The 72,089-nt window shown below is 43.2% G+C and overlaps 1 non-coding gene across 1 annotated transcript; it reads left to right on the forward strand.

The window, feature by feature from the left end:
• The first annotated feature begins 20,978 nt into the window (after positions 1–20,978).
• On the forward strand, positions 20,979–21,053 carry Trnas-cga (transfer RNA serine (anticodon CGA)). Its single transcript has one exon. It is a non-coding gene; the product is annotated as a tRNA-Ser (tRNA).
• Positions 21,054–72,089: the final 51,036 nt, after the last annotated feature.

Genomic DNA, 72,089 nt, shown 5'->3' on the forward strand with positions numbered 1-72,089 from the left:
GTCCTGTGTGCAAACTCTAATTATTGTCTCAGTGAGGGAGCCCTAATGGCGGCTAGACAGATCGCGGTCAAGCCGGCTAGTTCTGGTGACAAAATCTCACTGTTTCTTCGAGAAGATGAGCTGTAAAATGAATTGTTGTGATTAAAATGAATAAATGCAAAATATAGTGGATTTCTTTTGACTGCAAGTTATCATTGAAGAAATAATTGACTTAGATAGACCGCATGTTAGTCGACACATAAACAAGAATAGATAACAAGAGAAATATAAAAAAAAGCAAGACAAAAGAAATCGTGAAAACATTGACTGGGATATTCCCTTATTCATGTTAGCAAAAGATATTAATCGGCGTAATTTAACATTCACGTCCAAGCACTATGCAATTTCCCTTTCTCGTCACAAACATACTGTTTTCTGTTCCACAAAACATCAGTGTCCATCCAGATAAATTATACAGGCTGAGATGAAAGTCATTGTGTCATTACAGGTTGTATACTGAAGGGTATCCAGATCGTGAGAAGCACCCAAGATCAGTTTGCAAACATTATAAAAGAAATTCTAGAAACTGGAAGTGTGGAGAATAAAATACACCAAAGACAAAGAAGAGCAACTGATGAAAGAAATGAAACTAACGTTTTAGCAACAGTAACACAGAATGAAAATGTCACTAGGGGGCATCTTGGAAGTACGAGAGGGATCAACCAAACGAGTGTCCTGCGAACTCTACGTTCCATCGCATTTCATCCTTTTCACATTTCGCTGCAGCTACAAGTTCGTGGCAATGACTTCCAAAATTCGTTACAGTTCTCCGAAAGTTATCAATGAAAAATTTTTATAAGGAAGAAGCATCGCTTACAAACCACTGGCAAGCCAATCTTCGCAGTATGCACTAATCGTCAGTTGAAAATCTACGCTGGCCCAGAGAAGTGGACAAAAGGTGAAGTCTGCTGGTATCAAAGATAGGTCTTAATCTAAAGAAGAAATATCGGACAAAAAATGGTTCAAATGGCTCTGAGCACTATGCGACTTAACTTCTGAGGTCATCAGTCGCCTAGAACCTAGAACTAATTAAAGCTAACTAACCTAAGGACATGACACACATCCATGCCCGAAGCAGAATTCGAACCTGCGACCGTAGCGGTCGGTCGGCTCCAGACTGTATCGCCTAGAAACGCACGGTCACTCCGGCCGGCACTATCAGACAACGTGCGTTTGGGGCACAGCATTGTATAGTAGTGAATGATGGACGGTGGGAAATCTGGAAAAAGAAGAGAATCGAAGCGTTTAAGGTGTGGTGCTACAGAAGAAAGTTGAAAAGTTGATAAGCTAAGGAGTGAAGAGGTTCTGGGAAGAAAGGGACATGTGGAAAACCCTGTCAAGAAGAAGGGACAGTATGACAGGACATGTGTTAAGACATCAGTAAGTCACTTCCATGGTATTACAGGGAGCTGCAGGGGATAACAACTTTAGGGGAAATCATGTGTTGGAATACATCCAGCAAATAATTGCGGAGGTAGGGTGCAAGTGTGAGACGAAGAGAAGAAGTCGTGGCGGGCTGCACGGAAAAAAAGAAAAAAATCGGGATTTCAAATGTGAATGTGATATGAACCATTAAATATTAAACACAGTGCATTGCAGTGCCTGGTTACTTTGCGTTTTTGGTTATCCGTACAGTCTTCATTCCGCATGATCGAAAATAACCGAGAGCTTGCTGTATTTCAAACGCTACTGTGCCGTGAAGGGATGCTATGAAATGAACTGACATGTTTAGCAGCAATTGCAGTTAATCTCCGAGTGTCTGCGGATACTTCCCCAAAAGTATGGATATAAAGTAAAAAGTGGGAATTAAAATTGATCAAAATTGTTTTGCAGCTCTTGTCTTGGAAACTGTGGGCAACCTTAAGGAACACATGTTTCGTTGACACCAAGTGTATTGTGTACATCTTTCCACTTTGTATTTCGCAAATAGTCGTTAAAATCGTGAGCTTTTTTAAATTTATTAGTCTTGGAGTTTAACTGCACGTAATTACACGATGGCTTTGTAACCTCGAAGTATCTACGTAAATGCTATCAATAGCAGCACAACTGGTTTGCATAACTTCTGTTGTAAGTTGTGTGAGGGAGAGTTAGATCACAAGAAATTAAAGTGAACTGTAAAATAGGTAAGCACATAAGCTGAGGGGATTCGAAGGCAGGGACAATGTACACTGAAGAGCCAAAGAAACTGATACACCTGCCTAATATCGTGTAGGACCCCCGCGAGCACGCAGAAGTGCCGCAGCACGACGTGACAGCGACTCGGCGAAGGTCTGAAGTAGTGCTGGAAGGAACTGACACCACGAATCCTGTTGGTCTGTCCATACATCCGTATGAATGCGAGAGGGTGGAGATGTCTTCTGAACAGCCCGTTGCGAGGCATCCCAGATATTCTCAATAATATTCATGTCTGGGGAGTTTGGTAGCCAGCGGAAGTGTTTAAACTCAGAAGAGTGTTCCTGGAGTCACTCTATAGCAATTCTGGACGTATGGGGTGTCGCATTGTGCTGCTGGAAATGCCCAAGTCCGTCGGAATGCACAATGGACATGAATGGACGCAGGCGATTTACATCTACATCTACATCTACATGCATACTCCGCAAGCCACCTGACGGTGTGTGGCGGAGGGTACCCTGAGTACCTCTATCGGTTCTCCCTTCTATTCCAGTCTCGTATTGTTCGTGGAAAGAAGGATTGTCGGTATGCTTCTGTGTGGGCTCTAATCTCTCTGATTTTATCGTCATGGCCTCTTCGCGAGATATACGTAAGAGGGAGCAATATACTGCTTGACTCTTCGGTGAAGGTATGTTCTCGAAACTTTAACAAAAGCCCGTACCGAGCTACTGAGCGTCTCTCCTTCAGAGTCTTCTAATGGAGTTTATCTATAATCTCCGTAACGCTTTCGCGATTACTAAATGATCCTGTAACGAAGCGCGGTGCTCTCCGTTGGATCTTCTCTATCTCTTCTGTCAACCCTATCTGGTACGGATCCCACACTGCTGAGCAGTATTCAAGCAGTGGGCGAACAAGCGTACTGTAACCTAACCAGGATCAGACAGGATGCTTACGTACATGTCACACGTCAGAGTCGTATCTACAGGGTGTTACAAAAAGGTACGGCCAAACTTTCAGGAAACATTCCTCACACACAAAGAAAGAAAATATGTTATGTGGACATGTGTCCGGAAACGCTTACTTTCCATGTTAGAGCTCATTTTATTACTTCTCTTCAAATCACATTAATCATGGAATGGAAACACACAGCAACAGATCGTACCAGGGTGACTTCAAACACTTTGTTACTGAAAATGTTCAAAATGTCCTCCGTTAGCGAGGATACATGCATCCACCCTCCGTCGCATGGAATCCCTGATGCGCTGATGCAGCCCTGGAGGATGGCGTATTGTATCACAGCCGTCCACAATACGAGCACGAAGAGTCTCTACATTTGGTACCGGGGTTGCGTAGACAAGAGCTTCCAAATGCCCCCATAAATGAAAGTCAAGAGGATTGAGGCCAGGAGAGCATGGAGGTCATGGAATTGGTCCGCCTCTACCAATCCATCGGTCACCGAACCTGTTGGTGAGAAGCCTACGAACACATCGACTGAAATGTGCAGGAGCTCCATCGTGCATGAACCACATGTTGTGTCGTACTTGTAAAGGCACATGTTCTAGCAGCACAGGTAGAGTATCCTGTATGAAATCATGATAACTTGCTTCATTGAGCGTAGGTGGAACAATATGGGGCCCAATCAAGACATCACCAACAAGGCCTGCCCAAACGTTCACAGAAAATCTGTGTTGATGACGTGATTGCACAATTGCGTGCGGATTCTCGTCAGCCCACACATGCTGATTGTGAAAATTTACAATTTGATCACGTTGTAATGAAGCCTCATCCGTAAAGAGAACATTTGCACTGAAATGAATATTGACACATTGTTGGATGAACCATTCGCAGAAGTGTACCCGTGGAGGCCAACCAGTTGCTGATAGTGCCTGCACATGCTGTACATGTTACGGAATCAACTGGTTCTCCCGTATCAATCTCCATACAGTGACGTGATCAATGTTACCTTGTACAGCAGCAACTTCTCTGACGCTGACATTAGGGTTATCGTCAACTGCACGAAGAATTGCCTCGTCCATTGCAGGTGTCCTCGTCGTTCTAGGTCTTCCCCAGTCGCGAGTCATAGGCTGGAGTGTTCCGTGCTCCCGTGTTAATCCATACATCAAATGGGCATCTGCCAACTCCGCATTTGTAAACATTGCACTAACTGCAAAACCACGTTTGTGATGAACACTAACCTGTTGATGCTACGTACTGATCTGCTTGATGCTAGTACTGTAGAGCAATGAGTCGCATGTCAACACAAGCACCGAAGTCAACATTACCTTCCTTCAATTGGCCAACTGGCGGTGAATCGAGGAAGTACAGCACATACTGACGAAACTAAAATGAGCTCTAACATGGAAGTTAAGCGTTTCCGGACATATGTCCACATAACATCTTTTCTTTATTTGTGTGTGAGGTATGTTTCCTGAAAGTTTGGCCGTACCTTTTTTTAACACCCTGTAGACGTATGAGGGATCCCATATCATTGCAACTGCACACGCTCCACACCATTACAGGCCCTCCACCATCTTGAACAGTCCCTTGCTCATATGGAGCGACCGTGGATTCATGAGGATGTCTCCATACCCTACACGTCCATCTGCTAGATACAATTTAAAACGAGATTCGTCCGACCAGGCAACATGTTTTCAAGTCATCAACAGTCCAATGTCGGTGTTGACTGGCCCAGGCGAGGCGTAAAGTTTTGTGTCTTACAGTCATAAAGGATAAACGAGTGGGCCTTCGGTTCCGAAAGCCCATATCGATGATGTTTCGTTGAATTGTTCGCACGCTGACATTTGTTGATGGCCCACCATTGAAATCTGCCGCAATATGCGGAAGGGTTACACTTCTGTCACGTTGAGCGATTCTCTTCCGTCGTCATGGACCCCATTCTTGCAGGATCTTTTCCCGGCCGCAGCGATGTAGGAGATTAGATATTTTACCGGATTCTTGATATTCACGGCACACTCGTGAAATGGTCGTGCAGGAAAATCCCCACTTCATCGCTACCTCAGAGATGCTGTGACCCATCTCCCGTGGGACGACTATACCACAAAGTTCAAACATACTTAAATCATGATAACCTGCCATTGTAGCAGCAGTAATCGGCCCCTGACACTTGCCTTACATAGGCGTAGCCGGCCGCAGCGCGGTATTCTGCTGTTTACATATCTCTGTATTTGAACACGCATGCCTGTACCACTTTCCTTGGCGTTTCAGTGTATATAGACAAACCGTACCATAAACTAAGGCTACCAAAGGTGCAACCATACCGTCTTCCAACACTTTCACACCGTCAAACGTCACAGCGGACTTATACCCAATTGTTCGAAGTACAGAAAGTAAACATCAGTGATTTCTGTGCTCACCGGTATCAATAAGTAAAGTTTTAATCGAAATACGGACGAACATTTCGATGCAGATAAAACTGCAAGAAGAGTCCTAGCCTCGAAAACCGATGCACTATGGACGTGAATATTTTTAAAAAAAGTGTTACCAGTAATTAACACAAGTAGTTCAGTTATGATAATGATAACTTACAACACAATAAAATAATTTATTGCCAATTCATTTTCACAACTCATTACTGACTTCTAGTGTTTTCGTTGGAGTTCCATTTCGAAAATTCCTTCAATGACGTTCTACTTTTGCAATGTTTTTACTGACTTTGAAATAAAAACAAGCTTGGTAAATAGTTGTCTTGCAGCTTTAGCTGTCGGCTCAACAGATTTAGATTTACATAAGCCATTTTTTCTGCAAATAAAGTCTGAGGTGCAGATTTATGTTGTACACAATGCGCTTTTTCCCGAAATTCAGTACCTGTATAATGATGGTCACTGATTATAAATAAGGAACTTCTCCGTAATTGCAATAAAATGTTCTTGGGTGAGGTAATTTCACAAACAGCTAGTTGTAGGCCTTAGGAGAATAAAAATGTAGGTGCAGCACTCAAATGGTTCAAATGGCTCTAAGCTCTATGGGACTTAGCATCTGAGGTCATCAATCCCCTAGACTTATAACTACTTAAACCTAACTAACATAAGGACATTACAAACATCTATGCCCGAAGCAGGAATCGAACCTGCGACCGAAGGAGCAGCGCGGTTTCGGACTGAAGCGCCTAGAACGGCTCGGCCACAGAGACCGGCAGGGGCAGAGCCCATTTCATTATTTACTGAAAATACTGTGACATTTTACCGCTGACTTGAAGTTCCAAAAGCTCGTTCAAGATGTTGTTGTTGTTGTGGTCTTCAGTCCTGCCACTGGTTTGATGCAGCTCTCCATGCTACTCTATCCTGTGCAAGCTTCTTCATCTCCCAGTACCAACTGCAGCCTACATCCTTCTGAATCTGCTTAGTGTATTCATCTCTTGGTCTCCCTCTACGATTTTTACCCTCTACGCTGCCATCCAATACTAAATAGGTGATCCCTTGATGCCTCAGAATATGCCCTACCAAGCGATCCCTTCTTCTAGTCAAGTTGCGCCACAAACTCCTCTTATCCCCAATTCTATTCAATAGCTTCTCATTAGTTATGTGAGCTACCCATCTAATCTTCAGCGTTCTTCTGTAGCATCACATTTCGAAAGCTTCTATTCTCTTCTTGTCTAAACTATTTATCTTCCATGTTTCACTCCCATACATGGCCACACTCCATGCAAATACTTTCCGAAATGACTTCCTGACACTTAAATAAATACTCCATGTTTACAAATATCTCTTCTTCAGAAACGCTTTCCTTGCGACTCCAGTCTACATTTTATATCCTCTCTACTTCCTCCCAAATAGCAAAACTCCTTCACTACTTTAAGTGTCTCGTTTCCTAATCTAATTCCCTCAGCATCACCCGACTTAATTCGAATACATTCCATTATCCTCGTGTTGCGTTTGTTGACGTTCATCCTATAACCCACCCTCAAGACACCGTCCATTCCGTTCCACTGCTCTTCCAAGTCCTTTGCTGTCTCTGACAAAATGACAGAATTACAATGTCATCGGCCAACCTCAAAGTTTTTATTTCTTCTCCATGGATTTTAATACCTACTCCGAACTTTTCTTTTGTTTCCTTTACTGCTTGCTCAATATACAGATTGAATAGCATCGGGGAGAGGCTACAACCCTGTCTCACTCCCTTCCCAACGACTGCTTCCCTTTCATGCCCCTCGACCCTTATAACTGCCGTCTGGTGTCTGTACAAGTTGTAAATAGCCTTTCGCTCCCTGTATTTTAACCCTGCCACCTTCAGAATTTGAAAGAGAGTATTCCAGTCAATATTGTCAAAACCTTTCGCTAAGTCTACAAATGCTAGAAACGTAGCTTTGCCTTTCCTTAATCTTTCTTCTAAGATAAGTCGTACGGTCAGTATTGGCTCACGTGTTCCAACATTTCTACGGAATCCAAACTGATCTTCCCCGAGGTTGGATTCAACTAGTTTTTCCATTCTACGTAAAGAATTCGCGTTAGTATTTTGCAGCTGTGACTTATTAAACTGATAGTTCGGTAATTTTCACATGTGTCAACACCTGCTCTTTCTTTGGTATTGGAATTATTATATCCTTCTTGAAGTCTGAGGGAATTTCGCCTGTCTCATACATATTTCTCACCATATGGTAGAGTTTTGTCAGGACTGGCTCTCCCAAGGCCATCAGTAGTTCTAATGGAATGTTGTCTACTCCAGGGGCCGTGTTTCGACTCACGTCTTTCAGTGCTATGTCAAACTCTTCATGCAGTATCGTATCTCCCATTTCATCTTCATCTACATCCTCTTCCATAATATTGTTCCCAAGAACATCGCCCCTGTATAGACCCTCTATATACTCCTTCCACCTTTCTGCTTTCCCTTCTTTGCTTAGAACTGGGTTTCCATCTGAGCTCTTGATATTCATGCAAGTGGTTCTCCTTTCTCCAAAGGTCTCTTTAATTTTCCTGTAGGCAGTATCTATCTTACCCCTAGTGAGCTAAGCCTCTACATCCTTACATTTGTCCTCTAGCCATCCCTGCTTAGCCATTTTGCACCTCACGTCGATCTCATTTTTGAGACGTTTGTACTCCTTTTTGCCTACTTCATTTACTGCATTTTTATATTTTCTCCTTTCATCAATTAAATTTAATATTTCTTCTGTTACCGAAGGATTTCTACTAGCCCTCGTCTTTTTACCTACTTGATCCTCTGCTGCCTTCACTACTTCATGCCTCAAAGCTACCCATCCTTCTACTGTGTTTCTTTCCCCCATTCCTGTCAATTGTTCCCTTATGCTCTCCCTGAAACTCTGTACAACCTCTGGTTCTTTCAGTTTATCCACGTCCCATCTCCTTAAATTCCTACCTTTTTGCAGTTTCTTCAGATTTAATCTACAGTTCATAACCAATAGATTGTGGTCAGAGTCCACATCTGCCCCTGGAAATGTCTTACAATTTAAAACCTGGTTCCTGAATCTCTGTCTTACCATTATATAATCTATCTGAAACCTTTTAGTATCTCCAGGGTTCTTCCATGTACACAACCTTCTTTCATGATTCTTGAACCAAGTGTTAGCTATGATTAAGTTACGCTCTGTGCAAAAAATTCCTCCAGGCGGCTTCCTCTTTCATTTCTTAGCCCTAATCCATATTCACCTACTACGTTTCCTTCTCTTCCTTTTCCTACTGTTGAATTCCAGTCACCCATGACTATTAAATTTTCGTTTCCCTTCACTGGCTGAATAATTTCTTTTATCTCATCATACATTTCATCAATTTCTTCATCATCTGCAGAGTTAGTTGGCATATAAACTTGTACTACTGTAGTAGGCGTGGGCTTCGTGTCTATCTTGGCCACAATAATGCGTTCACTATGCTGTTTGTAGTAGCTTACTCGCACTCCTATTTTTTTTATTCATTATTAAACCTACTCCTGCATTACGCCTATTTGATTTTGTATTTATAACCCTGTATTCACCTGAAAAAAAGGCTTGTTCCTCCTGCCACCGAACTTCACTAATTCCCACTATATTTAACTTTAACCTATCCATTTCCCTTTTTAAATTTTCTAATCTACCTGCCCGATTAAGGGATCTGACCTTCTACGCTCCGACCCCTAGAACGCCGGTTTTCTTTCTCCTGATAACGACGTTCTCTTGAGTAGTCCGTGCCCGGAGATCCGAATGGGGGACTATTTTACCTCCGGAATATTATACCCAAGAGGATGCCATCATCATTTAATCATACAGTAAAGCTGCATGCCCTCGGGAAATATTGGCTGTAGTTTCCCCTTGCTTTCAGCCATTCGCAGTACCACAACAGCAAGGCCGTTTTGGTTAGCGTTACAAGGCCAGATCAGTCAATGATCCAGACTGTTGCCCCTGCAACTACTGAAAAGGCTGCTGCCCCTAATCAAGAACCACATGTTTGTCTGGCCTCTCAACAGATATCCCTCCGTTGTGCTTGTACCTACGGTAGGGCTATCTGTATCGTTGAGGCAGGCAAGCCTGCCCACCAACGGCAAGGTCCATGGTTCACGGGGGGAGGTCGTTCAAGATATAAATTACATTCTGGCTATTTAACATAGCAATAACTGAATTACGCAGCCTTTCTTATAAAACAGCAACTCAAGTTTCTAACTGCATGATTGTTCTTCTGTGGCGCAGACTAAATTTATTTACATGATGCTTCAGTAGCACATTATCTGCTTGTACTCTTGTCATATTGTGCTTTCTGTATTTTTTTAAATTAGCAGACCGTAACTGTGGTCACCATAAACAGGTGTACAAGGCACCAAAAGAATGAAATTCCATCGTAATATTATAGTAAAAATTTTACTACATAAAATATTGAAATTATGAGGTTGCGTCGATGTCTCCAGACTCAACAAAACCGGGAATTGATGAGACTGATTTTAGTTCATGGACTCATTATAATAGTATGACCACGGTAAAAATGGCGGCCGACTTGGTTGTCACAAGGAGCGCTGTAACTCCTGCGTTACTAGCCACAATTCAAAATTTAAACTGGCTGGCTAATGTAGTTTTACCAGGTGTCCCATATCTTACGGGCTCGCACATTATTTAGCCACAGTTCCCGGTTTTCCGGACAAAGTATGTCTGGAACGTATATTGTCCCGCTTATCAGTAACCATCCCGTATATCTCGAATGGCGTCTTTTTAAGTAATACGTAGCAATAATCAGTAGGAGAACTGTAGTGGTCTAACCCAAAGAATAGAGTAAATACACTTTTTGATTAAGCCAAACCCAACGAGTCACGAGTTTTGAACTACTTTGCTTGGTACTATGTAATGATTTCTCATAGCGACCAGTTTTGTCACTTACACTTCCTTTGTGCATTGCCTGTTGCTTCAGGTCACCGCTTTTAGAACTGTGATTTCAAACCGTTAGTCACAGGTTAAGGTACTTGATGTGATCTGTTAAAAACTTTTCGCAGAGACGGAAAAAAGAAGTGTGTATTTAGTTAGGAAATTAAAGCTCAAAATCCATTTCCGAAATTAGGACAGCAAAGTGAGAAATTTTTTGCACGTTGTGTAAAACTATACTTTCTCAATCTACCACAGAGGTCGATCTGATTCTTGTGGAACACGTTAATTTGAAGATACGGTAGCTAGCTGTTTCAAGCAAAATTTCGTCACGAAGTGTGGTGCCTTTTCTAACAAAACGTGAGAATATTGCCATTATAAATTTTGAAGAAAGGCGTCTTCCTGCTGAGCAAGTTCTGCTAGCCCTACATGCCATAACCATTCTTTTGGCTCAGTGGACTGCACTGAGAAAGTGAACCATGTTAATAATGTATGTGCAGTGAAACTGCAAACTGAGTTGGTGAGAAGTGGCTTATCATTTTCAGCTGCATTGCATGTCAACATGTTTGCTGCACAATTTGCAACTGAATACTGCTAATACTGTCGCAGAATGAGTGTTCGCTATCACAAAAGCTTTATGGATTGATGCAAAGAATACGTGTTGTGCGGAAACGGTTACACTAATAATTATATGAGACAGTTGGTGGTGATTCGACCGTCGTGTGGGGATCTTAAGCATAGCGGCCTCATCGCTGCTATTCGCGAGGCGAGGCCATCTGCCGCCACCGGATTTCACCCTCTCCCTTCTCTTATCATCATCGTCATCATCATCATCGTCATACAACGGAAACATTACACTATACTGCACACACATAACACATATATGTCCAAAGGGCGTTCTAATTTTTTTTTATTTTTTGTAGGAGGAGAATGAAATTTTTTGTGAACATACTTGGAACATTTAGCTACAAATTGGTACATAAAAGTATTTTCTTTTATTTAGAGGTGAGCCATAATAGACCGTGAAATAGATGTCAGATTGCGACACCGGTCGGTGATGGAGTTCGTCTTCAAGACCGGCGATGACTCTGCCACGTCGATTCACAGGAAGTTGCTCCCTGTTTATGGCGAGGACACAGTGGATCGCAGCAGTATCCAGCGGTGGTTGCAGAGGTTTAAAGAAGGTGATTTTTCTCTACTGGACAATCCACGACGCTGTAGACCATCGACGGCAGTGAGTGATGTGAATAAGGAGACGATTGATCAAATTTATCCAAAATGACTGATGTATGACGACACGACAACTTGCTGAAATGACTCGTTTCTCATTGGGTAGTATGGTATTACTGGTACAGTCACTAGGGTACAGAAGAATCTGTGCACGTTGGGTGCCTAGATTATTGACAAGAGAAATGAAAACGATGAGGAAGAATGTGTGTGAGGGTCTCGTGAAGACCTTCAGTGAAGAGTGGAAACAATGTTTTAACGGCGTCCTTACCCAGGATGAAACACGATTGTTTTCGTTCGAACTTGAGAGCAAAACCAAGACTTTTACGAATAGCAGGCCGAAGGATGATGGCCTCCTTCTTCTGAGCTCAGTGTGGTGTCATTTTAATTGACTTTTTGGTATCTGGCTCCATAATTAACCGGGACCGTAACTGTTTGTCATTGCACAAGCTGCGACGTGCCATCAAGACCCACAGACCACAGCTTCAGGGTCAGCTCATCAGACTACACCATGACAATGCCAAACCCCATACAGCCCTTATGGCGCAGGAGAAAATCAGGAAAATGAGTTGGAAAACTGTTCCTCATCCTCCCTACAGTCAGACTTGACTCCGTCTGATTTTTACCTCTTTGGTCGTCAGAAGGCCCACCTGGGCGTGAAAACATTTGGTTCCTGTATCAAGCGATGGTGTAAAAGTCAGTCCCCAGAATTTTACGAAAGAGCATTTACATCATGGGAAGAACGTTGGACCAGATGCGTCACAGCTGATGGAGGTAGGCTCAATGTATAGCTAAATGTTCCAAGTACGTTCAGAAAAAATTTCATTCTCCTCGTGCAAAAAATAAAAAAAATCGAGACGACTGTGCAAATCTTTTTGAACGCCCTTTGTAGTATTACAAGTACTGTAATGGAGCATGTTGTAAATAAATAATGGAAAAACTAGGAGTCATTTTCAGGATATTTCAGGTGTTAATTTTTGTAAAATACTATTTGAAATGGAAGTGAAACATGGACGATAAATAGTTTGGACAAGAAGAGAATAGAAGCTTTCGAAATGTGGTGCTACAGAAGAATGCTGAAGATTAGAGGGGTAGATCACATAACTAATGAGGAGGTACTGAATAGGATTGGGGAGAAGAGAAGTTTGTGGCACAACTTGACCAGAAGAAGGGATCGGTTGGTAGGACATGTTCTGAGGCATCAAGGGATCACCAATTTAGTATTGGAGGGCAGCGTGGAGGGTAAAAATCGTAGAGGGAGACCAAGAGATGAATACACTAAGCAGATTCAAAAGGATGTAGGTTGCAGTAGGTACTGGGAGATGAAGAAGCTTGCACAGGATAGAGTGACATGGAGAGCTGCATCAAACCAGTCTCAGGACTGAAGACCGCAACAACAACAACAACAACAACTATTTGAAAGTGTCAAAATTTACGAATGACATAAATTTTTCTGCAAAATATAAATGAGAGTGAGAAATAAGTAACCTATGTAATTATTATCTACCCTATTTAAAGACCTCGTTATATTAATACGACATTGCAGTATATGCCTGCACGCATGTCATTAGGAACATCGCATCGTATTTCTGAACAACACGGGCAATGCAACATCGTATTTATCTGCTGACACCGGGCAAGCGAATTTCAATAAAAATGATTGCCCTGTACCGGAATATACGTAATTGATGTACGAGTGATGGTTGTAGACACGTGGTTGACGAGATATGTAAGTTTGGGGTCGGCCTTAAGTCGTGCACGGAGGGATAGTCTAATAATAAAGCGACGGCTCGCGATAGGTGAGAAATCCGTGTTCGGGTCCCGGTCCGGCACAAATTTTCATTGTCATCATTCCATTGTACACCTGATGATTGTCCGTACTCGCAACTGCGAATACACGTCATGTATCGTTATATTAAAGTGACGTATTGCGTTTGCATCTGACAACAATAAAATATGTACTTGATCAGTAATGCAAGGTATTTTGATGCTTTTTTAGTGCGAGTTTTAACAAAAAGGTACGATGACCTATTCAGTTGTAGTATAAACCAAGTTATTTTATCACAAACCTACTGTACATATATACACTCCTGGAAATGGAAAAAAGAACACATTGACACCGGTGTGTCAGACCCACCATACTTGCTCCGGACACTGCGAGAGGGCTGTACAAGCAATGGTCACACGCACGGCACAGCGGACACACGAGGAACCGCGGTGTTGGCCGTCGAATGGCGCTAGCTGCGCAGCATTTGTGCACCGCCGCCGTCAGTGTCAGCCAGTTTGCCGTGGCATACGGAGCTCCATCGCAGTCTTTAACACTGGTAGCATGCCGCGACAGCGTGGACGTGAACCGTATGTGCAGTTGACGGACTTTGAGCGAGGGCGTATAGTGGGCATGCGGGAGGCCGGGTGGACGTACCGTCGAATTGCTCAACACGTGGGGCGTGAGGTCTCCACAGTACATCGATGTTGTCGCCAGTGGTCGGCGGAAGGTGCACGTGCCCGTCGACCTGGGACCGGACCGCAGCGACGCACGGATGCACGCCAAGACCGTAGGATCCTACGCAGTGCCGTAGGGGACCGCACCGCCACTTCCCAGCACATTAGGGACACTGTTGCTCCTGGGGTATCGGCGAGGACCTTTCGCGACCGTCTCCATGAAGCTGGGCTACGGTCCCGCACGCCGTTAGGCCGTCTTCCGCTCACGCCCCAACATCGTGCAGCCCGCCTCCAGTGGTGTCGCGACAGGCGTGAATGGAGGGACGAATGGAGACGTGTCGTCTTCAGCGATGAGAGTCGCTTCTGCCTTGGTGCCAATGATGGTCGTATGCGTGTTTGGCGCCGTGCAGGTGAGCGCCACAATCAGGACTGCATACGACCGAGGCACTCAGGGCCAACACCCGGCATTATGGTGTGGGGAGCGATCTCCTACACTGGCAATACACCTCTGGTGATCGTCGAGGGGACACTGAATAGTGCACGGTACATCCAAACCGTCATCGAACCCATCGTTCTACCATTCCTAGACCGGCAAGGGAACTTGCTGTTCCAACAGGACAATGCACATCCGCATGTATCCAGTGCCACCCACCGTGCTCTAGAAGGTGTAAGTCAACTACCCTGGCCAGCAAGATCTCCGGATCTGTCCCCCATTGAGCATGTTTGGGACTGGATGAAGCGTCGTCTCACGCGGTCTGCACGTCCAGCACGAACGCTGGTCCAACTGAGGCGCCAGGTGGAAATGGCATGGCAAGCCGTTCCACAGGACTACATTCAGCATCTCTACAGTCGTCTCCATGGGAGAATAGCAGCCTGCATTGCTGCGAAAGGTGGATATTCACTGTACTAGTGCCGACATTGTGCATGGTCTGTTGCCTGTGTCTATGTGCCTGTGGTTCTGTCAGTGAGATCATGTGATGTATCTGACCCCAGGAATGTGTCAATAAAGTTTTCCCTTCCTGGGACAATGAATTCACGGTGTTCTTATTTCAATTTCCAGGAGTGTAGTATTAGCTGAAGTTTCCACAAAACGTCGACTCATTTCTGCTTCTGATTTCTATCCCTTATTTTTATTCCGGACATCTGCTCACTCTACGACTCTTAGTTAAGACATTGGAGACCGCCCAACCACCGCCGAACCCCAGAGGACCCTCGGGTTGTGCTGGTTGCGGCCACTCTGAAGCCAGGGACGAGCATCCGCCTAGACCGACCACCCCTATTAAACTCAGAGCAACTGTCGCAGTGCCCCCCGAGACTTCATGCGGTCTCCCGGCTGGAGTCCCGTGCTAACGCGCGTATATCTGCAGTTTGGAATGCGAGTAAACATCTACTACTCTGTGCTGTCTGAATACCCCGCAACAGTTGACTACACGACATAGAGCAAGGCTAATTTTAGAAGTGGCTTTTTGTCCTCTCGAATGCATCGCTTTCAGACGTATATCTGAAGCCTTAGCCAAGCCTCCATCGTAGAAGTGCTACGTGAACTGTATCTTCCATTACCGCCACACGTCCCGAGCTGCAGGCTAAGAGAGAGAGAGAGAGAGAGAGAGCCTTCGGTGTTAAAGTGAGTCACGCTTCAGAGTTCCAAAACGATGCGTCAGCAGGGCGATGCACATCGCCCGTCCTAGGTACACGACGTTACGGCAGCGATAGCACACGTAGATCTCACCAGGCGCGCGTCTTGTTGTTACTTGTCAATTCTGCGGGACAAAGGCTTTCATAAGTTTTCGGAGATATACAGGGTGTCCACAATGAGACTCCAACATTTGGACTCATAAAATCCGAGAGGAAACACAATTTATTGACGAAAAAATACAGGGAAATCATACAGAAGCTCATCAAGTTTTCATACACAGGTAGACGGTTCAGTACACTTGAACATGGGCGCCACGGGTAGCGCGAAGAATATCAAATCTATAATCGATTTCGTGCCATGTGTTGCGGAGCATCTGTTCTGTGACAGAGTTGATGACAATTCTTATGCGCTGTTTGAAGTCCTGCACGTCCTTTACTGGTGTAGCGTATACCCGGTCTTTCACATAAACCCACAAGAAAAAAATCGAGGGGGTTATGTCGGGCGAATGTGGCGGCCAAGGAATTGGACCTCCACGGCCAATCCATCGTTGCGGGAATGTCTCATTTAAAATTTTTCGGACATCAAGGCTTCAATGGGATGGTGCACCGTCCTGTTGAAACATCACATCTGGCTGCAGGTCTGTTATCTGTGGCACGGCAAATTGTTTCAACAGGTCCAGGTAGATGGCTCCATCCACAGTCGGCTCCTGAGAGAAAAACGGCCCAACAATGTGATTTATAATCAAACCACACCACACATAAACTTTCGGACTGTTGCGCATGTGTTCCCTAGGTGCATGTGGATTTTCGGACCCCCAGATGCGCACATTGTGACGATTGACAGTCCCTGGCACGTGACAGGTTGCCTCGTCAGTAAACATCAAAAATGTGTGTGAAATCTTATGCGACTTAACTGCTAAGGTCATCAGTCCCTAAGCTTACACACTACTTAACCTAAATTATCCTAAGGACAAACACACACACCCATTCCCGAGGGAGGAACACCCATTCCTGAGGGAGGACTCGAACCTCCGCCGGGAGCAGCCGCACAGTCCGTGATTGCAGCGCCTGAGACCGCTCGGCTAATCCCGCGCGGTCAGTAAACATCACGCATGATAAAAATGTCTCGTCCGCGGCAATGCGATCTAACATGACAAATTCAAGTTCTTCTCGCTTTGGTCGATCATCAGGCTTGATTTCTTGGACAACCTGCACTTTATATGCGTACAAACGTAGTCGCTGATGAAGCACTTTGTGCATTGTTGAACGTTTCATACGAAGTTCTTGTGCTGCCTGTCGCACTGACTTCTGTGGACTTTATTCGATTGACCACCGCACTTGTTCCACAGGATGTTCGCTGATCCCAGGCTTACCACCACCGTGCCCTTCCGCAACACTCCCAGTAGCCAAAAACTGATCACACCACTTCTTTATAGTCTTGAACTAGACGAAAGTTTCTTTGCACTCGGGTCGCCGATTTTGTCTCTGCATACCACCAGACCACTTGTGAACCCTCCTTCATTTCCTCCATTTTGCTAAAACAATTCATTGCAGCTCCACTACGGCCACTTGCCATATCAAATTTACACACCACAAACTTGTTGAGTTGCTCTGTCTGCCCCTTCAGGATTCACAGGTCCACCACCTGAAATGAGAAAGATATATGATATTAAAATTTTGGAGTCTCATTGTGGACACCCTGTATAGCGACAAACAACTCAAGTTCGATTATGGTTCGGCAGTTGTGTTTTCCCACTGTTAGACTGCTAACATCGAAGGGACTGATTCCGAGAAAACTAAATTTGGAGGAAACACAGTATATACAGTTCTGTATAGTAAATGGCATAACACCAGTGAACAATATATACTTTGAACAGTAATTTGTTGCTGATGCAGAATATTCAAAATTTCTGAATGTATGCAGTTGAAGTAGAAGAAACACATTGATAATCTCCAGAACGAGATTTTCACTCTGCAGCGGAGTGTGCGCTGATATGAAACTTCCTGGCAGATTAAAACTGTGTGCCCGACCGAGACTCGAACTCGGGACCTTTGCCTTTCGCGGGCAAGTGCTCTACCAACTTTTTTTTCTGAATTTTATTTTTATTTTTATTGTTGTCATGTTATTATTTTTTTGTTTAGTTTTGTTGTGTCATTGATCAGAGGCCTTCTGCGCCCCGCTGGTAATATGTTGAGTCACGTCTTCTCGAAATTGATGTGTTCTGTTCAATTGTTCAGAAATGTTCATTGGTTCAAACAGGAAACGTTCTTCTCTCTTGGCTTAACACATTCCAGCTGCGAGGCGGGTCGTGGAAAGCACTCCCAAGGAAGTTCGAGAAAAATTGTCTGTATTTTGGGTGACGGACAACGACATAATGACGGTCATTGAGGTATGTCCAAAAATCGAGTCAGAGTCTACAGTTTCTCCAAATAGGTAGTGAATGGCATGTCCGCGAATCCAATTCACAGCATTGGTCTTTGTCCGAGGAAAATATTCACGATCCGTTAATAATAATGAAAGGGGAGTAATTCGATCCAGAATGTCCCGCGTTAGAAAAGCGACAATAAGACGAATCAAGTGCCAAACCTCCGCCGCCGGTCCGCAAACAAACCGATGTTCATCATTGTCTGGGACTCCACACGTGGAACAGAGAGGTGATTGGACGAGGTGGATACGATGAAGGAGAGATTGATTGATTTGCTTACCATTGACAGTTAGGTACCAGACAGATTGAACATTCGTGTCAAGGTAACGGGCGAAAACCGCGCGCCATACATGACGCCAGTCTACCTGGGGGAACTTTTGTTCAATCGGGTTAGGTGGACGACCTAATTGGAGGACATTGTATACTGCCTTTGTCTTGAGTAAAAGCTGTCTTGGTAAGGTGAGGCGTAGATAACTGAGTTCAAGAAAGAAGTATCGTATATAATGGAACTGGACCGGAACGTCCGAGATCATCACTGGGGCTGACAGTGAGACCGGCGTATATGCCGTCAGGAGGAGACCAGTGAGGCTCGTTGGGCATCGTGTCCATACCGTCATCTGGGAGCTGACAAATAGGGCGCGAGCTCTATCCGGCACGTGAAACAGACCTATCCCACCTCGTTCACGGGGAAGAGTAAGGGTTGCATAGTTAACTTTGAACAACAGCCCAGAGCTGACGAAAGATGCCATCGCTGCCAACATGCGACGTGCCACAGTAAGCGGGAAAGGTAGAACTTGTGCTACATGGGGAACTCGGGATGCGATATATATATTGACATATCGAGCTCGTTGGAGAATGTCTAGGGATCGAAGGCGATGGTCCATAAGACCTGCTCTGATCGTTAAAAGGAGGCGTCTGCAGTTGATGGCGGCTGAACGCCGGAGATCAGATGAAAAGTCTATTCCCAAACAGCGAATGGTATCAACGGTGTTGAGAGGTGTAATACACTCCACAGGGAGTCCCGTGCCAATGAACATAACTTGTGACTTACGTACGTTTAAAGAGCTACCCGACGCCTCACCATAAGTCCTTGCCCACGTCAAAACAGCTCGAACCTCGTCGGCATTACGTAAACAGATGACTACATCGTCAGCATAGGCCGTGCAACAGAACCGGTATCGATCTATGGACAACCCTACCAAACGTTGTCTGAGCCCACATAGCAAGGATTCCAAGGAAAAGGCGTACAAAATCGCTGATAGAGGGCAACCTTGACGTACGGATCGACCTATTTTTATCGGAGGAGTGAGTCTGCCATTGTACATAATCCTGGAAGAGGCACCCCGCAGAAGGCGCATCACTACCGTGATAACGGCGACTGGGAAACCCATATGGTGGAGAACGGCTGTAAGGAACGAATGGTCAACCCTATCCAAAGACGCAAGTGCCCCAGAGAGGCGTTGTGCCTGGGTAACGGCGATCATATCCCTGTAGCGGCATAAAGCCGTGCGGATATTATTATCCCCTCCCAAAGATGCTTGGTCTGGCGACACAACATATCGGGCAACGGTTTTAAGTCGTGCCGCCAAAAGGCGAGTGAAGATTTTCATATCACTGTTAAGGAGGGTGAGGGGCCGATAATCACTGATATTGTTGCCACCATGCGGTTTGTGTACAGGAATAATAATACCTTCCATGAAAGAGTCCGGCACAGGTACTTCCGGAGACATCAGTTCCCGACATATGGAGGTGAAGGTGGACTCTAACAAATCACGGAAGGTGCGATAAAATTCGAGGGGAAGCCCGTCGGGTCGTGGGGAGCGATTGATGGTTCCTGCTCGGATAGCATCGCGGACTTCGTCATCAGTCACCTCTGACACCAAGTCAATCGCCGCATCTCCTGGGAGACCACCGAAGTTGAGCTGTGAGACTTCCTCGATCAACTCTGGGGAATGTGGAATTGCGGCGTAGAGCTGCTGGTAGTGGGCGTGAAGCACATTCCCTATTTGCAGATTGGGTTACGTAGCGACGCCCATCTTGGTCTGTTAGGATGGGAATAAATTTTCGGCGACGATGTTGGCGTTCTTGGATGGTATGGTACATAGATGGATGTTCATGAGGCATGCGATCAGCAGTACGAGATCGTACTATCGCTCCTTCCAAATGCCTTCGCATGAGATTGGAGATTAGGGCCTTAGCATGGTTTATCCTTGTATGGCGCTCAGGGGAGGCTGGCATCGTGGAGCATTCTCGTAGGATCCTGTAGTAAAAGTCCATAGTGCTCTTCCTCCAGGCGACAACATCTTTGCCATATCGGATCAAAGTTTTTCGAAGAGCAGGTTTTGCACACTGGATCCACCAGGATATGGTAGACGGATACGTGGGACGGCGTCTATTACATGTGATCCAAGTGTCTTCTATTAGAAGTCGACAGTCAGTTGAATTAAGAAGTGCCGTGGGGTGTGCCCGACCGAGACTCGAACTCGGGACCTTTGCCTTTCGCGGGCAAGTGCTCTACCAACTGAGCTACCGAAACACTACTCACGCCCGGTACTCACAGCTTTACTTCTGCCAGTACCTCGTCTCCTACCTTCCAAACTTTGCAGAACTAGCACTCCCGAAAGAAAGGATATTGCGGAGACATGGCTTAGCCACAGCCTGGGGGATGTTTCCAGAATGTCTCCGCAATATCCTTTCTTTCGGGAGTGCTAGTTCTGCAAGGTTCGCAGGAGAGCTTCTGTAAAGTTTGGAAGGTAGGAGACGAGGTACTGGCAGAAGTAAAGCTGTGAGTACCGGGCGTGACTCGTGCTTCGGTAGCTCAGTTGGTAGAGCACTTGCCCGCGAAAGGCAAAGGTCCCGAGTTCGAGTCTCGGTCGGGAACACAGTTTTAATCTGCCAGGAAGTTTCACATTGATAATCTGCTGAAACGTTTAGGTTCAGCTGCTTATGCTATTAGGGTTATTGCAAATTTTGGTAATAAACATATCAGTAAATTCGCCTACTATGCCAGTTTTTATTCACTGCTTTCATGTTTCATCATATTTTGCGGTAATTCATCATTAAGAGAAAAAAGTATTTATTACATAAAAGCGCGCAATCAGAATAATAGTTGGAGCCCACCCAAGATCACTTTGCAGACATTTATTTAAGGAACTCGGTATATTCACAGTACCTTCGAAATACATATATCTACCTATGAAATTTGTTATTAATAACCCGATTTAAATAAAAAATAATAGCAAAGTGCATAGCTACAATACTAGTAGAAAAGATGATCTTTACTGTTTTGGGCTTAATCTGACTTTGGCACAGAAAGCGGTGAATTATGCTATAGCATTAAAAGTCTGACAGATAGCCAACCATCATTTAAAAACAAATTAAAAGAATTTCTGAATGACATCTCCTTCTACTCAACAGATGAATTTTTAGATATGAAGTAGTAATTGTAAAGAAAATATAAATTTTTAGACATGAAGTAGGAAAAATAAATTATATTGCGTAAAGAAAACTTACCTTAAGCTGATACGTTCAACATAGTTACGAAATGTCGTATTCATGATCTGTGGAACAAGTATTAAAGTAATGAGTTAGATTCACCTTTTACTTACGCATGTACGAACGTTCCAGTCATATTTTCCATTGAAATTTCCTTATGTAAGCCGTCTGGAGTGGCCGGGTGGTTCTAGGCGCTACAGTCTGGACCCGCGCGACCACTATGGTCGTAGGTTCGAATCCTGCCTCGGGCATGGATGTGTTTGATGTCCTTAGGTTAGTTAGTGAAGTTGGAGGTGAGCCGCCAACAGTGGTGGATGTGGGGACTGCGATGGCGGAGTTTTGAGAGCGGTTGATCTGGACTTGTGTCCATCAGCGACAGTAAATTTGTAAGACTGGATGTCATGAACTGATATATATGTTATTACTTTTGAACACTATTAAGGTAAATACATTGTTTGTTCTCTATCAAAATCTCTCATTTGCTAACTATGCCTATCAATAGTTAGTGCCTTTAGTAGTTAGAATCTTTTATTTAGCTGGCAGTATTGGCGCTCACTTTATTGCAGTAGTTTGAGTAACGAAGATTTTTGTGACGTAAGTGATTTGTGAAAGGTATAGGTTAATGTTAGTCAGGGCCATTCCTTTGTAGGGATTTTTGAAAGTCAGATTGCGTTGCGCTAAAAATATTGTGTGTCAGTTTAGTGTTGATCAGAACAGGTAAAGAGCGAAATGTCTGAGTACGTTCAGTTCTGCTCAGCTGTTTGAAAAGCAAATAATGTAAGAGGTTTATCAGCACAGTCATTCATAAATTTTTCTAAGGGGACGTTTTATATGTCGACCTCACTGGAGTCTTCTGATTTTTTCTTGTAATTTCTGTAATTAGTGTAGCTATTGTTTATTGCTAGCGCGTAATTACAGAGAGAATTTCCTTTATAGTTGTAGTTTTTCTTTGTTGTACAGTAAAACAGTTGTGCATGTAGATTTGCACTAAGTATTTCCCAGCTACACTTCCAATTAACGAGATATTATTTTCAACGCTATGTTAATGTGTTTTCTTATTTTGCTCTTCAAATTGTGCTTTTCTGTGTTATCGTGTGAAATATTGCGACAATAATGGCGTGTGAGAAATGTAATACTAGGCTCCAAAGGAAACTGAGAAATGACATTGAAGACGAAAGCAGTGTGTTAGCGCCACCGTGTAATGAATTAACTAATGTTCAAACTAGTAATTTGGTAACTGTGCATAGGGAAATGGGGCGGGCTGCAAATAATGGTGTAGACAGTGAAACAATTAGTGAACAGGGAAGCATTATCGATCGATCGGTCGGCAACAGCTCGCCTCAGGAATCCGAAATGACAGGACAGAATCTCGCAAATACTATAGATTCAGGTTTTGGATCTTCACCGTTTTCTCAAATAAGTCAAGACACATTTTCTGCTTCTCAAAATGTGAATGTTGCCGGTGCAAATGTACTGCCGAAAAGCATAGAGGAACAGATTCCAGACACCAATACATTGTTATTGCAATTAATGCAACAAATGAAACAAAATCAGAGACAAACACAGCAAAAGTTAGACTCAATGGAACAAAATCTTCAAAAGTTAGACACAATGGAACAACACCAGAGACAAACACAGCAACAGCTTCAAAAGTTAGACTCAATGGAACAAACGCTTGAACAAACACGTAAAGATTTAACTGCAGAGTTACATAACATCGAATCGAAATGTCAAAAAGTCTGTAAAAACGTAAAAACACAAATCTGTGAGCATTTTCAACCTATTTTTTCGCGTCATGAATATGCATTACAGAATCTCGAAACAGCCTGCTTACAGCTGTAGCGGGCGCTCCACTGACCCCAAACCACCACTATTCGCGACTTCATTCGCGTCAAGTGAGAGCTCATTGGAGGGCAGGATGGAGGTCTCTTGTGTTTTCTGATGGAAGCTGGTTCTGTCTCGAAGCCAGCGATATCCGTGTCTTGAGTAGAAAGAGGCCAGTTGAGAGGCTGCAACCAATCTCTTTGCTCGAGTTATGGTCTGGGGTGGGATTTCGTATGAGAGCAGCAGCACTCTCGTGGTTAGACCCTCTGACTGCAAATCTGTACATCAGTCTGTGATTCGACCTGTTGTGCTGCCATTCATGAGCAACATACCAGGGGGTGTTTTCGAACAGGATAACGCTCGTCCACATGCCGCTGCTGTAACCCAACATGGTCTATAGAGGATCGACATGTTCACTTGCCCTGCTGGATCATCTGATCTGTCTCCAATCAAGCACACATGCGACATCGTCGGATGACAACTGCAGCGTCATTCACAACAAGCATTGGCCGTACCTGTATTGATCGATCAAGTGCAGCAGGCATGGAAATCCGTCCCACAAACTGACATATGGCACCTGCACAACAAAATGTATGCAGGTTTGCATGGTTGCATTCAACATTCTGGCGGCTACACCAGATACTAATGTACCAGCATTTCACATTTCCAGTGGCTTATCTCACACTTTCATTCATTTGTGACCTTGCAATGTTTATCATTTAAATGTCTTACCTAAAACAAATTCCGTCCGAACAGGCCATGAGGGCCCAACGTTACCGACCGGCCGCCGTGTCATCCTCAGCCCTGCGCCATCTGCATGCGGATACGGAGGGGCATGCGGTCAGCACACCGCTCGCCCGGCGGCTGTTAGTTTTCATGACTGGTGCCGTTATTTCTCAATGAAATAGCTTCTCAATTGGCCTAACAAGGGCTGAGTGCAGCCTGCTTGCCAACAGCGCTTGGCAGATCCAGACGGTGACCCATCCAAGTGCTAACCAAGCTTAACAGTGCTTAACTTGGTTATCTGACGGGAACCGGTGTTACCACTGCGACAAGGCCGTTGGCGAATATGTTACCTAGACAAACGTATTCCCGAAATTTCGTTACTCACATTAGTTATTTCTTGGTATTGGAATTTTTTCCGTCAGTATATAATTTTTTTCAACAGTTTACAGTATCATAGTACTTGAAAGTCTCTTCATCACTGTAACAACAGATTACAGTATGAAAATGAGTCCAACAGCTTGGAACACGTGGAAGTTACCCCCGCCCCTCCTGTGAAGCATAACACAAATAAACTAATTACTCTCTTTTTTTAGTATGGTCAGCAGCAGTGAAATTTAACCTAGTGTGCGAAAAGTGTATGTAATACTCGTGTAGTGTGTCCTCCATCCAGCATACAAGACATGCATTCACACAGACGATGTAGAAAAACAATATAACTTCTATATCTGGTATGCAAAACCACTCCCACTCTCTCAAAGTATGCATTCGCACACGTGGCGTGCAATACGATACAGTGCAAAACTAAAACGCAGTATGCAATCACACACACACATAGACTTGCAGATATACACACACATACAAGGTGTTAACCAATATGTGGGAAATATCTGGCGGATGCGTACGACTTAAAAACGAACAAAGAATTTGACATACACATAAGGTCAATTTTCTTGTTTTATTACTTACAGACACTTTTGTGTTGTTACATGTTTGCTCTAGTTTAGTACTTTTCGTCAAACTTTCACCTTAATTCTCCAGGTATTGTTCTTTTGAAATGTTGTATGTTTTGGGAAATGTTATGTCAAAGCCTTCTCAGGTGTGGTAGTACTAGCAAACAAAATTTAGAACACAGTCAGTAATGAAAATGTACTCTGAAGTTCTTACTGGACCAGTGTTTAGTTTGTACTGAATGCTCTTCCTACCATGAATGGAATCGGCTTTTTCCGAGAGGGGAGTCGCCGAACAAGCATGCGTTAGCAATCTCACCTGGTGAGCGATATGTTGTGTCTGATTGAAAGTCATGGGAGCCACGTCTGCTCGGGCATATTCTTGTTGGACTAGTGCATGCTGTACATTTCGGCTAAAATGTATTCTAATCCGCAAAGGGCGGACATACACCTGATATACGGACTTGTAAACTACAATGCGTCTGAAGGCTGACGTTTCTATGCTGACAGATTTCCTAATAGACATTTTCCGAACGATAATACAATACAATACAATACATTAACGTCTTGTAGAGATAGGCTATTCTGAGAAAAGATCATATCATTGTGGAAAAACAAGTACTGATGCAACACCTGATTCAGAAGATCAAGTACTTCATCATACTGAGGACAATAAAGACACAGAGCAAGAAAAAAAGCAGGAACTGAGAAAATGAGTCACGTGACAGCGTGGAAACTGTTACGAGAGCAACACCATTGTCCGTACCGTCTTCAGGAAGCAGATTTCGAGTCCAGAAAACCTTTTGTACTTCGTTACTGGGTACATGTGCTTAGGTCAATACTGTTCACTGATGAAGCAAAGTTTACCATGAATGAAATGCAGAATTTTCACAATACTCATACCTAGGCGGATGTGAATCCTTTTGCTATTTTGAAAGCAAAACATTAACAACGGTTTAGTATCAATGTATGGGCTGGCATAATTGGAGATAAATTAATTGAACCTCTCATTTTCCATGTAGCGCTGGCCGGAGTATCATACAATGAATTTTTAATGGAATATGTAGGTATTATTGATAAATTCAGCCATTTTCCTCAGTTGCTAATAATATCTTCAATTACGTTTTATTGTATACATAATAAAACTTTCGTCTTTTACAAATGAAATTTATTCTTGAGTACCGAACATGTTTTGCCGACTCATATTAGGCGTCGTTAGCAGTCTATAAAAATACGAAATTATTTAAATATGTATATAAAGAAGTGAGATTTCTAGATATTCTTTGGCACTTTGTTTAGATCTAGTTATTTCTATTTAGAATTGTACGTTTGTGTTTCTTACTTTCGTGTCTCAAAAATGAATGTAAACAACATCTTGGCTTGTTCGGTCTCTTAATCTCAATCCATCTGATTTTTATCTTTGGGGCTATTTAAAGGACATATTCAAGACCTATTCCGAAAGTTGACATTCTTAGCCAGCGTGTTTAAGAAGGAATTTCAGCAGATACAGCAGACACCTGGAATATCGCAGCGAGTTAGAGAATCCATGATGCGGTGTTCAGAAGCTTCTGTTACAGCTATTGGTTGGTTCTTTGAGCGTTTCATTTATCCGTTGGAAGACAACATTTGACAAGAAGAAATACCTGTGGAACTAAGTTGAAAATTTAACAAGACAGAAACGAAGCAAACATGTAACAAAAAAAAGTGTCTGCAACTAAGAAAATAATAAAAATTGAACGTATATGTATTTTTTCAAGTCATACAGTTTTAAACACGGCTGTTTCTCAGGAATCACATATAAGTTTCAGCATAGGAATCACACAGCCAGCCGGCCGCAAATAACTGTTTGGTACATTGACCTAGGTTTTGACACCTCTAAGGATGTCTTCACCAGAATGAAATTTTGAGACAGTGTAAAATTACATTGCTGGAAAGAAATGGTCAGAATTAAGAGCAAATATTTCAAAGTCAAAAAATAAAACATGTTCGCGTCTTTGGCACGTGTGCCTAGCTAGGAACAACGTCAACTTTTTAAGTCGTCTATCCATTCCCCAGACATTTCCCTCATATTAGTTAACACCGTGTATTTACAGAGTGATACCATTCCACGTATAGATGAGCACTTTCACCATATAGGCCTATACGACAAACATGCATATGCTGTATCTCACAAGTGAATAACATGTGTATGATCGGCTTCCGATCCCGACAGCACAGATCACTCGTGTACCTCCATGTTGCGACAGGCCAATTCCCAGTTGCGATACAGTGTGCACTTCGTGACGTCGCCACTGAATACTGAACTGTTGCACCATGTGCGTAGGGGGAGATGGAACACCGCCAATACCGCCGCGCAGGCACAAGTAGTCTTCAACCGTGCGAGCAAATGGTGCCGCACGCTGCACGCCCATTGCCCATCTCTGCGTGGCACCTGTTTCTCTACAGCACGCGTACATTTTAGAGTGGAGACCTACAAACTCCACAATCGGCGACCTATTCGCCTCGTGTCTTATCAGGCCAAAAACCTTGTTGTTTTCAGGTATGAAGAGACAAAAGTCATGGGTTACCTCCTAATATCGTGTCGGACGTTCTTATGCCCGACGTAGTGCAGCAATATGACGTGGGATGGACTCGACAACTCGTTGGAAGACACCGGCAGAAGTACTGAGCCATTCTGCCGCTATAACCGTCCATAATTGCGAAAGTGTTGCCAACGAAGCATTTTGTGCATAAACTGACCTCTCGATTATTTCCCATGTCGGGCGATTTGAGTGCCCAAATCATTTGTTCGAATTGTCCAGAATGTTATTCAAACCCATTGTGAACAGTTACGGCCCGGTGACATCGCGCATTGTCATCCATAAAAATTCCATAGTTGTCTGGGGACATGAAGTCCATGAATGGTTGCAAATGGTCACCGAGTATCCGGACATAGCCATTTTCAGTCAATGATCGGTTCAGTTGGACCAGAGGACCCAGTCCATTCTATGTGAATCCACTCTACGTGAACACAGTCCACACCATTATGGAGCCATTGCCAGCTTCCACAGTGCCTTGTTGACAACTTGGGTCCATGGCTTCGTGGCGTCTGAGACACACTCGAAACCTACCATCAGCTCTCACTAACTGAAATCGAGATTCATCTGACCAGGCCACTGTTTTCCAGTGTCATACCATCCAACCGTTATGGTCGCGAACCCAGGAGAGCGCTGCACGAGATATCGTGCTGTTAGCAAAGCCACTCATATCATCGTCTGCTGCCATAGCCCATTAATGCCAAATTTTGCCGCAGTGTCGTAACAGATACGTTCGTCGTACGTACCACATTGATTTCCGTGGCTACTTCACGCAGTGTTGCTTGTCTGTCAGCACTGACAGCTCTATGCAAACGCCGCTACTCTCGGTCGTTAAGAGAAGGCATTCGGCCACTGCGTTGTCCGAGGTGAGAGGTAATGCCTGAAATTTGGTTTTCTCGGCATATTCTTCACATTGTGGATCTCGGAATATTCAGTCCCCTAACAATTTCCGAAATGGAACGTCCCATGCGTCCATCTTCAACTACCATTCCGCATTCAAAGTTTGTTAATTCCCATCTTGCGGACATAATCACGTCGGAAACCTTTTCACATGGACTGCATGAGTACAAATGATAGATCTGCTAATGCATTGCCCTTTTACACCTTGTGTAATCGATAGTACCTATATATCTCTATATGTACACATCACTACCCCATGACCTTTGTCACCTCATTGTATATCATAAAGGTTATTGGCCCGACTTCCAGAAGTCAGTTTGGCACATTTTACTTCATATGGATGGCACCTCTTTACCTAATACATGCAGCTGTCCATATCCACATAAAGTAACTTCGGATCTGCGAAACGAGATTTCACAAACTTATAATGGAATTGGTACGTGTGGAGTTTAGATAAACTTAACAAATACACAGCCACACAAACACGTTTCCTGAACTCCGTCGAAACGTTTAATAACTCATGATTGCAAATTACTAACAGTTATTGTTCACAAAACCGAACCGCGGGTAAGATCAGTTTGGTTCCGGAAACATGTGGGAACATGGAAGGCAATACTGAATCTACAATTTCTCAACAACAGCAATATCGTTGCCAGTCTTTTGTAGGAATATGGAACATGTTTTGTTAGTGTGTTTTTGAGTACGATGACTGGTTTGATGCAGCTCTCCATTCTAGTCTATCCTGTGCAAATCTGTTCATCTCTGCGCACCCTACATCCTCTTCAACATGCTTACTATAGTCAAACCTCGGTCAATCTCTACAATCCTCCCCCCCCTCCCCCGCACTCCCTCAACACTTCTTCTCTTCCCGTCGCCAATGATTTGCTTCTCGATGTCTTCTACAAATCTACTTCGCCTTTTAGACAAATTGTTCCATACAACTTTATTCTCGCCCCTTACATTCAGTACCACTACATTGGCTACCCCCTATCCCATATAATCTTCGACGTTCTTCTGTAACAGAGTTTTTCAAAAACTTCTGTTCTCTTCCTGTCTGAAGTGTTCATTTCATTTCACTGTGATATAAGGCTTCACTCCATACGAATAATTTCAGGAAGATGTTCCTAACGCATCAGTTTTCGCATATTCCTCTACACTTCATGATGTTGGCTAAATGATTGTTCCATCATCACATTCAGAGCGTTCCCATCTTTTCCTGTGTCCTCGAGGATCTTTTCTTCCTTGTGATTATTAAGTCTTACCTGTATTGGGAATCGATAACCGCCCCAAGCGGACGTGCACCTGTTGTGGTCCCACAGTTCATGTCGTTTTTGTGAGATATACTGAAGCTGCAGCGTTTTCCTTTAGTACGATATTGTAAAAGGGGACGTACAACCAGCTAAATGGCAACATCCGTGCAATTCGCACGTTTATTTACTTTTAATTAAGTATACAAGCTGGCTCCCGGCACTTGCTTTGTTTCAGAGTAAAGTCTCGAGCGTTACAAAAATTCACTTCGAAAAAGTAGGTACAGAAACTTGAGGTAAATGTTAAACGTGTATTCCGTGCTGTTTTTATCAAAACTCGTGCGGCTGTCGAGATATACTGTGTAGTATTAAATCATAACCTGTGCTTTCCAAGTACGTGTTATACTTGTAACCTCCCCACTCTGTTTCTGCATGAAATTTAGGCCAACTTTGCCTCCCACCATACAAAAGTCTACGTATTACCAAAAACTATGTCCCCACAAACTGTTATCAAACTTAAACTCGTGCGCTAAACTTTGACTAAACAGAACCTAATATGAACTGAATTGTAACTGATCTGAATGCAGCTTGTCTTTATATCAAATGTGCAACGGAGGTAAAACAGTTACCTGGCCCTGATCAAAATTTCCACTAACCTCGCGTCTTGACAACATTGTTGCAGATTTCTCGAAAACGCAGCGGAAAACTGCAAGCAGGCAGCGGCTAAGATAGATTCCTGTTTCTAAATGCTTATTCAAACTGTTGCATGAGATAATGCGTAACGATAAACGGTGGGGTGGGGAGAGTAACTAATCCTATGGAGTGACATTCCAAGGCAACTGTTTTATAATAAAGATTCAAAAAGACAGAGTAAAACATCGCTTGATCTTCACACATAACATTGGTATGAACAATAATATGCTTAACAAAGAGAACAATGATTTAAAAAGGATGTAGTGTTAAAAAACTTCTGTAAAAGTCAAACAGCTTAATCAATTAATATGTTGTTGCATGATTTATGGAAGTGGGGTGGTTTTTCTCTCAGTGTCAGCAAGTTAAATAGCTGACAATAAACATTCCTAGCTGCGCAGTACTGCATTCTCACCTCAAACTTCTTCACTTCAAAAATAATAACATTATTCAAAATATATATCCATTTCACATTTCAATATATACATCATATTCGTCCTTTGTGTCCTTTACCATATTCTTCATCTAACAGATACAATCACAAGTCAATACAGCACTACTGAATACGTCCATCACCTACCACACTTCAGCTAAGAATGTATCACACTGCGCAAAGACCAAAGATTGTTTAACAATAACGTAACTTGCTCTCTCTCTCTGACATGCACATTGATAACACACAATCAAAATGACATGACCACCTTACGTATTGTGTAGTGTGGTGTCGTAAGCTGTAAGGTCAACTTTTCAGAAATGTTGGTCAGAAGATCTTCTCACAACTAACAGTTTCCTAATTTTGTTATATATTTATGTGAAAAAGGTATACACGGAGAAGTTTCGGACGTTTGCAAAGATTTTGGCAGTTTACGAATGTTTTGCATAATCTGTTTCATAATAAACCTTTGTTAGTGATTTAGCGTGACATCTTAGGTCCGTGTTTTAACAGGAGAGTATATTGTCTACACTTTTCGTAAAATAATTGTACTGTATAACTTTCTTTTTAACGATAACCTGAAAAACGCCCAGTCTGGAACCGCACGACCGCCGCGGTCGCAGGTTCGAATCCTGCCTCGGGCATGGGTGTGTGTGATGTCCTTAGGTCAGTTAGGTTTAAGTAGTTCTAAGTTCTAGCGGACTGATGACCTCAGATGTTAAGTCCCATAGTGCTCAGAGCCATTTCAACCATTTTTGAACAGATATCTTGTTTTTGGCTCTAAATTACTTAAATTCCAAAAGACTGCTGATAATATTTTTCGTGTATCGAATTCATAAACTAAAACAGAATCAGCAAGCTTAGTATAAAGTTATTTCTTTGATATTATGTGAAGCACTAAATCTTGCATACAGTGTTTACCGTTCTGTAAAATATTGCACCCGGTATTATGGAGGCCCACTGTATTTGCTGTACCTGGGTAACGAATGAGTTAGTTGCTGTTCGTAAGCAGCTGGAAATTGTCCTGATTACAGTCAAGCAATTGCAATCTGCTGCGAATGGGTGTGTCGGGAGGGCTACCAAAAGTTGTGTTCCAAAGGTACCAAAGATACCTCAAGTACTATCCTCTCCCACGGACACCGTGACTCCTGCAGGAAATACAAGCCCCAACGTTACACGTCCACTTGGCTGTGAGTGGTATGCCAATGTTGGGTCTAGGCGTCCTGTACAGCGTACACAGAGATCCAGGAAGATTCAGGGTAGTATACCGATCCCTCTAACAAACAAATTCGACGTACTGGCTCTCACTGAAACTGAAACTGAGACGATGTGAAACCTGCTTTGTACCTTGTCAAGAGGAGACGAGCAAAAAAGGGTAGGAGACTGTTAATTGTCCGCAGTTCAAACGTACTGCGAGTAATGGTACCGCTTAGGGAAATGGCAAAAAAGGATAGGAACGAACACTAGGTACACTCAGTGTGTATGCCAGGAGTCGGCATTAAGTACGTTGAAGAGACCATTCCGGCAACCACTGACAAGGGGACCCTCCATACTGTAAAACACGGATTTTGATGCGCTTCAAATATGTTGTAGATGCACTTACCCTGAGTACCTGGATATCCTGTTTTTTAGCGACGGGCCTTGGTTTTTGAGAAAATCGACTTTGAAGTTCATTGCGTGCTTTGTATACCTTAATATTACACATATTTCGAGCAAGTAAGCGTACCGCAGCGGTAAAGGTTCACGGCTACTGCGCTAGAGGTACCGTGTTCGAATCCTGCTCCCATATGTTTTTTTGATGTATGCAAGAACCATACGGAAAATTTGGTCCTAGCGTTCAAAAACGAGTGGACGAATTGACTGGGAAATACAGAAATGTAGTCATGTCCTGCACGAAATTCGGGAAGTTCACGAAACTGGTGTACGAAGAATTTTTGCGTTCTGTAATTCTTCCGAATTCTTCCGTACATTATCGATTCGTGGGGAGGGCAAAGCGATTAAACTTTGTACGATCATCTATTCACTGATGAAAGGAAAGCGAGCACCTGCACGCTAAAAGTGGTCATACCAAAGTGCACTCCTTATTTCCAGCCCTGCGATGTTTATTTTTACCGACTGGTGAAAATCTTCAGGAAAATTACTGACTTGATGAAAGACATTAGAGAGATCTCTTCCAGGGAAGATTCGATAAAATTACATTCGCTAATCCTACATCAATTCAGCGCACCTAATTTTGAAAGCATGGTTAGCTGCACTTGGTTCGCATCGAAATTAGCGGATAAAAGAGAAATATTTTTGAATGCAAAATAATTGTGTTTCCCGGTATCGCCTATGAAGAAACCGTGCGCCTGCAAGACGGTTGCTTTCATAAAATGCGCGTGGTGCTGCGAAAATTTGTGCTTCGGTTGTTTCTATGCTAAATATCATCCACAATATTGTTCTGGCACATCAAACAATGTGGACGATGAAAAGTAAGATTTTTTTGATATTGTATGACAGAAAAAATTAATAACTGAATATACCTTTATAATTTCGCACACCTTACACTGTTTGTTGAAACTCTTTGAAATAAAATTGAAAAATTCGGTCGATTTTGGAAAAGAAACTACGTGGGCGGAATTCGAACATGGTACCTCCAGCACGGTAGCCGTGAACCTCTATTTCTGCGCTACACTTACTTGCTCGGGATATATATGTAATTTTACGTGTTTACAAATCACGCAATGAACTTCAAAATCGATTTTCTCAAAAACCAAGGCCCGTCGCTAAAAAAATCCGATAGCCAGGTACTCAGGGTAAGTGCCTCTACAACATACTTGAAGCGCATCAAGATCCGTGATTTACAGTATGGAGGGTCGCCTTGTGAGAGAACAGGGTGCAACCAATTACAGATTGCTGCGCACATTGGAACTGATGATGCTTGTCGTCTGCGCTCTGAGATCATACTTGGATCATTCCAGCGACTAGGAGAGAGGATTAAAAATACCGGCCTTGGTCACGGATTTTCAACGAAGCTCACAATTTGCAGCATTGTTCTCAGAACAGAACGTGTCTTCTGGTTCTGAGTCAAATGGAAGGGCTGAACCAGAGACTCTGTGTGCTCTGTGACAAGCTGGCCTCTAATTTCCTACACTTGCGCCATAGTGCTGAGAGTCGTAGGGTCCACCTAAACAGGTCTGGTGTCGACTACACATCAGCTACCCAAGTAGCTGACTGTGTGTTCAGTGTACACTTTTTTTTTTTAGGTTAAGCGATTCTCTATCCAATCCAAATAACGATAGCTATGGGAAACCAAGTAAATTATCAGTGTAAGATCGAAAGGAATGCCTCTTGCAGATGAAAGTATCAAAATCCTACTGATCAACCGGCGAAGCATTCTCAACAAAGCGTGAGAGTTCACTGCTCCAAAATATTACTGAAATGACACATAGGGTTGGTTAAAACCTTAAGTTGATAGTACTGAGACCTCTGGGGAAATTGGAAACGTATACCGAAAGGCTAGCGAAACGGAAAACGGAGGAGCTGAATTTGTTGCAGCACACGTGAAACTCGAACCCACCGAGACATAAGGTGACGCTGCAGTGAGATTGTTTGGGTGGAGAAAAATTATAGTATATTCTTCTATCAGTTATCAGATTTCCTTCTTAAGCAATTGACAACATTAGTGAAAACTTCAGTTCACTTGAACAGATCGTTCAGAACCCCACTCAAGATGGAAATATATTACGAGGGTGGTTTGAAAAGTTCTCGGAACGGAATAGAAAAAAAGTACTTACGTCACTGAAACTTTTTTTTATTTTAAAATGTAGTCTTCTTGTAGATTAATGCACTTGGTACAATGATGATCCACTATCTCGATCCCATCTCGAAAATGAGTTTCCTCAAGGCCTGCAAAATAGTTGTCAACTCCGTCTGTCAATTCTTCGTTTGAAGTGGATCTTCGTCCAGAAAGAAAAATTTTCAGTTTCGGGAAGAGATGGAATCTGACAGAGCCATATCAGATGCATGAGGTGGGTGTGGCGACAACTCATACCTTGTGCAATTTTCCCATGGCGACAGCACATGTGTGCGGGCATGCATTGTCTTGATGGAAGATAACTTTCTTCCTTGTTAAACCTGGCCTTTTTTCACGTATCTTTTGTTGCAGTTTGTTTGCGGGCCGCGGTGGTCTCAGGGTTCTAGGCGCGCAGTCCGGAACCGTGTGACTGCTACGGTCGCAGGTTCGAATCCTGCCTCGGGCATGGATGTGTGTGATGTCCTTAGGTTAGTTAGGTTTAAGTAGTTCTAAGTTCTAGGGGATTGATGACCACAGCAGTTGAGTCCCATAGTGCTCAGAGCCATTTGACCCATTTTGCAGTTTGTTCAGGAGGTTAGCATAGTATTCTTCAGTAATTGTTTGCCCAGTGGGGAGATAATCTACAAACAGAATCCTCTTCGCATCCCGGAACACTGAGGCCTTTCCCGCCGAAGGAATTGTCTTTGCTTACTTAGGTGGTGGAGAACCAGCATGTTTCCACTGCTTTGACTGTTGTTTTGTGCCTTGGGTAAAGTAATGCACCAAAGTTTTATCTGTAGTCACAAACAACCGCAAAAAATCTTTTTCTTTTCTCCTAAAACGGGCCAAACATTGTTCCGATATGTCCTTTCTCATGTGTTTTTGATCCAACGTCAAGAGTCGCGGCACACATCTTTCAGATAATTTTTTCATTTCTAATTCTTTAGTTAAAATGTGATATATCCTTTCAGATGACATATGGCAAGAGTGAGCAATTTCACGCACTTCCAATTGGCGATCCTCCATGACCATTTTGTGCACTTTTGCAATGATTTCTGGAGTAGTGACAAATCTTGGTCGACCACTGCGCGGATCATCATCTATGCTCTCCCGGCCAAATTTAAATTCATTTTTCCACTCGGCAACAGTTGAATATGAAGGAGCAGAGTCCTCCAGTGTATTCTAGAAATCGGCATGAATGTCCTTTGCTTTCATACTTTTCTTTATGAAGTATTTAATCACTTCTTGAATCTCTATTTTTTCCATATTTGCTAATCAGTATGCGGGAACATCAAGAGTCACGCCGCCGCCACAGCTCTTCCTAGAGCACTGACGTGGTACGTGTTTACAGGCAACAGTCCAATGAATAACACGTAAACAACTCGTTGCGCTAGCACTGTCCTCTCGTGGCGATTCCGAGAACTTTTCAAACCACCCTCGTGGATCTAGTGGCAACAAACAGAACTGACCTGTTTGAGGAAATCCACATTGAAACGGGTATCAGTGATCATAACGCTGATATTGCAACAATGAATACCAAAACAGAAAGGATAACTAAAATAAGCAGAAATATAAATGTTCAGCAAGCTAGACAGAGAAATAATATACTTCAGTGAAGAATTTGAAACCGTTAGCGCAGGACAGGAGCACGCAGACGCATTATGGCTCAAATTTAACAGAAAAGCTGAAGGTGCACTGGATAATATGTACCCAGTAGAACGGTTTATAATGGGAGAGATCCTCCGTGGTATACATTTACTGTAAAGGAACTTCTAAAGAAACAGAAAGTACGGTGTAAGGCCTCTTACACACGGGCGATTTTCAGCAGCGCTGCTGAGCAGCGTGCGTCAGTCGCTAACTCTGCTTAGCAGCGCTGCTGCTGCGCGTAATCGGTCGTGCTCACGCCTTGTACATCCCGCTCAGTCGATAATGTGGACTCAGACGATGAAGTATTGGCTCTGGCTTTGTTGGTCAAAAGAACATTCAGGCGCGAACGTTCTAAACGTAAATACTGGCAACACCCAATGTGCACCACTCGTATAATATACAGACACTTCTATAATGTATATCGTAAGTTACGTGAAGACAATCCAAGTTCTTCAGCTGCTTCAGGATGTCAGTACCGACCTTTGACGAACTACTATATTTGCTTAAAATACGTATTTAACGCCAGAACACTTGCATGAGAAACAGTATTTGTGATGAGGAAAGGTTGACCATCACATTAAGATAAGTACAAATAGTTGATATTACGTAAGAAAATTACAATACGTGTAGACACACTAAAACAAAACTTCGTACACTGATGAACCAGAAAACTGAGGCGAAAATTCCAACGACGCCCTTTGTGCTGACTGAGCCAGCTGTTCCTCGTAAGTGGCCACAGAAGCAGATGAGCCGTGTTCCACTTACATTTCCCTGTGAGACAGCCACGTTTCCATGAGCAGTATCGTTTGTAATGTATTTTTGCAGCACACTCATATGTTCGAGTTTCGCATTAAATCGATTTTTTTTCATGTATGGCCTTGAAATGAGGTAGCAGAGACAAGAGAAATGATCTATCAGGATTTTCCTTCATTAATTTTGATTTCTTTTGAACACTTTCTGCAAGTATCCTAAACAATTTCTGCTCTTCTGAAAGTCTTTTTTGGGAACGCTAGAGCCTGAGACATTAAGAGATGGTTATTGATAAGTGCTTGACTCTTCATTTGTCATATTATGTGTCTTTCTCAACAGGAGGTTTAGTTTCACATACCGGCGCTAAAACCGAAAGTTGCTTGAAGAAAATGTACTGCTTTCTGGCATCTGCCGCTGAACCACTCTTCACTTTTTTCTGTTTTTGCAGCTCTCGAGTGTACGAATCTCTTACATTTTTCCACCTCTTTTGCAACTGTATTGCTGAAATAAAAAGATTTCTTTTCTGATTTCAGGTATTTTGCATCAGGAAATACATTCATAGATGTACATTACAGATATAAATGTGGAGTTCCCACCATCTCAAGCACAATGTTATGTCAAATGGCCACTTATTACGACTTCTGCAGTACTCGTTAGCAGCAGACACAGTGACTGCACCAAAGACTGAGACGGCGTGGAGTTTCACAATCATTTATTGAGCTTTCTTTACAATTTCTCCCTCTTCGTCGCTGCCCAGCCCTGCGGATCCTTGCGCCTGGCTGCTGCTGTGTAGATTCCCCGACACTGCGCGCAACGCACCCCACCAGTGCTCCTCTGAAGCCAGGACGCCCTGCTGTTGAGATGAACTCTTCGCCGCTCGGCAGCCCAGCATGGCACCCCCACGGAGCCGCGTCGCCGTCAGGTCAGCTGCCGCCGCCTGCTGCGTCGGCGGCTGGGAAGCCGTCAGTCGCGGTGTCCGTGAGCTCCCGTCATGGACGGACCACGCGCCTTGGGTGGAGTCCGGGCGTCAGTCCCCGGCGGCGCCTGTGTACAAGACCGCGCTGCGGCCGGTGCTGCTGGAAGTTCCCGCTGTAGTTAGTCAGCCATGGTGCCGACCGAACTCGGCCCGACCCCCAGAGCTGAAGCTGACATCTGGCGGCGAACGGATGACTCCTGCGAGCTGGAACAGACTTCCGGAATCGTCACCTCTGAAGATTGAACATTCGGACACGGAGCAAGTCCGTCCTCAGATCCGAAGTGCTTCCTAATGGCTTCTGTCCATTGCTGCCTGCGCTCCACTATTTATATCCGGCAGGAGGACGTTTTTTACCCTCGGTGGCAGCTTCTTGTTTTACTCCCGCAGTATATTGCAGTGTAACTTAGCGTGCTAGCCTCACTTCCCTTACTCAGCACTCTCCAGGCTTCACTCAGCGCTCAGTCAGCATGCGTCCCTGCGTCAGCCGATGGTAGACCGCAACTGTTAGCAAGACTATCTGTGCTGCGCCTACTTCGCAATGCCGCGATCGCTGGCTGCCTCTGTTTTGCCATTCTCCACTGCGTGAAGCAACGCTTACTACATGTGGCTGCAACAATAGTAAAGGACACTTGTCAAAATATTTGCAATGTTCTGAACGAGTCTACATTTCCGATGCTTACTGAAGAGGCCTGGTTGAATATTGCAGAAGGTTTCAAGACAAATGCAGATTTTCCAAACTGTGTAGGGGCAATAGATGGTAGACACATGCGTTTGATTAAGCCCCGGCATAGTGGCTCACTTTAACTACAAACACTTTTTCTCAATTGTGTTATTAGCAGTTTTTGATGCAAATTATAATTTCGTTTACACTGATGTCGGGTCTTATGGCAAAAGTTCAGATTCACAGATCTTCAAAAACAGTATGCTATTTAATCAGATAAGACACAACAAAATGAACATTCCTAGACCGACACCAGTATGTGTTGGAGGAGAGCCACTGCCAATTATATTCTTTGGTGATGAAGCATTTGGTTTGACAGAATATATGCAAAGAGCCAATCATGGAAATAATTTACCAGTCATCAAAAATATATATAATTATCGTTTATCACGAGCGAGACGTTTCATAGAGAGTACATCTGGAATACTCAGCAACAAATGGAGAATATTCCATCGTCCACTCAATGTTTCAATTGATTTAGCCTCAGAAATAACAAAAGCATGCTGCGTATTACATAATTTCTTTCGTCGTAGAGATGGGTGTACATTCGAAGACGCACTAAACATCGCTGGACTACGTGGAGTCGAGGAAGCCCAAATGCCGAGAACAAGGAACAAATCAGAGATAAATTTGCTGAATGCTTTGCAAGTGAAGAAGATGCAATGATATGGCAATTGAACAAAATTCGGTCTGGGGACTTCTAAGATTTGTACATAATAATATAACGTATTGTACATATAATTCTAAATACATACGTTTTTGGTTTTTGGAATCTATTGTTTCGTTTGCAAATCCTGGGATAAACAGTTCACACAATTCTTCCCATGCTCTGCGTTTCACAATCCTGTTGCCGTACTCGCTACATCTTGAGTCCCAAATAGCAGACGCATTTCTACCTCATAAATGAAACGCTCAGTATCAAAACTCATGGTGCTGTGAGAACGATTGATACGCTAATGAAACGCCATGTGTGAAAGGTAAGAAGTGTGAAACCGCTGATGCCAGCAGCGGCTGGGCAGTCGCTCTTGCACAAATGGTCGCGTGGTTGCCCCTACCGCTGGCGTACGAATCGCCGCTACGTGTGTAAATGCCCCATCTATTTGCACTATGGAATGCTGAACGCTGCCGCCGCGCTGCTCAGCAGCGCTGCCCCAAACCGCACGTGTGTAAGGGGCCTAATAGGTATAAAACAAAACATGCGGCTATCGATAGAGAAATGCTGAATGAAACGCGTTTGACAGTCAAGACAGCAACGCGTGAAGCCTTCAGTGACTACCGTAGCAGAATATTGTTAAATAATCTTTCTCAAAAGCTAAAGAAATTCTGGTCATATGTAAAGCCTGTTAGTAGCATCACTCGTGAACGAGACTAAAACTGAAGTTGAGAGTATCAAAGCAAAAGCAGAAATGCTCAACTCTGTTTTCAAATGTTCTTTAACAAAGGAAAACAGCTGGATATTACGAAACAGTTAAAACTGAGCAAAGTTCCAGGACCCGATGGAATTCATATCAGATTCTGTATCCAATTTGCAGCTAAGTTAGTTCCTCTGTTAACTATAATCTATCGTAGATCCCTCGAAAAAACAACTATGCTCATTAATTGAAAGAAAGCATAGATCAAACCTATCTACAAGAAGGATAGGAAAAGTGATCAACAAAACTACCATCCAATATCCTTGCCCTCGATTTGTTGTAGAATCTGAGCTCGAATATAATGAGGTATCTCGAAAAGAACGACCTACTCCATGCCAACCAGCATGGATTTTGAAAATGTAGATCATGTGAAACCCAACTCGCAATTTCCTCACATGGCATCCTGAAAGCCATAGATCAAGGTAGTCAGGAGATGCAGTATTTCTCCATTTCCGAAAAGCATTTGACTCAGTACCACACTTACGCTTATTGTCAAAAGTACGATGATACGGGGTATCAGACGAAATTTGTGACTGGATTGAGGATTTCTTGGTAGGGAGAACACAGCATGTTACCTTGGATGGAGGGTCATCGAGAGATGTAGAAGTAACGGCGGGTGTAACCCAAAGAAGTGTGTTGGGACCCTTGCTGTTCATATTGTATATTAAGGATCTTTTGGACACTATTAATAGTAACCTCACACTTTTCACAGATGATGCATTTATCTACAACTAAGTACGGTCTGGAGAAAGCTGCACAAATATTCAGTCAGATCTTGATAAGATTTCACAGTAGTGCAATGACGGGTAGCTTGCTTTAAATGTTCAAGAATGTAAAACTGTGCATTGCACAACACGAAATAATGTAGTATCCTATGAATAGTATATTAGTGAGTTACAGATGAAATCCGTAAACTCATACAAGTACATTGGTGTTCAAAATTAAAGCAACAAACTGCTGTTTGCCGTACAGTTTCTAATTCACGCTATAATCATTCAAACTGTCAACAGATGTCGCTACGATCGTGTTCTGCACGGAAGATATCATTCCGATCAACGGAGAACTACTCCAGCAAATACGTCAAGGCACCTATCGAGCGTGGTACTGTTTGCAGGGTAGTCTCACATCCAGAATCGCTGTGTACACAGTCACAGACGGTGGAGTATGGCACAGAGAAGACGCTTACAGACTTCTGTTGTGGAGGGTCGTAGGAAGAATGGACACAGGACAGTAGCAAACTGATGTGGTCCGATGGCTTAAAGTGAATCGTTCTGTAGTTTCTCGGATGAGGAGACAGTTTACAGAGACCGAAACTGTATCCCGGAGACCAGGGCAAGGCCGACCACGTGTGAAACCAGAAAGAGTGGACCGTTATTTGGGTATAAGGGCACGACGGTACCGCCTTACTTCTGCACTGCAACTGGCATCTGACCTCGCAGCAACCCCTGAACGCGTTGTATCGAGGCAAACGGTGTACAGAATAATTCAGCAGAGTGGCCTTTATTTGGAGACGTGTTGTCTGTTTACCTCTGGCGTGTCTTCACAGAAGGGAACATCTACAGTGGAGCCGTCAAGATGCCACCTGGACGATAGAATTGTGGGCCAGTGTTCTTTTCACAGATGTGTCCCAATTTGGTCTTGAGAGTAATTCTCGAAAGATTCGTATCTGGAGGGCACGTGGAGCACGCTTTTGGGACCAAAACATTGTGGAAAGACACCGATATCGAGGAGGATCCCTAATAGCGTGGGCAGGGATTATGTTGACCACTCGAACACCACTTCGAGAAATTCTATGGGTGAATCAGCAAGATTTAGGTACCGTGAGGAAATTTTGGGAACTCATGCGTCGATGCTGCGAGGTACTGCGGGCTCTGACTTCTTATTGGTGGGTGATAGTGCTCGCCCTCATAGAGCATGGGTGGTTAATGTTTTTTTGGAATCGGAAGATGCGGCACGTATGACGTGGCCTGCTCGCTCGCCCGGTTTGAATCCCGTTGAGCATGTCTAGGATGCACTAGGGAGACGAGGCTGCATCACGTTGGCATCCACCAACCACTCACTAAGTCTTGTGATCAGCTCTGCAGGACGAATGGAAGTGCCTCAAAATGAGATTGATGACGTCATTCACAAAATGTCCCGTCATTAACAGGCCTTTATTGATGCCAGAGGTGGTCACAGTCAGACTAGTTGTCTGAATGTGTGTGCAAATTTTTGTCTACCTTTATGCATGTTGCAGATGATTACATTCTGTATTCTTTACTTTGTTTCGACATTACTATCACCTGTTTATACTGTTTTGTGGCAAAATAAACGCAATCTTGCAAAATTTCCGTTTGTTTCTTCAATTTTGGACACCAGGGTACGTGGCTGTCCCACTTAATAGGGGCATGAAGTGGAACAATAACATAGGCTCAGTCGTGGGTAAAGCAGGTGCTAGACTTCGGTTTGTTGGTCGAATACTGGGGAAGTGCAGTCAGCCTACAAAAGAGATTGCTTACAAATCGCTCGTGTGACCCACCCTACAATACTGATCAAGGTTGTGGCCCTCACCAGATGGCACTATCAGGGAATATTGAATGTATGCAAAGAAGGGCAGCACGAATGGTCACACGTCTGTCTGACCCGCGTGAAGAGTCACTGATATGTTGAAAGAACTGAGCTGGCAGACTCTTGAAGATAGACGGAAACTATTTCGACAAAGTTTCAAGAAGTGGCTTTAAGTGATGACTCTGGAATGTACTACAAACCCTTACACATCGCTCCCATAAGGATCGTAAGGATAATATTAGATTAATTACAGCATATACAGAGGTATTAAACACTGCTCTTACAGTGGGAATACGAACTGGTACAGTGGGACGTTCCAACTACCAAGCACTTCGCAGTTGTTCGCAGAGTATAGTTATTCGTAGACGTAGAATCTATCTTCATTCATTCGGTTAATGTGTTCCTCCATTTTATATTCGATATTAATATCTTTCGAGTATTTGAGAAAGAGTGTACATACTGTTGCCAGACCTCAACAGTTCTGTTATTTTGCTGCACACATAACAATAGTTGTCTACTAATTTTAACGTGTCATTTCCTAATGTACTTCACTCAGCATCGCCTGATTCAACTCGAATACATTTCTTGCCCTTGTTTTACTTGTGTTGATATTCATTTTGTAACCGGTTTTTCAAGACACTATTCGATCCATTCAATTGATCTCCCAAGCCTCATACAGCGCATGACAGAATTATAATTTCGTCAGAAAACCATAATAGTTTTATTTCATAGTCCTGAACTTTAATACTTTGTCCATCTTTCTCCTTTATTTTAGTTACTGAGTGTTTTACGTACAGATTGAATTACATTGGAGATAGGCTACAACTCTGTGTACTTCCCTTTCCATCACTGTGTATCCTTTTCATGTACATCGAGTCTTTTTATTTCCTTCTGGTTACTATAAAGATCGTAGATAACTTTCATTCATGCTACCTTTAGATTTTCAGCGTATATTCAAGTCCAAATTGTAGATACTTTTTCCAGTTCTACGAGTGCTATAAATTGGGGGTTGCCTGCAATCAACCGATCTTCCAACACATTTTATAGTAGAGTTTTACGACCTTTTTGAAGATCGGTAAACTCTTCCATTGGAACTGACATAGATTCTGCGGACAGTTTGTAATTCTGTTCGTCCTTATCGAGCATGAGATCCAGTAAGCAGACAATGGCGCCCAGAACTGGACAGAGTAGCTTGGGGAGAAATCGTCAGTAGTGAACGTACCTTCGGGCATTCCTCAGGGGAATGTTACTAGGCGTTACCGTTCACAATGTTTATAAATGACCTGGCACGTGTCGTTGGAATCTGCTGCAGGCTATTGAACAGCATGTAAACGTAGCCAAACGTAGGAAGGCTTCCAGAGCAATGTCGCTGGTTGTGCGGGCTGTCATTATGAAAAAAAAATTTAACGGATTACAAATAAATACACGGAAAGATTACATAAGTGACCATCAACCACTGGAAACACAGTTGTAAGTCATTAAGAACGAGTTTCATAAGGTAAAGATACTTGATTTACTCAACGCTGCATTTAATGATCATCTTTCCAAGCCGCTTGTTTTGAAAAGGATCTCAAAACGTCTTCTTCGCAGTGAGCGGCACTCTTGGTGTAGACGCCCTTTATTTCCCTATTTGTCGAACCATCAAGAACAGCACAGTTTGCAAACCCAAAACGGATGGAAACCCATCATATGTATACTCTGCCATTTTCATACGGATCGGACCTTATTCTAGGTAACAATCTCTACGTTAAATTACGTTCCCGCCATTAAAATGATAGTGTTATATTTCTGCAGCTGGTTTATGCGGATGTGACAAAAAACCCTCTAAAGCTGCTACCTTAGTCCTTATGTAGCATATATACTGCATCCAAATTTTGTTTTTTTCTATCTCAGAGAATAAACTAAACTCGCTGTACTTTATTGCTTATTGGAGCGGATACCTTTACCACATGCTTTCAGTGCGTCACTTATTTTCATGTCTGCGTGTTCCCAGTGGCTGGCACCATCTGCTTAAGGAAACCATTAATCTCTGTGTGAACATGTCTTCGAAGAAAAAAAGGTAATTTCTGTTTGTATACAGATTTTTGGACTATAATGCGTTTATAACATGCTGCGGTATGTTATATACTCTACACTACTGAATAAGTGATTGTTTATTTCACCATAACTTCGTCGGTGTCACTGGAACTACATTCGGCAACGATCTCACAGGCATACAGCACATTATATGTCTTTGAAAGACTTATACTTACATATTACAGCGTGTTTTCATAATTTTTAGATGTATAACATTGAATTCTCTGAGTATTGCACGTGTTTCAATATATAAAGAGTATAAATTTTGAACATGTCCTAAAATTTTGGTGGATCGTGTTTTGATCTGAACAATGCATTGACGACCAAAACAAACTTTTCATTCAAAAAATATTAGCTCAGGACTGACGAAGTTAAGTGCATATCTTTAATTGCTGCCGATTTCTTTCTATATGAACATTCTACATCTACATCTAGGTGATTACTGTGCTATTCACAATAAAATGCCTGGAAGAGGGTTCAATGAACTACCTTCAAGCTGACTCTCTACCGTTTCACTCTCGAACGGCGCGTGGGAAAAATAAGCACTTAAATTTTTGTGTGCGAGCCCTGATTACTCTTTTTTTATCGTGATGATCATTTCTCCCTATGTAGATGGGTGTCAACAGAACGTTTTAGAAATCTGGGGAGAAAACCGGTGATTGAAATTTCATGAGAAGATTCCGTCGCAACGAAAAACGCCTTTGTTTTAATGATTGACACTCCGTTTCACGGATTATGTCTGTTGCACTATCTCCCCTATTTCTTTGCACTTTTTCGGTGTCATCCGTCAGTCCCACCTGATGTGAATCCCACACTGCACAGCAGTACTCCAGAACAGGGTGGACAAGAGTGGTGTAAGCAGTCTCTTACGTAGACCTGTTGCACCTTCTAGGTGTTCTGCCAATGAATCGCAGTCTTTGGTTTGGTTTGATCACATATCTATGTGATCGTTCCAATTTAGGTTATTTGTAATTCTAATCCCTAAGTATTTCGTTGAATTTACAGCCTTCAGATTTCTGTGACTTATCGCCTAATCGAAATTTAGCGTATTTATTTTAATACTCATGTGAATAACTTCACACTTTTATTCAGGGTCAATTGCGATTTTACGCACCATACAGATATCTTATCCAAATCGTTTTGAAATTCAGTTTGGTCATCTGATGATTTTACAAGACGGCAAATCTGCAAACAATCTAAGACGGCTACTCAGATTGTCTCCTGTGATGTTAATATAGGTCAGGAACAATAGAGGGCCTATAACACTTCCTTGGGGAACGCCGGATATTACTTCTGTTTTACTCGATGACTTTCCGTCTAGTATTACGAACCGCGACCTTTCTGACAGGAAATCACGAATCGAGTCTTGCAAGTGATATTTATTAGTCACGCAGTTTGGTTAGAAGACGCTTGTGAGGAACGGTGTCAAAAGCCTTCTGGAAATCTAAAAATATGGAGTCAATTTGACATCCTCTGTCGATAGTACTCCTTACTTCATGAGTATAAGGAGCTAGTTACGATTCACAAGAACGATGTTTTCCTCAGTCCGTGCTGACTATGTGTCAATAAATCGTTTTCTTCGAGGTCCTTCACAATGTTCGAACACAGTATATGTTCCAAAATCCTACTGCAAGTCGACGTTAGTAATAAGGATCTGTAATTCAGCGGATTACTCCTACTTCCCTTTGTGGGTATTGGTGTGACTTGAGCAGTTTTCCAGTCTTTAGGTATGGATCATTCTGTGAACCAGCGGTTGTATGTAATAGCTAAATTCGGTGCTATTGTATCAGCCTACTCTGAAAGGAACCTGACTGGTATATAATCTAGACCGGGGGCCTTGATTTTATTAAGTAATTCAAGCTGCTTTGCTACACCGAGGATACGTTTCTACTTCTGTGTTTCTCTGGTGACGAAATGACAGGAATGCGACGGTGTCGGGATTTATAATGCTTAATGGCCAGATGAGAAGTTAAATGATTGATGCGGGAATCTGACGATTGCAATGGTTCACTTTGCTGACTGTGCTACGTGGTATACATAAAGCCAGCAGTTCGTTTTAATTGCATACAACTTGCATTGTGTTGGCGAGGCAGGACATCCGTGGCGTAGAGAAACGACTGAGAGAGTTGAAAACACATAAAAGGCCAGATCCGTATGGAACCCCAGTTCGATTTTACAGAGGTTACTCTTCGGCACTGTCCCTTTATCTACCTTGCAATTATTGTCATCTCTCACCCAGCACAAAGTTCCAAGCGACTGGAAAAAAACACAGGTGACTTCTGCATATTAGACGGGTAAAAGAACGGATCCGCAAAATTACAGACCGATATCCTTATCATCGTGTTACTGCATAAGTCTTGAACACATTCTCACTTCGAATACAATAATTTTCCTTGAGGCGGAAAGGCTGTTGTCCACGAATCAGCACGGTTTTAGAAATCATCGCTCGTGCTAAACTTAGATTGCTCTTTTCTTGTCCTGTGAACCATGAATGAAGGGCAACAGGCATTTGACACAGCACCCCATCGCACGAGTGTCAACGGAGCTACGATCGTGCGGAATAGGTTCCCAGATGAGTGAGGGTTTTAAGGATTCTTAAGTAAAAGAACTCAGTATGTTCTCCTCGTCGGCGAGTGATCATCAGAGACAAGTGTATCGTGAGAAGTGCCGTAGGGAAGTCTGATAGGAGCGCCGTTATTTTCTACTTACATAAATGACTAGCTGACAGGCTCAACAGCGATCTGTGGTTGTTTGCTGACGATGCTCTGGTGTGCGGGAAGATGTCGCTGAATGACTTTAGGAGGATAAAAGATGACTTAGAAACAATTTGTAGTTGATGTGACGGAATACAGCTAGCTCTACATGTAGAAAAATGTATGTCAATGCGGATGATTAGGAAAAAGAATGTTCAAATACGGCACTATCGGCATGCTGCTTGTCACCGTCACGGCCATTAAATATCTAGGCAGAGCGCTCCAAGGCAATATGAAATGGAACGAGCATGTGAGGATTCTAGTAGCGAAGGCGAATAGTCGACATCGGTTTATCGCGAAGATTTTAGGAAAGTGTACTTAATATGTAGGACTTGGGCACTGCTCGACTGTTTGGTACCCACACCAGATTGGAAAGAAGGAAAACATCGAGGTAATTCACAGGTGGGCTACTACACTACTGGCCATCAAAATTGCCACACCAAGAAGAAATGCAGATGATAAACGCGTATTCATTGGACAAATATATTATACTAGAACTGACATGTGATTACATTTTCACGCAATTTGGGTGCATAGATCCTGAGAAATCAGTACCCAGAGCAACCACGTCTGGCCGTAATAACGGCCTTGATACGCCTGGGCATTGAGTCAAACAGAGCTTGGATGGCGTATACAGGTAAAACTGTCCATGCAGTTTCAACACGATACCACAGTTGATCAAAAGTAGTGACTGGCGTATTGTGACGAGCCAGTTGCTCAGACACCATTGACCAGACGTTTTCAGTTGGTGAGAGATCTGGAGAATGTGCTGGTCAGGGCAGCAGTCTAACATTTTCTGTATCCAGAAAGGCCCGTACATGACCTGCAGCATGTGGCCGTGCATTATCCTGCTGAAGTGTAGGGTTTCGCAGGGATTGAATGAAGGGTAGAGCCACGGGTCGTAACACATCTGAAATATAACGTCCACTGTTCAAAGTGCTGTCAATGCGAACAAGAGGTGACCGAGACATGTAACGAATGGCACCCCATACCATCGCGCCGGGTGATACGCCAGTATGGCGATGACGAATGCACGGTTCCGGTGTCGACAAATACGGATGAGCCATCATGATGCTGTAAACAGAACCTGGATTCATCCGAAAAATGTCGTTTTGCCATTCGTGCACCCAGGTTTGTCGTAGAGTACACCATCGCAGGCCCTCTTGTCTGTGATGCAGCGTCAAGGGCCATGGTCTCCGAGCTGGTAGTCAATGCTGCTGCAAACGTCTTCGAACTGTTCGTGCAGATGGCTGTTGTCTTGAAGACGTCCTCATCTGTTGACTCAGGGATCGAGACGTGGCTGCACGATCCGTTACAGCCAAGAGATAAGATGCCTGTCATCTCGACTGCTAGTGATACGAGGCCGTTGGGATCCAGCACGGCGTTCCGTATTACACTCCTGAACCCACCGATTCCATATTCTGCTAACAGTCATTTGGATCTCGACCAATGCGAGCAGCAATGTCGCGATACGATAAACCGCAATCGCGATAGGCTACAATCCGACCTTTATCAAAGTCGGAAAGGTTATGGTACGCATTTCTCCTCCTTACACGAGGCATCCCAACAACGTTTCACCAGGCAAAGCCAGTCAACTGCTGTCTGTGTATGAGAAATCGGCTGGAAACTTTCCTCGTGTCAGCACGTTGTAGGTGTCGCCACCGGCGCGAACCTTGTGTGAATGCTCTGAAAAGCTAATCATTTGCGTACCACAGCATCTTCTAAAAATATGAAAGCCTTGAACCCCTTCCACTAAATTTAGTTAGTATTAAGATTCTTTTACAGGTAGTGCAGTGGAGCTGACTCTGAAATCATTAAGTAATTGGTTATATCATCGCTAGTCTCACTGAACTCTTCTGAATTCTACATGTCATGTGTGGTCTGGCGTCCCCTTACCAGCAACAGGTCCCAGGTTCAAACTAGTTAATTCCCTAAAAAACACGCTCAGAGCGTCGTTGCGCGAAAGTGGTAGGGAGACACGATATAGAACAAACAGACACCACCATGAATATTAGAAAGTGCCGTCAATGAGAACAAGAGGTGACCGAGACGTGTAACCAATAGCACCCCATACCATGACACCAGGTGATATCCCAGTATCGCGATGACGAATACATGCTTCCAATGTGCGTTCACCGCGATGTCGCCAAACACGGATGCGACCAGCATGATGCTGTAAACAGAACCTAGATTCATCCGAAAAAAATGACGTTTTGCCGTTCGTGCACCCAGGTTCGTCGTTGAGTACACCATCGCATGCGCTCCTGTCTGTGATGCAGCGTCAAGGGGAACCGCAGCCATTGTCTCCGAGCTGATAGTCCATGCTGCTGCAAACGTCGTCGAAGTGTTTGTGCAGATGGTTGATGTCTTGCAAACGTCCCCATCTGTTGACTCAGGGATCGAGACGTGGCTGCACGATCCGTTACAGCCATGCGGATAAGATGTCTGTCATCTCGACTGCTTGTGATACGAGTTGGCATCCAGCACGGCATTCTCTCCTGAACCCACCGATTCCATATTCTGCTAACAGTCATTGGATCTCGACCAACGCGAGCAGCAATGTCGCGATACGATAAACCGCAATCGCGATAGGCTACAATCCGACCTTTATCAAAGTCGGAAACGTGATGGTGCGCATTTCTCCTCCTTACACGAGGCATCACAACAGCGTTTCACTAGGCAACGCCGGTCAACTGCTATTTGTGCATGAGAAATCGGTTGGAAACTTTCCTCATGTCAGCACGTTGTAGGTGTCGCCACCGGCGCCAACCTTGTGTGAATGCTCTGAAAAGCTAATCATTTGCATATCACAGCATCTTCTTCCTGTCGGTTAAATCTCGCGTCTGTAGCACGTCATCTTCGTGGTGTAGCAATTTTAATGGGCAATAGTGTAGATTTGTTATCGGTAGGTTTGACCAACACTTAAGTATTACTGGGACGCTTCGAGAACCCAAATGGGAAGCCCTGCGAGAAAGGTGACGTTCTTTTCGAGAAACACTAAAATTTGGAGCATTTGAAGCTGACTGCAGAATGACTCTACTGATGCCAACGTACATTTCACGTAAGAACCACTATGATAAAATAAGAGAAATTAGGACTCATAGGGAGGCAGATAGACAGTCGTTTCTCTCTTGATCTGTATGCGAGTGAAACAAGAGAGGAAATGACAAATAGTGGTACAGGGTACCCTCTGCCAGACACCGTACGGTGGCTTGAGGAGTACGTATACAGATGCAGATGTGTCATAATGTTTTGACTCATCACTGTACGTACTCTGCAAACCAATGCGAGGTGCTTGGCAGAGGGTACTTCCCATTGAACCTTTCAGCTGTGGTCTAGGGGTAGCGTCATTGATTACTACTACTAATAAAAAGAAGCGTCCTCGATCCAGGGTTCGAAAACAGCCACTGCTTAAATTATGATTAATAATCAGAATTGGCGACCAAAGACTTCATAATGGGAAGTCACACTCATTGTGTCAACGGCCTTGTCGAAGAGGGCGGACGAGCGGACAGAGGTTCAGGGCACTCTCTTCTCCTTGGGCTGCGAAACTGCCCCTAAAAGGCGGAAGAACCAGCAATGATCAACGGCATGAGGATTCAGAAGGCAATGGAAATCTCTGCAATAAAGACACATAACGTGTAACTGCAGGATATGTGGCCTGTAACTGAGAAAGAAAACAATATGGCTCTGAGCACTATGGGACTTAACATCTTAGGTCATCAGTCCCCTAGAACTTAGAACTACTTAAATCTAACTAACCTAAGGACATCACACACACCCATGCCCGAGGCAGGATTCGAACCTGCGACCGTAGCAGTCCCGCGGTTCCGGACTGCAGCGCCTAGAACCGCACGGCCACCGCGGCCGGCAAATGAGAAAGAGTCATGATGATCTCTCCATTGGCAAAAGATTCCCCATTCGGATCTGCGGGAGGGGGTGGTGACCATGAGAAAAGGACTGTATAATCAACGGAAGGATAACGTTCTACGAGTCGGGGCGTGAAATGTCAGTAGCTTGAACGTGTTAGTGAAACTAGAAAATCTGAAAAGGGAAATGCAAAGGCTCAATCTAGACTCTGGATATAGTATGGGTCACTGAGGTGAAATGGAAACAAGATAAGGATTTCTGGTCATATGACTATAGGGTAATATCAACAGCAGCAGAAAATGATATAACAGGGGTTGGATCCGTTATGAATAGGAAGCTAGGACAGAGAGTGTGTGACTGTGAACAGTTCAATGACACGGTAGTACTTATCAGAACCAATATCAAACCAACAACGACAACGATAGTTCAGGTATACATGCCGACATCGCAAGCTGAAACTGAAGAGAGAGGGAGTGAAAGTAATGAGGATATTGAAAGCGCAATATATTACGTAAAGGGAGATGAAAATCTAATAGTCGTGAGGGACTGGAATGCAGTTGTAGTGGAAGGAGTAGAAGAAAAGACTACAGGAGAATATGGGCTTGGAACAAGGAATGAGAGGAGAAAGACTAGTTTAATTCAGTAATAAATTTCAGCTTGTAATACTCTGTAATACTCTCTTTAAGACTTGGAAAAAGCGGGGTGATACGCGAAGATTGCAGTTAGATTACATGACGGTCCGAAAGAGATACTGAAATCAGATACTGGATTGTAAGGCGTGCCGAGGAGCATATATAGACTCACATCACAATGTAGTAGTGATGAAGAGCAGGCTGAAATTTAAGAGATTAGTCAGGAAGAATCAAAGAAGTAGGATACGCTAGTACTAAGGATGTCTGATGTGATAGAATAAGAAACAGGAGTCGATTTACAGGAGATAAAGAATCCAGTATTAGATTCAGAATTTAAGAGAGCTTTGGAGGACTTAAGAACAAAGAAGGCAGAAGGGATAGATAACATTCCATCAGAATTTCTAAAGTGATGGGGGGAGTGGCAAAAAAACGACTATTCACGTTAGTATGTAGAATGTATGAGCCTGGCGACATACCATCTGACTTTCGGAAAAATATCTTCCACACAATTCCGAAGACTGCAAGAGATGACAAGTGCGAGAATTATCGCATGATCAGCTTAACAGCTCATGCATCCAAGTTGCTGACAAGAATAATATACAGACGAATCGAAAAGAAAAAAGAGGATGTGTTAGATGACGATAAGTTTGGCTTTAGGAAGTGTAAAGACTCCGGAGAGGCAATTCTGACGTTTCGGTTGATAATGGAAGCAAGACTAAAGAAAAAATCAAGCCACGTTTATTGGAAAAAGCGTTTGACAGTGTAAAATGGTGCAATATGTTCGAAATTCAGATAAAAATAGCGGTAAGCTATAGGGAGAGACGGATAATATACAATATGTACAAGAGGTAAGAGGGAATATTAAGAGTGGACGACCAAGAACGTAGTGCTCAGATTAAGAAAAGGATGTATTCTTTCGCACCTACTGTACAGTCTGTAGAGCAATGACGGAAATGAATGAGAGGTTCAGGAGTGGAATTAAAGTTCAAGGCGAAAGGATATCAATAATAAGATTCGCTGATGACACTGGTATCCTGAGTGAAAGTGGAGAAGAATTACATGATCTGCTGAATGGAATGTACAGTCTAATGAGTATAGAATATGCACTGAGAGTAAATCGAAGAAAGACGAAAGTAGTGAGAAGTAATAGAAGAGAAAAGCAAGGAATGTAACATGACGATTTATGGTGTAAAAGTAGATGAAATTAAGGAATTATACTACCTAGGAAGCAAAATAGCCAATGACAGACAGAGCATGAAGGACATGAAAAGCAAACTATCACTGGCAAAAAGGGCTTTCCTGGCCAAGAGAAGTCTACTATTATCAAACATAGGCCTTAATCTGAGGAAGAAATTTCTGAAAAGGTACGTTAGGAGCATATCATTGTATAGTAGTGAAACATGGACTGTGTGGAAACCGGACCAGAAGAGAATCGAAGTATTTGGGATGTGAAGCTATAGACGAATGTTGAAAATTAGTTGGACTGATAAGGTATGGAATGAGGAGGTTTTGGGTAGAATTGGAGAGGAAAGGAATATGTGGGAAACACTGACAAAGAGAAGGGGCAGGATGGTAGTACATGTGTTAAGACATGAGAGAATGACTTCTATGGTACTAGGTGGAGCTGTAGAGGGCGAAAACAATATAGGGTGGCCCATTGATAGTGACCGGGCCGAATATCTCACGAAATTAGCATCAAACGATAAAACAACAAAGAACGAAACTCGTCTAGCTTGAAGGGGGAAACCAGATGGCGCTATGGTTGGCCCGCTAGATGGCGCTGCCATAGGTCAAAAGGATATCAACAGATTTTTTAAAAATAGGAACCTCTATATTTATTATATATTCACGTAGTACGTAAAGAAATATGGATGTTTTAGTTGGACCACTTTTTTCGCTTTGTGATAGATGGCGCTGTAATAGTCTCAAACGTATAAGTACGTGGTATCACGTAACATTCCGCCAGTGCGGACGGTATTTGCTTCGAGATACATTACCCGTGTTAAAATGGACCGTTTACCAAGTAAGGAAAAGGTCGATATCGTCTTGATGTATGGCTATTGTGATCAAAATGCCCAACGGTCGTGTGCTATGTATACTGCTCGGTATCCTGGACGACATCATTCAAGTGACCGGACCGTTTGACGTGACGGATAGTTACGTTACTTAAGGAAACAGGACGTGTTCAGCCACATGTGAAACGTCAACCACGACCTGCAACAAATAATAATGCTCAAGTAGGTGTTTTAGCTGCTACCGCGGCTAATCCGCACAACAGTAGCAGGCAAATTGCGCGAGAATCGGGAATCTCAAAAACGTCGGTGTTGAGAATGCTACATCAACATCGATTGCATCCGTACCATATTTCTATGCACCAGGAATTGCATGGCGACGACTTTGAACGTCGTGTACAGTTATGACACTGGGTACAAAAGAAATTACGGGACGATGACAGATTTTTTGCACGCGTTCTATTTTGCGACGAAACACCATTCACCAACAGCGGTAACGTAAACAGGCATAATATGGGCAACGGAAAATCCACAATGGCTGCGACAAGGCTTGGCAGGTTAATGTATGGTGCGGCATTATGGGAGGAAGGATAATTGGCTCCCATTTTATCGATGGCAACATAAATGCTGCAATGTATGCTGATTTCCTACGTAATGTTCTACCGATGTTACTACAAGATGTTTTACTGCATTAAGGAATGGCGATGTACTTCTAACATGATGGATGTCCGGCACGGAGCTCGCGTGCGGTTGAAGCGGCATTGAATAGCATATTGCATGACAGGTTGATTGGTCGTCGAAGCTCCATACCATGGCCCGCACGTCCACCGGATCTGACGTCCACGGATTTCTTTCTGTGGGGAAAATTGAAGGATATTTGCTATCGTGATCCACCGACAACGCCTGACAACATGCGACAGCGCATTGTCAAGTCATGTGCGAACATTACGGAAGGCGAACTACTCGCTGTTGAGAGGAATGTCGTTACACGTATTGCCAAATGCATTGAGGTTGACGGACATCATTTTAAACATTTATTGCATTAATGTGGTATTTACAGGTAATCACCCTGTAACAGGACGCGTTCTCAGAAATGATACGTTCACAAAGGTACGTGTGTCACATTGGAACAATCGAAATAAAATGTTCAAACGTACCTACGTTCTGTATTTTAATTTAAAAAATCTACCCGTTACCAACTGTTCGTCTAAAATTGTGAGCCATATGTTTGTGACTATTGCAGCGCCATCTATCACAAAGCGAAAAAAGGATCCAACTGAGACATTCATATTTCTTTTCATACTTCACGAATATGTAATAAAAATGGAGGTTCCTATTTAAAAAAACGCAGTTGATATCCGTTTGATCTATGGCAGCGCCACCTAGCGGGCCAACCATAGCGCCATCTCGTTTCCCCCTTCAAGCTAGACAAGTTTCGTTGTTTGTAGTTTTTTCGTTTGACGATTATTTCGTGAGATATTTGGTCCGGTCACGATCAATGGACCACCCTGTACAGGAAGCCAGAGACTGGAGAACATCCAGCAAATTATTGATGACGTAGGTTGCAAGTTCTTTTCTGAGATGAAGAGGTTAGCATAGAGGAGGAATTCGTGGCGGGCCGCATCAAACCTGCCGGGAAGACTGATGACAAAAAACAAAAAAAAGGTGGGGTTTATTTGCGTAGGTTTTGCGTTTGGGGAGCCGGAAGAATATTGTTTAATTGTTTCTTGGCGAGCGGTAACTAGTCTATTCTTGTTAGTCGCGGTCCCTACAGGAGCGATACATTTAAATCTCTAGTATTTTTATACATTCCCTAAATAGCACTCGTTCTTGAAACTTTGTTTGACACTATTACTAGGTGGCTACAAGCTGAATAATTTCGAATGAAGTAATTATTTCTGCTGACATCAGTGCGACTTCTAGTTCCTTTTCTAGCTCTTCAGAGAGAATTACTATCCTTATCGAATGAAAATGGATTCATACCAAGCCCATTATAAGCAGTATCCGAAAAATCATTTAGTGCATGTGCAGAGAAAATAAACATTTATTTCGACAAATTGTCACTATTACTCAAGTAAGAGGGGGGTAGGTCTGATATTAGAGTATGCAGTACTTCAGTTTTGCGTATCTGTTTTTGTCTTATACGAGTATCCTGGATACCACATTGTCCTAATAAACATTTTTGAAGGATACGTACGAGGGGAGGGGAGAGGGCGGCAGTGGGGGGGGGGGGGGGTGACATTAGGGAGATAGGAGACACAGGATGATGGCTGCAGCGGTAAGATTTAGTCTTTACAAATTAAGGATGATGTTTCTTTCTGCGACCAGATTAGACGGAGCTGACTAATATCGTGGACTGTGCATTGACTACAAGCGTAGATAGTCTGCCCAATTAAAAAACGTGAAAATCAACCAATATTTTCCGCGCAGTAGGAAGTTGGTAGCCTACCCGTTCAAAACTGGTAAAGGAATGGTGCAGCTCGACATGTCGAAACCTACACTGGATTTTTTCACACAGGAAGAACACCGAAAAAAAACACTGACAAACTTTCATCTGCTAAGGCACACTGCAAGTATTTTTTTAAATGTTAAACCTACTCATTTTGGAGTCCACTGCGGCGTTCAGGGTCATAGCACGGACTAATAACACGTGAATATGGGCGCATTAGAGCTCCAAATCGGTCGTGTTCAAAATAAAAAACATTGTAAGTGTAGCGGTATTTTCAACCTCAGGTGTTGAAGATGTATTCGTTACAGAATTGACTAAAAGAGAAAAGAAACATCAAGGTAGTGTATGTTACACTTTAGACGACTTCCATTAATCAGGACTTTAGTTTCTTGACATTAAGTATTTTATAGCAATTCACTGAACAATCCTTGCCATATCTTGCTTCGAAATCGGTCATTGTAATTACCATGCCAGTTATCATCCACCCGTTACAGAGAAACAATCAGGAAAGAGGATATTGTGCTCTGGCTTAAAAATATTCCGCGCCGTACCAGCTAGACTCGTGCCGAATTCGTGCAATCACGAATTTATACAACTCACGTGACAGAACGTAGAAATTTTACTTTCTTGCACGTGAATGAGGTCACACACTTTTCCATTTATCCGTGCATCACTGTCAGTATTGTTGTTGTTGTTATGGTCTTAAGTCCTGAGACTGGTTTGATGCAGCTCTCCATGCTACCATATTCTGTGCAAGCTTCTTCATCTCCCAGTACTTACTGCAACCCACATCCTTCTGAATCTGCTTAGTGTATTCATCTCTTCGTCTCCCTCTACGATTTTTACCCTCCACGCTGCCCTCCAATGCTAAATTTGTGATCCCTTGATGCCTCAGAACATGTCCTACTAACCGGTCCCTTCTTTTTGTCAAGTTGTGCCACATACTCCTCTTCTCCCCAATTCTGTTCAATACTTCATCATTAGTTATGTGATCTACCCATCTAATCTTCAGTATTCTTCTGTAGCACCACATTTCGAAAGCTTCTATTCTCTTCTTGTCCAAACTATTTATCGTCCACGTTTCACTTCCATACATGGCTACACTCCATACAAATACCTTCAGAAACGACTTCCTGACAGTTAAATCTATACTCGATGTTAGCAAATTTCTCTTTTTCAGAAACGCTTTCCTTCCCATTGCCAGTCTACATTTTATATCGTCTCTACTTCGACCATCTTGTCAGTATTATCCAACAAAATTAATTTGGGCAAAGCTTGAAGGCTACATAGGGGAAACCGAAACGTTAAAGATAGCAGACACTGAATCCTTTCTGCATGAAGCAATAGACAACATCCTTCCTTCAGCATGGGCACACTGTGTGTTGCACACTGAAAATCTTCAGAAAGAAACCTTCGATAGAGAGGTGAAGACCGATATAAACCTTGAACCGAACATCCTAAATTTACAATCAGATGTTTCTAACACGGACTCAGATTAACAGTGACAATAGTATTACGATGTAGACTTTGGAACAAAGTAAAGCAATACTATTTCTTAGTTTTAAAGACTCATGGTTTAAAAAAATTGTTTGTCAACATGTCAGTTGCGGATATAACATATGAGAACTTTCTAACCTTTATTGATTAGGAATTTGTATCATGTGAAGTATGCAAATCAACATATTGCTGAAGGAGAAGTTAACATATCCCCATCGTCTTGTACACTCAAATTACTCGTGAGAATGCAGCCAGATAAATTCGTCAAAAACTCTGACTGCCATTTTGAAGGCACAAATTGGAAAATGCATTAAAATGACAGGCAGGGTTGAGAGAGGACAAGTTTCTCTCTCAGCTGTTTCTTGTAAACAGAAAAATACTAAATATTTTATTACAACCTGACACATCTTGAGCGAGACTCTATAAAGTTAACGGCCTGAGCAGACGTTGATGGAGCCCGATAGGGCGCTAAAAGCATGACGTATTTTTATGGTTCTTAGCTCATAGAAACGGCATGTCGGGAGTTGGAAGAAATTGGCAGCGAGCCCATCCCTCAGTAAATCTTGCTGGACAGGCCCACAACTGTACAGGGCAGACAGAGCAGCCCCTTGTCGAGACAGGTGTCCAGCAGAACAATGCCACTATACCTGCCTTGGCGCCAGCCGAAGTCTGGGCTGGGGGCGACAGACTGAAGGGACGTGTCTATACAGTGGAGTCGTGAACTGGACATCGTGTGCAGAGCCACACGTAATAAAAATTCATACGTTTTCATGTTCGCTGATACTGCATATAGGCCTGTGACCCACTTCCATAGGCCGCTTCAGTTGTATTAAAAACTTCGGCGTCTGAGAAACGTTTAGAGACAGAATTTTTATTACACCTTATAGCTAGGACTAACAAGCTCAAAGGCACAGGCTATTTAGATAAATATCTTTAACATTGTATCTGTTCACTTGTTGCTGCAGGAAGTGATGCAACTCTGGAGAAAAACATCTTCCTCCTCCACAAAAACTTAAAAAAGTCAGTAATTGGCGGTTTCTTCTTTTTCCAGAGACACAGCTTTCTGAACTCTTGCCATGGTTCGACAGGAGTTTGCGCTGTGGGAGGGAAGATATAGCGCCTCTGGAGCCCATTGATTGGCTCAAAACGGCGCGAAGGCGGTGTCGTTCGTACACTTTGTGGCAAACTTTTTTTTTTTTTTTTTCTTTTTTTTTTTTTTTTTTTTTTTTTTTTTTTTTTTTTAAAAGGTGTGAGGCTCTTAGGTGCTGGACTTTGGTCTGGTAAGAGAACTTCTGGTCGATGCTCTGGCATGTGTGATTGGTGCCTGGGACCTGTCCTGAGACTGGCTTCCGTTGCGAGTAGTTTAGACTGGGGAGCCTGTGACGAAGTTCTTACTGTACAGACCGTGTGACTTCAAACAATCTTGGACTACTTGTTTGCCGAGGGTACATTTATTCGTTTTTGGTTTACCAGTCTTGACATTTGGTATCCTTGTGCGATACGTCGTGTAAGTGAGCCAGATCGGTCCTTGGTACGACCAGCGAATGGGTGCGTCACACACTGAAATCTACTGAATCTACTGAGGTTTCTGGGGTCTGGTAGAGAGTAAATTGTGATCCGTCTGCCTGGTCGCTAGACTGTGAGATTTTTGCATTTCTTTCGTGGCCACGATCGATTTACAGTTGCCACGTCACATCTCACCTCCGCCACAAACATCTCGCCAGTTGAAAATTACATCGCTGTACGAAGCAAACAGGGTAATGTACTGTCGCTCCAGCCTTGTCAGAGTGTAAATATCTTGGTCGTGCGGTAGCGTTCTCGCTTCCCATGCCCAGGTTCCTGGGTTTGATTCCCGGCGGGGTCAGGGATATTCTCTGCCTCATGATGACTGGGTGTTGTGTGCTGTCCTTAGGTTAGTTAGGTTCAAGTAGTTCTAAGTTCTAGGGGACTGATGACCATAGATGTTAAGTCCCATAGTGCTCAGAGCCATTTGAACATTTTTTTTTATTTTTTATTTTTTATTTTTTTTTGTAAATATCTCAATCGCCACTTGCTCTCAGCTGCACCTGCATTGAGAAATTTCTGTAGATTATCAATCAAAGTTTGCTCACCGTCAGATCAAATCAGACATTTTTATGCCCAGAGTACGTGACTCACTTCTGCCACCCAGGATAATTGTCCACTGTGGTTTGAAACCAACTGTTTGTTGTTTACGGTTTACAATCAAAACTTGTTTAGCATAATTTTTGTCTGCCTTTGTTTTGGCAAAATAAATGTTATCAGTAAACTAAATTTTGCATACATTCTCAATCATTTTTATATAGTCCAATCAGCGTTACCTGTCGTGATATCCGTGGTTTTCGACGTTAACAGTCAGCATTCCCTCAAGTTCTTGACAGAAGATAGTTAATAGTATGATTGTTCAATGGATCATAAATGCGGTCTCTCACTGTAATGTTCAACGAGTTCATTTACACTCATAATGCTCGTTGACAGCAAAAACTATGATAACATACTGACAATCTTTTAGTGTAGTCTTCTGCACTAGTTCATTTACACTCATAATGCTCGTTGACAGCAAAAACTATGATAACATACTGACAATCTTTTAGTGTAGTCTTCTGCACTAGTCTTTGCTACCGGTAATTCTTTTTTACGCACAGTAATTCACATTTAACTTCTGTGAGACACATCCCCATACACGCATTATACACATTTAAAGAAATTATATCGAGTACAAGCAGCTGTCAAGCAACTAGAATATTTTCGATTTGAGTATGGAGGTATTTTTCTTGTGTATTACATTTTTAACTTATAAAACAATCTAAATCGTAATAAATGACGATTACTGCAGCCAGTTTCGGTGATCTTGTCGTTAGCAAATTGTCACGATGACTCTAGCTGTGGAGCACTGGATGCGACGTCAAGGCGTGAAGTAAGATTTCTCTCATGTCGACGATTGACCGAAATCGGTTAGAAAAGGTATTACTCCTACTGTACAAACTGTAAATTATTAAACTGTATGAAATAAAATCGTTATAAGACCTGAACGGTTCGCCGGCCCCGGTGGCCGAGCGGTTCTAGGCGCTTCAGTCCGGAACCGCGCGACTGCTACGGTCGCAGGTTCGAATCCTACCTCGGGCATGGATGTGTGTGCTGTCCTTAGGTTAGTTAGGTTTAAGTAGTTCTAAGTTCTAGGGGACTGATGACCTCAAATCTTAAGTCCCATAGTGATCAGAGCCATTTGAACCATTTATGAATTGTTCGAGTAAGAACGTTCAAACTGCGCGGCTGGACGCGGGGGATGATGGGAATTAGTATGCGCTGTATGGCTTGGTTTAGCGACGAAGCCCACTTTTATTTGGATGGGTTCGTCAATAAACATAATTGGCGCATTTTGGGGACTGAGAATCCGCTCGAGAAGTCTCTTCACCGTCAACGGGTGACTGTGTGGTGTGCAATGTCCAGTCACGGAATAATCCGTGGGCGATTTTCTCTGATGGCACGGTGACTACCGAACGGTACGTGAAAGTTGGGGAAAATGTTTTCATCTCCATTGTCTAAAGTGAGCCTGATTTCAACGAGATGTAGTTTCTGCAAGACGGAGCTCGACCCCAGTGAAACAGGAGAGTGTTTGATGTCCTGGAGGAGCACTTTGGGAACCGCATGCTGGCTCTGGAGCACACAGAGTCCGCTGGCATGGGCCTCGATTGGCTGCGTTTGGTGGGGTCATATTCAAGACAATGTGTACAGCAATAAGAACAAAACCAATTCTGAGCTGGAAACAGCCATTCAGGTTGGCATCGACAGCATCGATGTTCCGACACTTCAGCGGGTCATTTAGAATTTCTATATTCGTCTTCGCCACATCGTCGCCAATGACAGCAGGCATATCGAACATGTCATAACCTAAATCCAAATATCTGTAGTGACGTTTACATGTTGAATAAAGTGTGTGCTACCGGCAGTTTGTAACTATTTTTTTCATATAGTTCAGTAATAGCCACCCTGTGAACTGGAACGTATAATACGATGTGCCTTAGGCAAATGAATCTGATTGTTGTCCTCAACAACACAGTTCGGTAACGCACATTTCGCCCACACTCTGCTGCCACCCATGCTCAGAACTCACCCCCTCCATGCTTTTCTATCGCTCAGCCTCTATGCGCAAGCGTCTTGTTACCTGACGTGGGCTATAATGAAGCGTCGACATCGTTCGAACGAATGTCCAAAATGTTAACCGATAAATAGCATACGTAGGTTTTCAGAAGAAGCAGGTGATTTCGATTGTGCACCACTTTCTTATGCACTGAATAGCCAAAGAAACTGGTACACGTGCCTAGTATCGTGTTGGGTGCTCGCAAGCACGCAAAGGGCCGCCGACACGACGCGGCATACACTCGACTAACGTATGAAAAGGTGCTGGAGGGAATTGACACCATGAATCCTGCAGGGCTGTCCATAAATCCGTAAGATTGCGAGGGAGTGGATATCCCTTCTGAAAAGCACGTTGTAAGGCATCCCAGATGTGCTCAATAATGTTTATGTCTGGCAAGTTTGGTGGCCAGCGAAAGTGTTTGAAAGTCAGAAGAGTGTTCCTGGAGCCACTCTGTAGCAATTCTGGACGTGTGGGGTATCGCATTGTCCTGCTGGAATTGCCCAAGCCCGTCGAAATGCACCATTGACATGAATGGATGCAGTTGACAGACAGGATGCTTACGTATGTGTTAGCCTTCAGAGTCGTAACTAGACGTATCAGTGGGCCCATATCATTCCAACTGCACACGCCCCTCCACCAGCTTGAACAGTCCCCTGCTGACATGCAAGTTCCATCGATTCGTGAGGTCGTCTTCATACCCGTACACGCCCAAACGCTCGAAACAATTTGAAACGAGACTCGTCCGACCAGGCAACATGTTTCCAGTCATCAACAGTCCAATGTCGGTGCTGTCGGGCCCAGGTCAGGCGTAAGGCTTTGTGTCATCAAGGGTACATGAGTGGGCCTTCGCCTCCGAAAGCCCATATCGATGTTTCGTTGCATAGTTCGCATGCTGAGACTTGTTGATGACCCATTATTGGAATCTGCAGCAATTTACAGAAGTGTTGCACGTCTGTCACGCTGAACGATTCTCTTCGGTCGTTGTTGGCCCCGCTCTTTGAGGATCTTTCTGCGGCCACAACGATGTCTTAGATTTGATGTTTTACCAGATTCCTGATATTCACAGTACACTTGTGAAATGGTAGTACCGGAAAATCCCCGCTTCATCGCTACTTCGGAGATGCTGTGTCCCATCGCTACTGCGCCGACTATAATACCACGTTCAGACTCACTTAAATCTTGATAACCTGCCATTGTAGCATCAGTAACCGATCTAACAACTGCGCCATATAGTTGTTGTCTTATATAGTCGTTGCCGACCGCAGACCCGTATTCTGCCTGTTTACATATCTCTGCATTTGAATACGCATGCCGATAGCAGTTTCTTTGGCGCTTCAGTGTATTTCATCTGTGCAACGTTGAAAATATTAACTGAATACCACATTACTGCGAATCTCTAGAATTATCAGAAAAGAATATGCTTTTAACAAGCACAGCTAATTATTATGGACATTAAATGACTTGCAAATTCGAGCAAGTAGTAATTGTGAACAACTGTATCAAATATACCAACAATGGAGACTGAAATTCGCTTTACAAATTACCATCGTGTTGTCCCGTGTTAGTCGGCCTCTGTGGCCGAGCGGTTCTAGGCGTTTCTGTCTGGAACCGCGCTACCGCTGCGGTCGCAGGTTCGAATCCTGCTTCGGGCATGGATGTGTGTGATGTCCTTAGGTTAGTTAGTTTTAAGTAGTTCTACGTTCTAGGGGACTGATGACCTCAGATGTTACGTCCCATAGTGCTCAGATCCATTTGAACCATTTGTCCCGTGTTATCTGTTTACCGAACCGCCTGGCGCGCTAAAAATTTGGCAACTTTCATCATTACATGGAGTGTGTGTTAGCACTTAAAACCTAGCACAGGTTTCGACATGTCGGGTTGAACACTCCCTTGCTAGTTTAACATTGCACCACGTGATGAACCTTGTATATGGATTAGAGGAGCCTGTGCTTTTGTTGAAGACGACCTTCTCTCTACGAACTATTGACAGATGTCACTAGAAAGCGGTCAAGTGGTCTACAGGTGCATTAGTATGAGGTCTTGTAAATGTTCTCTTCGTAGAAGGTGAAGAGACTACAGCAACTAACCTCAAACGACAATCTGTTGTTTCCAAACAGCTTCTAAATGAGTACAATTCAAGTTTGACTGTTTGTTTTGAATGTCCATGACATACGGTAACAATGTTTTACCAACAGGGAGGCTCAATACATCTCATCGGAATTTGTTAGTAAATAAAGACTTACGAACTGAAACTCCGTGCAAGGAATCTAATGTAACGCAACGTTGTTGGAAGATTTACGTACTCTGTAGGAAAATTCATGACACCTTGGATTGTGCATGTCTGTGGAGAAGTAGTCTCGAGCATTCCGTCACGACCGTGGTACCACTCTTACTGTATCACTCGAAGTGTTCCGCCTCCGCTTCAGTCACAGAGGTTTAATTACTTATGAAGAAATAGTCACAGTCAAAAAATATCAATTATTTAAAATGACCGGTTTCGGCTCCATTTATCATATTGACAACACGCAGCTGTTCAGCGCGTCGCCACTTAAGACTGCAGTTTCATCGGCAACACTAGACCGACTCCACACTGGAGCGAGAGCGGCACCAAGGAGGTTACCAACAATGTTATCATTGGTTGCTGCCTGAGATACAAAGCAACTACCAGCTGACTTGTCCACCGGCAAGTTAAACTATTTCAGAATGTATTTTTCTGCAGATGTTTTGAAACTTCCTGACAGTTTAAAAATTTTGTGGTGAACCTGGACTCGAACGTGGAATCTTGAAAACTGGGAAGAGAGGTAGTGGCTGAAGTAAAGCAGTGTTGGCTGATCGTGAGTAGAGCCATTAATATAGTATGGCAGAGATGGTACAAGAAATCACACGTAATCTTGCTGTAGATTGTATCCCACCAGTCGCCGAAAATAATTACCTCACAGTTACAAATGAGAAACATAAAAAACGATGCCCATCTCCTAATGTGAAACAAATTACAGTGGGTATTGTGGGCTGGACCCCATTCCCGGAATGTCATCCGTCTGATATGTACTCAGCACACGTTATTACTATGCTTCCTTGTTCCATTACTTTCCCGCATCCCTTCCTTAGGTATTATCACACACACGTATATTAACATTCCAGGCATTTTTTCTACAGCGACGAAGAGACACGCAGTAGCTTATATGTAGAATCAACATCCATAACACTGGCGGTGCTCGAACCAGCGACGATCGGTCTACGAGGCAATGGTAGTGTTGCACGGGATACGTGTGGAAAAGGATAAGTGAAAACTTGTTTCTGAAATGTTCCACTTCATAATAACACCGCAAGTGACGGCTGCTGGGGAAGTTCTCTAGGTGTTCACGACAAATATTTAATTCCATGTAAGGTATAAAAACACTTTTGTCACTGAGCAGGCCAGTGTAATAGCTTGTCATAAACTCTTCGCTGCCAGCTTACGATAAACATCCACAGTCGTTGTATGTAACACATACTTTCTTTAATTATAGTTTTCTGTTACATAGCACATTGTCTGCAAGTAATACGTTTCACAGAAGAGGAAAATGTATTAAAATAAATATCGTTTTGAACCACAATTCATGTATTTCACAAATTACTGTCAGCTGTGAAGGGATGTCTTACTTCAACGGGCTAGAGGTAAAAAAAAAAAATGCTAAAGAGAAATGAAAAGTCCTCAGTTCAACTATTTTCGAAGAGTTTGCATTCAGAGATATACATGCGAATTATCTGAATAAAAAGACAAATATATTGCGTGACATTTAGTACACGAACAAGAATTCTAAATAATTACTCGTTTAATGTGTAAGATACAGCACACAACAACGCCACATGACCGCACAGCAAGTTTTTTACACGATCCTCCTAATTGCAGATCCAGTTTCTTAAATATTCCATCATCTTAATTAGTAACACCTTTTTGCTCTCTAAGGACGAATTTTCTATAATGTTTTAAAATATACGAGAATCAGTTGCTCTTGTCTTGGTGTATAAAATATGCGATCACCAATCTTGAGTAATTTTGATAAAATTAGATCCTTGAGATAATGTAAGTGTAAGCCAGTAATGCGCAAACTGCGACATGATACTGCCGTCTCTGGCCACATAAAGTCGTGAATATTCGCAGTTGGACAGCGCAGCCGTTTGCAATGCCGCCTCGCATTTTCCAGTCAGTAAAGGAGAACCTACCCAATACCTTGATGGGGACCAGGGTTGGGCCAACGGGCCACACAAGAGCAGTCGTATAAAAAGCAGGCGCAATCCTATTTCTAGCCCCGAGATCTCGCTGACGAAGTTTCAGGGCCAAGGGCCGGGCGAAAATATAGGCCCCGAATTATCCGCAAGGGGTATTCAGACCGCCGGCACAGCACGTACCAAAGCAAGTGCAGCGCGTATCACTCTGCGAATCACTGGAGTGTGTGCCAGAGGGTACTTTTTAATGTAATGTATGTTACTCTTTCTTCCCGCTCGATTCACGGATGAAGCATGAAAGATGGTTGGGTGTCTGATTTTATCGATAAGATCTGTAACAGATAGCTGTCTAAGAGGCTGAAGAATATTCTTAGCTTCTCTGGTAAAAAAATGTTCTTCAGGTTTCCACTTGACAGATGCACGGCGTATTTTTCTAGTGTCTTCCTCTCGGGATTTTTCAACATTTGTGGCACAGCCACTCAAGAATCAGACTAGCCTATGACTATTTGCATCACCCTTCTCTGTGAACATGCACTGTATGTTGTTGGTCTGACCTGACACAGCTCCTTTATACTCGAGCAATAATCAAGTGTGGTTCTAGTAAGTGTTGACAGTCTGCATTTTCCCAGTATATTACCAACGAACTGTAGCCTACTGATATAACTGAGCATCATGATTGTCCAAAAAATGGTTCAAAAGGGTCTATGGACTATGGGACTTAACATCTGAGGTCTTCAGTCCCCTAGACTTAGAACTACTTAAACCAATCTAACCGAAGGACATCACACACATCCATGCCCGAGGCGGGATTCGAACCCGTGATCGTACAAGCAGCGCGGCTCCGGACTGAAGCGCCTACAACCGCTCGGCCACAGCGGCTGACATATAATTGTTCCATTCGATATCTGCAGATGTTTCTTCGATGTACTGGACTGACATGAACGACTCAAGTTGTGACTCAGTCGTCCTGAGGTTACAGGATACCACATTGTTACGTTTCGTGATATGCTCAGCTTTGCATTTCTCTACGTAATGAGCTAGTTGCGAATCCTTACAACAATTGATATTTTGTCAAGATGTAAGTGGGTTTTTCTGCAGTTTTTATAAGAAATTCTTCATAGACGGCTACAGCAGCAGCGAAAGCACAAAAGTGTAACTAATACCATCCGCTCAATAATGTGTAACACAAACCGCAGCGGTCCTTTAATATTCTCGCGGGGCGCACCAGATATTATTTCAGTGTCTGTAGATGACTCCGCTTCTATGGAAAAAATTTTGTGACTTCTTTATCTCTCTTATTCCCTACAGAACGCAGCACGGAGTGCCCGCGCGGTTTGAGGCGCCATGACACGGACTGCGCGGCCCCTCCCGCCGGAGGTTCGTGTCATGTGTGTGTGTGTGCGTGTGTGTGTGTCTGTGTGCGTGTGAGTGTGTTTATGTTGTTCGTAGCATAAGTTAGTTTAAGTAGTGTGTAAATCTAGGGACCGATGACCTCAGCAGTTTAGTCCACTAGGAATTCACACTCATTTTTTCATTTCCCTACAGTACTTCCCTCCTACCTCCCTCCCTTCACCCCCCCCCCCCCCCCCACACACACACACAGACACACTCGGGTGCGCGCGCCCAGAGAGGGAGAGAGAGAGAGAGAGAGAGAGAGAGAGAGAGAGAGAGAGAGAACTTTTTAACTTAGTTTGTTATAAGGTTAACGACTTTTTCTCAGGCTGAAAATTGTCATAATAAACAAAACTCAAAACTGAAGTTATTCCTTCTGACAATGACTCTGCAAACTGTAAGCCGGTATTCAGGCAATAGAGCAGAACAATCAAACTGTTGTGATTTCCGTTATTAAATAGCCTGACATGATTTGCCAGTAAGGAAGTGGTTCATATTACACTTTACTAATAACTACATATACACTGAAGCGCCAAAGAAAATGGTATAGGCATGCGTATTCAAATACAGGACTATGTAAACATGCAGAAAAAGCGTTGCGGTCGGCGACGCCTGTGTAATGCAACCAAGTGGATGGGGCAGTTATTAGGTCGCTTACTGCTGCTACAACGGCAGGTTTTCGAGATTTAAGTGAGTCTGAACGAGGAGTTATAGTCGGCGCACGAGCGATGGGCAACAGCATCTCCTTGGTAGCGATGAAGTGGGAATTTTCCCGTACGACCATTTCACGAGAGTACCGAGAATATTAGGAATCCGGTAAAACATCAGTTCTACGACATCGCTTCGGCCGGAAGAAGATCCTGCAAGAACGGGACCAACGATGACTGAATAGAATCGTTCAACGTGACAGAAGTTCAAATGGCTCTGAGCACTATGGGACTTAACATCTATGGTCATCAGTCCCCTAGCACTTAGAACTACTTAAACCTAAGTAACCTAAGGACATCACACAACACCCAGTCATCACGAGGCAGAGAAAATCCCTGACCCCGCCGGGAATCGAACCCGGGAACCTGGGCGTGGGAAGCGAGAACGCTACCGCAGGACCTCGAGATGCGGACATGTGACAGAAGTGCAACCCTTCCGCAAATTGCTGCAGATTTCAACAACTGTCACCGAGCGAACCATTCAACGAAACATCTTAGACGTGGGCTTTCGGAGCCGAAAGCCCACTCGTGAACCACTGATGACTGCACGACACAAAGCTTTCCGCCTCGCCTGGGCCGTCAACAGCGACACTGGACTATTGCTGACTGGATACATGTTGCCTGGTCGGACGAGTCTCATTTCAAATTGTATCTAGCGGGTGGGTGTCTACAGGCATGGAGACAACTTCATGAATCCATGGACCCTGCATGTCAGCAGGGACTGTTCAAGCTGGTGGACGCTCTGTAAAGGTGTGAGGCGTTTGCAGTGTGAGTGCTATGGGAGCCCTGATACGTCTAGATACGACTCTGATAGGTGACACGAACGTAAGCATCCTCTCTGATCACCTGAATTCATTCGTGTCCATTGTGAATTCCGTCGGACGTGAACAATTACAGCAGAACACTCTTTTGAGTTTAAACACTTCTGCTGCCCACCAAACTCCCCAGACATGAATATATCTGGAATGCCTTGCAACGTGTTGTTCAGAAGAGATCTCCACCCCTTCGTACTCTTACAGATTTATGGACAGTCCTGCAGGATTCATGGTGTCAGTTCCCTCCAACACTAATTCAGACATTAGTCGACCACATGCCACGTCGCGTTGAGGCTCTTTCGTGTGCTCGGGAGCCCTACACGACATTAGACAGGTGTATTAGGTTCTTTGGCTCTTCAGTTTATAAACTGGTTATGCATGATAGAAGCTTGGCTGTTTCCTGTCCTTTTATAAATTGATGAAACTTTATACATCGTGCCTCATTGTCAGGTTAAGGAAATGCTTAACACGTTCCAAAATATATTATTACAGTTTCTAAATAAATTTGCACCAACCATCCAAAATACAGACTTCTACAACCAATGCCTCCCTAAAGTCATCCATCGTTGGTAAAAATGTGTCGCACTGAAGCGTGAGTGTGGAGAGGAGTACCAACACAAAGTTTCAGGGGCGCAGTTTGACTTTGTGGAGATGATATTTAAAAATGTATGTCTAGTCCTCCATTGTATGAGCGAGCTTAGGCTATCCAGTTCGTATTTATAAATTTATAAAGAAGAGTACGGCAGGAGACGATACGTAAATTCCTGCAAACAGCTTGTGATATATATGGCAGTGGTTTTCAAACTTTCTGGCCACTCGGTTCCTTGACCTAAGCGTAAACACCCGCGGCTGCTTTAGCACATGGCATCCGACTCGAAGAGTGGTAAAAAAACTTAAGTTTCTAAAAAATTAATAACAGTAGTTCTTTATTTACTTATTAACTGTTGACCTAACACATTTAAATCAATTTTTAGTGTTATTACGTCTTATTGCTGAAACGAAAGCAGTGGCAAGGGTGAGCTTGGCTTTTCACTGCAAGTGCTTCAAATTTCGGCACAGGATTAGAAATTGTGAATCGCCTCTCTTTCTCCATACTCATTCACAGTTTTTATCACCAGCCAATGCTGCAAGACCTATCTGATTTGCAAAAGGTGTCAAAACCTACTCCTGCTTAACCAAGCTCCAAAGCTCAAACAATGACAAGGAAAACAGAATTTCGATTTCACTCTGTGGCTGAAGAAATATCAATAAATTGTTGTTGTTCCCCAATGATAAGTGTAGATGAAACTTTTGGCCTGAAGAAATCTTTGATCCAGTTGTGTTGATCAACTTGTTCTGGAAAGTACTTCAGAAAGTAATCACTGAGCTCAGTTAAATGATCCGTACACACAGACTTAAATTCTTCACTCAATAGAGAGTCATTGTTTTTCAAAACGGTGTGAAGAGCTTGAGAAACGTATATCTTTACCATTCAATTTTTTCTTCCACGGTAGCGGTCTCTTTTTGAAGGTTGAAATTTTATCTGACAGTTGCAGAATATTGGTCTCGTTACTGTGAGAGGATACATTCAGTGAGTTGAGATTTTCAAAAATGTTACAAAAATACACCTGCTTCAAAGTAAACAAGATAACAGTGAATTTCGTTCCTGAGTTTGTACAGCCTTTTCAAGAATTCTTACGTGAAAGCCAGAGAGACTTACTGTAATAGGTTACGGAAATGTACTCAGCGCCCATATCAACGTACATGATTGAAAACACGCTTACTTAAGAGGTCGAATTTTAATGTTTACCACGTCGCCCACTGATTGGAGAACATGTTCCAACCCATGAGAATCATCTCATTTTATTGTGTCTATGGAACGAAAACTGAGTCTAATGTAATCTCTAATTTAAACATCATGAAGGACAGGACTCATGCGTTTTAATGCCAATGATAGTCGGTGGCGAAAGTATTCTCTTGATTTGTTTACCAAACAGCCATGATTTGACCCTAAATGGCATTAATTTTGTAAGAAGTATGCTTTCAATAGCTAGGACATAGCTAGGACTTTTTAAAATTTATTGGTTTTCTAAACGTGTCTATTTAGCCATCTCAGTATTTGAAACATTATACGACAATTTGTTTTGATATACCACACATAAGTTTAAATCATAACTTGGTGCTAAGTTACATACACTTTCAAAGCACAGGTTCCAACACAGGACATATTTTACATCCACAGTATAATAAAACGAGTAAATAGGGTAATAACAGACAAAAAATGTTTATGAACCAGAAAAAAGTCAATCATAAGTTTAAGTAAACGCAATCAACTATACAACAAGAATCAGCTAAATTTTTCAAGGACCTCCTCTACAGAATAGAAGGAGTGACCTATGAGGAAACTCTGCAGTTTCGATTTGAAAGCGTATGGATCACTGCTAAGATTTTTGAATTTGAGCGGTAGTTTATTGAAAATGGATGCAGCAGAATACTGCGCACCTTTCTGCGCAAGAGTTAAAGAAGTCCGATCCAAATGCAGTTTAGATTTCTGCCAAGAATTAACTGAGTGAAAGCTGCTTATTCTTGGGAATAAGCTAATATTGTTAACAAGAAATGACAGCAAGGAATATACATATTGAGATTCCAATGTCAGAATAACCGGACTTGTGAACAGGGGTCGGCAAGAGGTTCGTGAACTT

Source organism: Schistocerca gregaria, chromosome 2 (genome assembly GCF_023897955.1).
Source record: "Schistocerca gregaria isolate iqSchGreg1 chromosome 2, iqSchGreg1.2, whole genome shotgun sequence".
Taxonomy (NCBI): Eukaryota; Metazoa; Arthropoda; class Insecta; order Orthoptera; family Acrididae; genus Schistocerca; species Schistocerca gregaria.